This window comes from Uranotaenia lowii, chromosome 2, assembly GCF_029784155.1.
Source record: "Uranotaenia lowii strain MFRU-FL chromosome 2, ASM2978415v1, whole genome shotgun sequence".
Taxonomy (NCBI): Eukaryota; Metazoa; Arthropoda; class Insecta; order Diptera; family Culicidae; genus Uranotaenia; species Uranotaenia lowii.
Window position 1 is genome coordinate 152,737,156 of NC_073692.1, and position 72,089 is coordinate 152,809,244.

At 36.9% G+C, this 72,089-nt stretch overlaps 1 protein-coding gene across 1 annotated transcript; it reads right to left on the reverse strand.

Annotated features, from left to right (window-relative positions):
- Positions 1 to 11,149: 11,149 nt before the first annotated feature.
- Positions 11,150 to 43,063, reverse strand: LOC129743366 (uncharacterized). The gene is made up of 3 exons (XM_055735351.1): positions 42,529 to 43,063; positions 24,857 to 26,309; positions 11,150 to 24,568 (listed from the first exon to the last, which is right to left on the reverse strand). The coding sequence occupies exons 2-3, from the start codon at positions 26,282 to 26,284 to the stop codon at positions 24,446 to 24,448; spliced, it is 1,551 nt and encodes a 516-aa protein (XP_055591326.1). The 5' UTR covers positions 26,285 to 26,309; positions 42,529 to 43,063; the 3' UTR covers positions 11,150 to 24,445.
- Positions 43,064 to 72,089: the final 29,026 nt, after the last annotated feature.

Below are 72,089 nucleotides of genomic sequence, written 5' to 3' on the forward strand. Positions count from 1 at the left end.
AACCGAAATAGGGTTTTTCATAAGTTTTCACGAGGCCCGGCTACACGGCTTACGAGCTATGAAACTAGCAAAAATTTGTTGTTTGAGGTAAGGTTTCAATGACTCATATCTAGGCAACATTTGGTTTTTGGTTTTGATATTTGGTGTTTTGGCGACTGGTTTTTTAAAATGAAATTTTTGTTCAAACAATGGATGAATAATTTATTTTTTGAAACTTTTAGGTGTCCTCACCAAAAGTTTTTCGTATTTAATAATATTTTTTTCAAAATAGCGAATCAATTAAACACATTTAAATGCATAACAGCATAACTAAACATTAAGTTAAAAAAGAATTTGAGCTAAGAATTGCAATCAATTTCAGAGCCTTCTTTCATAAATTTTGATACTGATATTTTGGGGTTTAATCTGAGTTCACTATTCCAATTATTTATTCTGAATCCAATTGATGAATCTGAAATAAAATACAAATTAGGAACAATGAATTTAGTATTTTCTAATTCTGGATCGACAATTTGAAGCTTTGTTAAGTTCTAATTCTTCGCACAAATTAAGTTAGGATAATTTCTTAATTACTTTTTTTCGTATTCGGAAAATTATTGTATATTGAAAATACATATGAGTTTTTAAAATCATGAATCATATTTTGAATTAAATGTAAAATCAAATTTGAATCAGGATTTCAAAGTAGCTTTTCATAACTGAGGTTTTGAAAATCTTAACATTAATTTTTGTTGAAATTTTGGATACAAAAACTTACACTGAAAGTTATCTCAATGCAGAAAGAGTTTAATCCCTGAGACCTCCCTCTCATTTTTTAAACTGTTTTGTCACATTCAAATGAAATATAAGTAGGGGAGATCACTTCCGCTTTGTGATGCCTGGTGAAATAACTTTTATTATTCCGGCTTAAAACCAACCACAATAAGCGGGTTTAGTGCCATTCCAAACGGGAAACGCTGAAATGAAACATCATCGACGGGAATGTGACGACTAAGTTTCAAAATGCTTCCATCCCTCCATTATTGTAATAAAGAGCGACAACCGGACGCGTGTGGGTTGTTGGTTTTTTGCTTCGCATTCATGTGCATAATTGCGCGAGCACGTGTGTGGTTCAAATAAAAGCGAGCTTGATTGAAGTTAGTCCCAGGTACTTCAATGGAAATAAATCTGTTTGCTGTTTTATGTCTTCATTTTTCCGATGCCGTAAGATTGCTTTCATTCGTGATCCTTATTTTCAAACGTTTCTTTATTCCGTAGGAAGTTATGATCGGAATAAACTTCTCGGCATATGAAGGAATCTACTGCCACCAACAATTGTTGAACATTCCTCTTTACTCCTGAAATAATTCGAAGGGATTGTGGAAGTTTTTTAATGAGATGGGGCAGAGACAGAGAAATGCCTTTTGCTTCATATTAGTAAAATTTAGTAGACAAGTGTTATTAAATTGAACATGTAGACTGTTCCAAAAAATAAAAATAAATACACTAGAAAAAACCGTCATTTCAAAAATCGTGTTGTTCGTTCTTCGTGAAGAAATCCGAAAATGCGTGAGCTTACTCCCGAGCAGAGATGCCAATATGCCTGATTTTTCAGGGATTGCCTGATTTTTCGAGGCTCTGCCTGACAACCTGAAAAGCCATTGAATTTCCCTGATTTTTCAAAATATGCCTGATTTTTGCGAATGTGATGAAAAATGGGTAGTAAGGAACTAAATTAGGTACCATTGCTGAAGTTAAAAAGCGAAAATGTGGCTGAATGAAATCATTCGAAAGATTCCCATTAATGCATATTAAAAAAAGGGAATGAAAAGGAATCTTTCGGCTTTGATTCAGTAGAATTATGCAACCAAGTAGGCTCACAACACAGTAAAAATGTAGAGTGATGACCAAAAAAAAAAGTCATCACTTTTAGAGGAATTTCCGTTACTTATGTAGCCTGATTTTGCCTGATTTTTATTTCACCAGTTCCCTGATTATTGAAAATATATGTTGGCAACCCTGCTCCCGAGTAAATCAAACAGATTGTGCACAAATGGGGTAGTGTGAGTGGTCTTTCAATCAGAAAACTAGCTAAAAAAGAAAGTGTGAGTGTCGGAGCATTTCAAACCGCGTTGAGAAAGTATGGAGAATAGTGTACTTTCACAGACTCCCCGAGACACGGTAGGAAACCTCGGCTTGCTGATAAGAAAATCAAGGATTACGGCATCCTTCGACATCAATATGGGAAGCCAGCTATGAAACAGGTCAACTCATCGACTTACGTTATGCGTGCCGAAGTGAGAATTGGACTTGAGACTCATCGGAAGCTGAAGCAGCCAAAAAGGAGTACTAAAATTTTCGTTCAAGAATGTTTAAAAAAAGGTTGCTACCCTTTATCAAACATCATAACAATCCTACAATCTTTTGGCCTGAACTCGCTTCGTCAAGAAATCAACAAGGTCACATATTTCCAAAAGACATGAACCTACCAAACTGTCCAGATATTCGTACAATTGAAACTGTTTGGGTTTGACGAAGGCAAATCTGAGAAAATGCTTAAAAACTTATAGCGTTGCAGTACTCTAAATCGTGACTCTCGGTTTAGAATGTACCATAAAACTACCTCACGCCCAGTTGTGAGATAGAAAATTTATCGTTTGTTTATTATAGGAATAGGAAAATGCATTCAAGTTTTTATATAAAAGGTGAAGTTAAAATCCTCAGTCAACAGTATATTCATCAGTCTTCGAAGTTCATTAGATCCCTACCATGTTTAAAATAGCGATTATTTTGGCGCTCGTGCTGTTTTGCAGTTATTTGCAAGCTAAAGAAATAGAAAAGTATAAAAAAAATATCCAGGTGAAACAGATGAAATAATATGTTTTCAACTACCTATTACAGAGCTCCATTGATCTTCCTATGCAGCACATGTATAGGAAAGCCAGCTCCACCAGTCATTGCGATGAATGGGCTTTGCTGTACCCTAGAACAAGATCCAGGACGGGGAATTTAGAATCCGAAATCTGGAAAACGTTTATTTTGTTAAGGCCGTAGAATATTTCAGAAACTGTCTGATGTTATGAATGAAATATAATTCATCACTACAAGTGTTCGATATAAGGGTGTTATCTAAAAAAGTTCTTCCATTCTTATTGAATTAAAATTTTTTGATAACCCATAAGACTCGATATAAAAAAGGTTGGCTCTTTAAAATTAGAACGGATATCACTAGCCATCTACTAAACCGATTTTCACAAATTTAGCTTTGATGAATTACTTGAAATGACTGTAGAGCTTTATTCTACTCCCAATCCAAAAAAATTTTATATGCACGGAAAGTAACAAAAAGGTAAAATTTATCGAGATAGCAAGGTGAACGCTCGTGAAAGCTAAAAAGATAACTTCTACCTCTTCGAGGTGAAACTCACCTCACAGCGAGGTAAAATTTACCTGAATCGTGGTTGGAAAAAAAGGTACAATTCACCGAGAAAAATGGTGAATCCAAAAAAGGTAAATCTTACCTCCTAGCAGGGTGAAGTTCACCTGAATTGAGCTGAATAAAAAAGTATAATTTACCAAGAAAAAAGGTAAAACTTACCTCGTAAAGTAGTGAAGTTGACCTGGATTGAGCTAAACAAAACGGTACAATAATTTATAAAAAAAACTATTTGCCGAACCCGTTTATTGAGGTTAAGCTGTTTTGTCGTTCAGTAAGGAAGTTTTGCTTCGTGCCCAATATGTGGAAATCGGAACAGAATGGTAAGAGTTTTCTTAGATATCATTGAGTTGTGCTGGTTCTTGTCATAAAACTTTGCTTTTGTTTCAGATCGGTCCACAGAGCTTCGAATTGTGTTCCACGTCATCCTCCAGATATCAATCCGGAAAAGCCGGACCTGACCGGACCTGACCGGACCTGTAGGAGGATTCAGCGGCCATAGTGGCTCGGAAGAACGCGAAAGTCGAATTGCCACGATCCTGGCAAAGAAAGGACTTGCCTCAAAAAAAATTTAAACACGGTGATACATTTCAAAAATAATTATAAAGTAAAAGTCCCTAATTAAATTTTTGAATGAACGTTGGTTTAATTTTTATTGAAGAAACCGATTGAACCAACTAGCATTTACCTTTTAGACTGTTATTTTTTTTTCTTTATTATAGAGACTTTCAGCCTCGGGTTGGTTCGTCTCTTTAGACAGTGAATGGGAAAGCGGTATTATTTACTATTTTTCTAGGCGAATGCGAAAAAGGTAAAATTTACCTTTTTGCTTGGTGAATGAAAAAAAGGTAAAATGTGTATGTTTCAGGGACAGCTTTTTTTTTTAATTACCTCTATTTTTCCTTGTTTTAAGTGCTTTAAAGGGCGAACACGAATTTTTTGCGAAACATTCAACAAGGCATAATTTTTTTTTAAAAATGGGTAAAAATCAACCAAATTTTGCACACTTTCCCATTAATGTGTATTGTTTACATGCTGTCAAACTCGAAGTTGTGTTTTTCGATTCAGAAGTGAACCAAAGCGAGTCGAGAGAACAAATTCTTTCCAAATACCTGGAATTTACTGGCCTGTCGTATAGGCAGTTGGGAAAAATGTTGAACATTCATCATTCAACCGTCTCCAGAGTGTTGAAGCGGTTCCAGGAGCGGTTGACGTTGAACTACGGCGATGGAGCTGGAAGAAAACCGGGACCCCAGAACAAAAAGGCGGAGGGAAAAGTGAAGCAGATCATTGAAGCAAATCCCAACGTCTCAGGCCGTGATTTGGCTTAAAAGACCACGTCATGCTACGTCCAGAATGTAAAGAAGAGAGCTGGACTACATACATTCAAGGAACAGAACTTCCCAAACCGCGATGGGCGGGAACCCTCGACGGCTAAAACTCGGGCATGGAAGCTCAAGTAAAAGATGCTGACAATGTATGGCTGCTGTATGATGGACGACGAAACGTGTATAAAAGCCGATTTTGAGCAAATTCCGGGGTTGGAGTTTTTCACCGGCTGGAGTTCAATGTGGACGACAAATTTAAGAAGAAGAAAATGTCAAAGTTAGCCTCCAAATATCTCGTTTGGCAGGCCATCTGCTCTAGCGGACTGAGGAGTGAGTCTTTCGTGACAAAGGGCACAGTTAATGACGAGATCTACAAATCTGAGTAGGTACCTAGAGAAGCGCCTTTTGCCCATCTTGCAGCAGCACGACGAAGCTCCGTTATTTTGGCAAGATTTGGCATCATGCCACTACTCTAATAGTATCCTGGAGTGGAATGATGCAAATTCTGTCCATTTTGTTCCTAAGGACATGGAACTACCAAACTTTCCGGAGCTGCGCCCGGTGCAGCAGTACTGGGCAATAATGAAGCAGGAACTTCGGAAAAATACAGTCAAAGACGAGAAGGACACGTTAAAAGAATGAAAAAAAAATCTGAGAAACTGGTAACGGATGAAACTGTAAAGACTTTGATGGATTTTTCACTCAAAGCTCCATCGATTATTTTTTTTTTATTTTTGAAGTAAATATAGTATGTATAAAACTACCCCAAAGTTTTGGTTTGATTCTAAACATTATAAGAAAATTGGCATGACATTTTCGGTGTCGCAATAATTTCGTGTTGGAAAAGTCGACGAAGGATACAAATGGAGTGGACAATGGCTGCTGAGGAGTTAGCGCATCCGATGAATTTGAATGTTCGGATCGTTCTTGGAGAGGTTGGTTTAACTTAAAACTTTAATAACAATTTTAATACGACTATATACTTCTCTTTATCACATGTTTATCATCTACGAATATCAAAGCGATCCACAGTGCCTTTAGAGTCGAGCAAGCAGGCTATATGCTCATTTTATCCAAACTGGATCAGCCGGGATACGCTGGGCAGGACATGTTGCGAAAATACCGGACGACTGTCCTGCAAAACAGGTGTTCGCTACGAATCCGGTAGGAACAAGACGAGCGGGGGCGCAACGAACGAGGTTGTTAGACCAAGTGGAGCGTGATCTGGCGAACGTGGGGTGTCCGAGAAATTGGAGAACGGTTGCCATGGACCGAGCGAATTACAGGAATTACTAGCTGATTTACCCGGCCTTGCTCGAGTTCACATAAAATGAGGCACTTAGGATCAGAGGGGTGCAAGTGATTTTTTATAAAAACTGAGATAAACTATTTTTCGGATAGTTAAAGTATAGATTAACATTCTGTAGAAGACACAGGTCAAAAGAAAAATTATTTCGATATTTTTAAGCTATTTATAAAAAAACGTGTCAATGAAAATCCTGTTTCGTTTGGTGTCAGAAGGGTGCAAGTGCACTTGCACCCTTCTGACACCAAAGGATTATACTTTTAGGCTGATTTCATTAGAACGTATACATTTTTGTCAGTTGAAAACAACATCATCTAGCTCCGACTAGGATTTTCTACTAGTTCTGACCAGGATAATCCAAAGTCCCCAGATAGAGAAGTGATGAAAATAGATTCAGGTGTAACTTCGTCGGCATGAAAATCTCATTGTTATGTATACACAAAATTCTAAAATATTTTTTTATGGCAAATTCAGATAATGCTAATTGGGATAAAAGGCAAATACAAAACGCACTTAACAATAATTTTTTGGCAAATATATCTAAAAAAAATCTCTCGGATGAAAGCTCAGAGGATTCAGAGTTTTCGACAGGCTCTGATCATGATGCCACATACTATCCCACGGAACAAAATGAAACTTCTAAAAGTTCAGATGAGTCGTTGCGACAGGTAGTTTATAAAAAATGACATTAAGTCTTTGAAGGAATATTTACATAACTTTTTAGGAAAGAGAATTTTTATAATAATACCAAAAAAAGAAAAATTAAACATCCACGGTTCTTCTGGAGAATCAGAAGTTGCTGCTGCTGCAGTTGCTAGCGAGAATGAGTCCATTCCTGGAGAGTCAACTGGCCATTCATCTAGACCCCAAAAACGCCAACGAAATCAGGCAGTCTGGAAACTCATCTTGCGAAAAAAGCTACGAAACCAAGGGGAAGCGTACGTTGGTTCTACCGGAAAAAGCGACCAGCTAAACAGTTGATTCCAATCAATGAACACATATGCAGGTATTCTTGTGTATCCATTAAGGAAAAAGAGAGATAGAAAGTTTTCAACAAATTCTGGGAATTAGGATAGTCGAACATGCAAACCTCGTTCATTATGAATTGCATAGAAATTTAAAGCCCGAAAACGCAGAAAATTAAATGTGTGAACAAAAACAAAACATCTAGTATCATACTGAAAATACTCGTTACATACAGGTTCCAAAAGGATGCTATCATATTGTTTGGAGTCAGAGGGGTGCAAGTGTCATTCTTGGGATCAGAAGGGTGCAAGTGAAAAATATCAATAAAAGTAGTTCGCCGTTTTAACATAAATATCGCAAAAACTTTGGTTTTTCTTTCAGAATCGTTCATTTTAGATCTCATGAGACACACTCCATCGAAAATTTAGTAGAAAAATTGATTCGATAATTTTGATTTAGAAAAAAAACTTTGAGGCCCGTTTTCTCGAAATCATATTTTCGGCACTTGCACCCCTCTGATCCTAAGCGCCTCAAATATAAATCAAAATGAGTCGATTGATTTTTCGAAATGTTGGATGCTTTATATTGATCATTTTAAGAAATTTGGCCCATGTTCGATCACATCAGTTTCGTAAGTCTTTTTATAGTATTTATTAAGATTATTCACTGTGTTTATCGTTTTTTAATTTTTTAGTCAAAGCTTATAGTTTTGAGGTTTTAATCAATAGAAATTCAAAATAATATCCTTTCCCTGTCCCTATCACGCAAAACAAACCTACCAGTTTTAAGGAAGCTAGAATAGATTTGGCTTTAAATTGTTTATCTTCAAATGATAATTTTTTTTATATTTCTTATCCCCCATCTAATAAAAAACTCTTTTGGAGATTATTCCATTTTTCAAGATGGACGATTTCCCATTGTACAGTTTATGCAAGTTTTATTTATTACGAAATTTCTAGAAACTCTTCCGAACGTCGTTGAACGATGTTGAAGACTCATTTTGCATGTTTGTATGTGTGCTTTTTTTTTGCTGTTTAATTTAAAACTGTTTTATGATTACTTGTTCTTAAATGTTGAAAGTTTCACTAAAAAAATTCGGAAGTTATCGAAAACAAATCATCTCTGAACCGAAATTACTATTTTAATGTCATGAGAAAGGTCTTATTTGAGTTATATTTAATTTTTTCTACATATTCTCGAACACAATCATACCATTTATTATTGTGAAGAGTTATCAATGTTAAAATTCTTAGATATCATTTGTTTGAATTCGCAATACTAAACGGTTTTCTCAAAATTGGATGGTAGAATTGAACACATTGATGACCAAAAATAAATCAAAATTTATAAATTAGTTAATGAAATAGAATTGTATAAAATTTAAAACCTCAGATTTAATTATCAAATAAATTTTCTAATCCCCCGATAGCTATCAAAGCGTTGAAATTGTAGCCTTCAAGATATAACTCTGAATCTGCTAAAAAAATTTTTTTCTATGTGTAATTCTAAAAATATGAAAATGGTTTATTTATTTCATTTCATTTATTTATTTCGCCAAACATTGTTGGCTACATATAAAATAACTTATTGCTAGGGATTACAATTTTCAAATAAGCCGAATAATAATGATTTTTCTTTACATTTACAAAGTCAGGATCTTCGGTGCCTGTTTCCATAAAATCCTTTTTTCAGCTGCTGTTTTGACATAGTAAAGCTATGTTCTTATAATGTTTATTTTAACTATATATTAAACAATTCAACGGACTATATTTTCCATAATCAGTTCGAGTAGGGGTTATAATGAAAAGATTTCTTGTTCTTAAATGACGGCACGAACAATAAAAGTTTAATTGATTTAGTCGATAAGCAGACTAAACGCGCTGATTAATTATGTCGTTAACAAAACAGGTTGCAGCAAACTCTCTTCTTACACTTAATGTTTCTATGTTTATTAGCAGGCAACGTGATTCATAGCTAGGTAACTGGCTCTGAGACCATCCTAAATTTCGTAAGGCGAATAGAACAAATTTGTATCTTAACTGATTCCAAACGGTTTTTATGTGAAATTTGAAAAGGTGACCACACAACGCTACAATACTCAAGAATGGATCTAACGTAAGCTGTGTACAATGTTTTTATTGTGTATGGGTCTTTGAAATTATAACAAAACATTTTATAAATGCTAGCATACTGTTTGATTTCTGAATTATTGAGTTATAGTGATCTACAAAGGTAAGTTTTGAGTCCAAAATAACTCCAAGGTCTCTAATCTTGTTGACTCTCTCGATAGGATCATCTCCCAATTTGACAATTTCATATGACTGACATTTTCTGCCTGACTGACTGACAGCTGGAGGTTATGGAAATCGGTTGATTAGTTTTTCAGCATTGAGTCTAAATAGTTATTCAGCTGAAAAAGTCATTTCTCTGTTCAGTTCACCCTATATTCTTGTGGACTCTCAAGGCCCCCCCCGCAGCGGTAGGGAGCACTTTGAAAACCACTACAATTCTAGTCAATATATTTCTAACAGGGCAATTGTATTTTTCAATCCTAAATCAAAGCTCATTATTGCTATCAAATACCTCGTACTGGTACCACGTGCTTTAAACAGTAGAAGGATAAAAAACACCCGCCAAAATTTCCTTTTTCAAATTTTCAATTCTGAGCAAGCTTTGATTTGCCGTCCAGTGCACATGAACTGCTGGATGATTGCTGCTAATGCCTGGCCCATATGGTGATGGTGAAAACAACCCGCCAAGGAAAAAAAGTCGGTTGATAAAATGGGTGCCATGACTTTTGATTTGAGGGAATAAAACCGAAAGTTGTATGGGAGGGTCCCTTTTCTTAGGTGGGAGGGGCTCAGAACTATTACTAAAACCTTGCCCTGGTCCAACTACATCTCTGTACCAAATTTCAGGCTGATCGGTTAAGGGGCTGTTCACTAATTACGTAAGCACATAGGGGGGTGGGAGGGTTTTCACATTTGCTTACGATCTCTTACTAGGGGGGTAGGGGGGGGGGGGGGTTTCTAAAAATCTTACTTTGTCTTACCAGGGGGGAGGGGGGGTTTAAAATCTCCAAAATCGTGCTTACGTAATTAGTGAACGGCCCGTAAGCGGTGTGGATTTGTATAAGGTGCATACAAACGAACAAACAAACAAACATATATAGTTCAACTCATCTTTATATATTAGATGTTCGTCAAGTTATGTCGTGAGACGGTATACTATGTACCTATATAAAATAAAAATAAATATGGATCAGCCAACAGAAATGACGGCAAATTCATGGTAGACGTGGAGGAAGAGTCGCGTGGGCTGTTAACACTTTTAATTGTATTGTATGTTATGTAATGTTTGTCTGGAATACATAAACTTAAAACAAATGAAATCAGAAAAATAAAAATATATCACACTCCAAAAAACTTAATTTCAACTGTTAATGTTGTTGTGTACTGCAAAATCAATCATACAAATATAGTTGAATCTAATAAACTTATATTTGAATCAATCAGAAAAATATAGTTGAATTTATTATATTCATTGTTGAATGTACACAATTATTCATACAATATAGTTGAGTCTATTATATTGATAGTTGAATGCGCAAAATCAATCATACAATTATAGTTGAAGTATATATATATATAGTTGATCGCATCATGCCCATCAGATAATCGATTATGTATATAGTTGAAAGTTTTATATTTTTAGTTGGTCGAGAATTAATCAGAAATATGATTGAAAACAGGCGGCTTATTGTTGAAAATACTATACTTTTTTCTTCGTGATGTGTGGTGCTAAATTCCTATTAGAAATTGAAATTGTCGCCAGGCAGTTGGTTCTATGCAGCACAATCTCTCATAAGGACGTGTTTACATACTGATTTTGTGGTCTCTATGAAAAACTCAGTTGAATAAAAATACGTAGTTTTTCACGTAGCCACTACGTGCAGATTATTTTGCTTCCAGTTACAGATCGCTGTGTTCGAGTAAGCCATGCCATTAGGGCTGCAAACTTATCAGTCAGGGATGCCAAATTTTGTTCAACTTACTTGTCCACCTACCAAATGAAGTGAGCTGAGATCAAGGCTTTCTTTCAAACTCTTTTAATATATAAGTACACGGGTAAACATTTTTGTTTAGTTTTTTTTATTTGAATTTGTTTTCATGTTCATAATATTATATGTACAAAGCAGTTGTTTTTCTTGTTTTTTAGTTAATATATGTATATATAAATAAATATATAGAGAGGATATGTACATTTGTGTTCTGGATTCGTTATATATATAGAAGAAGCCTCAAATTCCACTTTTCTATTCCTTTCTTCTATGATGCTATTGATTAGGTTTGGATTTACTTTTTGTTGTTAATAATTTGTATTTACTTTGGTAACTGATATTTCACATGGATGCTTTCCCTTTTATGGTGTGTATACGGGAATGAACTCTTCCTTATACAATAGTCAAGGGTGATTTCTCTCATTCGATTCCAGAATAGGTAGCAGCAGGTCTACGTAAAAGTGGAAAATGGGTTCCAATTTATAGTTTCCCTATCGTAACCCTCCCTCTCTCTGTCCAATTCACCGTTTCGAGTTCCGTCTTTCGAGGAACTCCGTTTCCGATTTCTTGCCACGCGAGATTGGATTCCTGAATTTGTGCTTCTAACGACGTTTGCTTCTGCTATTTGCTATCTTCTCCTCATTTAAAATTGAAAGCCAATTTCCAATTTCGATGTCAGTAGAATTGTTTTCAATTAAACTCAAACACAAAACGAAAGTATACATTTTGGTAGCAAAAATACCATCGACTAATAGCATCGGTTACAAACCGCACGGTTTTGAACCTTTTCAATCTGTACAGAGATTTTGTTTTTGTTTTCCTAGCTTCATTTTCCTAACACCTACGTTCGTCTTATTGTTTTCTTTTCCTTTCAATTGTTTTGTTTGTAAGTTTTTGTATCGGTAGTGTGTTTGAGTTTTTAGTTTTATTTAGAAATATAGAGCAATCCGTTACTGCTTATCAAGCTTTAACAACAACAACTGAAGAAACGTATCTGGCTGTGTGAGGTGTGATTGTTTCAGAAATAGAAAAATTGGCACTGTGTTTGTTTTTGCTGTGTCAATGCAACACCACTAAAAAAATTTTTTTTGCACACTTAAAAATGTCATACATTCATTTTTTGGGTGTCTTTAGTACAGTGTGCCCAGTTTTAATACATTGTGAAACACACATATTTTGTTAAATAAAACCATGGGAGCGGGTCCCGTTACAAGTTTGTCGACAAGAAAATCAATTAAATAACAACGTTTATTCCTTGCTTACAGCACACTTCTCAATTTTCGAACAGAATGCGGTTTCTTTTCCAAAAACATAAATGCAGTTCCATTTCATGTCGTACAAATCTAGTGTTTTTCTTGTGTTCGAAATTTGATCCTCTAATAAAAATACACTTTTTTTTAAAAAGTTAGTTATTGTCAAATTTGTTTTAGCACTGTACACGCTGGCTTTTGCTCTCTTCCATTCAGCTTTGCTTAGTTCTCTCGATGTGTTTGCTGTTTACCGGACACAGCTTTATATCGCAACTAGCTATCGGTTTTCATAGGTTATGTTTTGTCCTTTGATTTTGTTTTATAATCTCTCTAGTAACAAGGTTTACATTTCTAGCACTCTTCTGCTAATGAGAACAAATTGATAAAAATAGCATTGATTGACAATGAAAAAAAATTAAATTATTCAAACACCATCGAATTGAGCAGCTTGAAATGCTACGGCTCAAGAGAGATGGACGGCCCCAGGTGACCTATTTTTCGCGAGTGACCTAGCTTTTTCTATATCTACTGGTTTTTCTAGAGGAGGATGGAATTGGGGAGAAAAATCGATTACCATTTTGCCACCCACCCCCAGGGAGGGTTTTCCCAGGACTACCCGAAAGGTGAATGAACCGGATATGTGAGTTTCCATTTGCCTAAGCGGTTTCACACTCGAGTTTTGTGTCCTATGGGATCGGCATTATGTAAGGGGATGGATGGCCTGGGGCCAATTGCAAATCGGATTTAATTGACAAAAAGCTCTCTCATCCGGAAACCGCTCAATTCGATGCAGGTTGCGTTTTTTTTTCTGGGGGTTCTTCATAATAGAGATGGCCTTACGAAAGTCAAAAGGACTTTTGTTTTTGTTTTTTTTTTGGTTTTGCTCACTGCCATTTGTGACACTACAATGTTTGGCAATCCGGGCGCAGGTAATTGTACTCTCATTCTGTTGAGGGTTGTCGTCGATGGATTAGTTGATCGCGCTCCTAGTTGCTTTGCATTTGCGCTGCCAAAGTTTCGATTAACTAAGATTTAAAACTGTTTAGCTCACGCAAATCAGGCGAAGTGAAAACGTCTGACGTTTTACTACCTCACGGTTGATTCCAGTGATGGGGTTTTTATTCGTGTTTTTATCTTTCTTTTATCCTCTTGTAAATTTATTTATTAAAGTACTTATCATCTCAATGACTCGGATGTTTGTTGCTTGATTATTGTATGCTTTTAACAAACGGTTTATTTCACACACACTCCTCCTTCCTTGTTTCGCATTATTATTATTCAATATTGTTTTTTTTTGTAACATATCAAAGAGAAGCTTTAACTGTCTAGTGTTTTTTTAATCTTTTGTCAGCTTCGAGTGTTATGCAATCGGATTTTTTTGTTAGTTTTAGGTACTTGATTTATTTTTGTCCATGTTTAAGCATTTAGGTTATTGATTAGGCTTAGCTAAATGTACACATTCCGTTATAGTCGCGTAAGCTTTGGTTTTGCATAATAATTCCACTAATGCTATATATGTAGTTGTATGTTCGCAAAACACTGGTTTTGTTAAAGCTGCATCTGTGTGAGTAGGCATGAATGATTGCAACACATACTTGCTTATTATGTTTGTTTTTATACTGGTTAGTTGTCTTATTCGGTTGTCTACTTTAGGCATTCGAAAATAAAAGGGAGTGGAAAATCTATAGACAGGGTAGAAGAGTGTTCAGTGAAAGACTCATTCTAAACAAAAATGAAATGGGATAAAATATGTAGGAAATAGAAAAAAAACTCCAAGGTGGTGTTAAGTGTTAATAAGAAGTTTTTTGAATACTAACCCAAAATATTGTCTGTATTGCAGAAACAACTCATGATAAGGGCCAGTAATTAAGACTATATGTCTTGCGGTTTTACTGTCAACTTTTAATATTCAAAGGAAAAATTGCAAGGCATTTAGTCTTAGTTACTGGTCCTCAAAACGAGCTGTCAAAGCAGGAAAACACATGTGGTTTTAGTTCGTGCTCTCCGGTACTTAAAAGTGTACAGATTTTGTGGGTTTCGTATTATGGCTCGTTATAGCAATACTGGCAACATTGCTGGGCTTCAGATAAGTAGTCTACCTAAGTAGGTAAACACGATATCAACACCAGAAATTGTTCGAAAAGTACAACGTTGAAAGTTCAAAAACCGTGGTCTCTTCTTGGGACTAATTTATACAAGAATTGGATCAACGAAATCAGATCCAATCCAGTGAAAAATCTGGACCCCACTCGGGTTACTTTAACCGTCAAACGGTTTAGAACTGCGTCAAATTGGGTCCAAATCTCATCAGTTTTGGAGCAATCCTTATACCGGTTCTGTAAAGAGGTGGGTTGAAACTGGTATAATGAACCAAAGATACAAGTGGTCTTAGAGTTGCTTCGCTTAGTCGTTAGTGGATTGTATTCAGATGAAAAACTATTCGTTAGATTTGATTTTGATTTGAAATTCGTTTATTTGGAAGGGTGCCGTGCGCTATACCGATTAAGCACCCACTATTTCGTTAGAACTAAATTACATTTTCAACACAGTCTCAAAGCCTCAAGGAGTAATTAAAAGTTACTTCTGTTGAATGCTTGATGCTTGATTTCCACATCAAGTGTCCAATTAGGCAATACTTTTGCTAGACCCCAAAATGTCTCAAACACCCTCGGGTTCATCTTTTTCCGAGCGTGGGTCCTGAGTTTCCCGGGAAATTTTCTTTATAGCAACACCCCCGAAAAGAATGCCGCATGTGAATTTTTTTTCCTGTGCAACCTAGCTTGTTTCTTTGGGTTTCCAGATAACTGTCCGGACCGGCAAAAAAAAACGGGCAGATCCTCCAGTCATGCATAGGGTACCGGAGAACTTTTCCAGTGTGACCCGGTGACATTTAAACTGTTGAGCGGAGGCATGGCGTTGGCGTCCACTTCCAAGGGGAAAAGGCCAAAGATTCATCACTCACTAACGCAGTTGATTCAGAAGTCACGTTTTATGGGGCGCGCAAATTTCGCTGGGATCGTTTCTTATTATTTGAAACGAATCTCGGTTTATTGCCATAAGGCAGCAGCATCCGAGAGGCTCCGGTTCAGATTTGTTTTCCCCATTCTACCCACTTTTGTGTTGATTTTTTCAAATGTCAAGTTACTCACTCGTGCGTTGGAGTAATGGAATCTCTGAATACCACACACACCGAACTCCCGCGCGATTATTTGCCTGCTCCAAAACCGTTTCCCTCGGGTGAGTGGGTGCAGGGTGGAGTTTCATGTTTAAGCTCGGTAAAAGTAGAAAAGCTTCCCTCCTTTCCCCAAAAAAAAAAAAAACACAACTTGGATCCAGCAACACGTGGAGCACCCATCTACACCAACGCTTAGTGGGAGGAAAGAATTGACAGACAGAAGAAGGAGGCGGCTGCTGTCACGAATAAGAGCAAATTCTCTCTCCTTGGTGATGGGAATGCAGGAGGAAGGTTTTATTTTTCCTCGGCAAAACACGAGAAGGTAGGTATGCAGATAATGTTATCCTTTTCGGTAAAGGTCAATTCTAATGGATTTTGGATTTTGGTTTTCATCTTGACGGAAAACCCCTTCGGGTGGAATTCACCTGCTGTATGAGTTTGCCTTAAGATGGAAATGATATTTTCTATATTCACCGGTTCAAAGTTTCTTAAATATGTAGGTAATGGATTCAAAATTCAAATTATTCTAAATTCTGTGAAATTATAAATTTTGCTGAAGTTCGTAAAAATTACATATGAGTTCTGATTTTTAATTCAAGTCTAAATATTGAATCTTAATCCTTATTCTGAATCTAATCAGAGTTGCGGATCAGAATTCCGGTAGCAAACTTCAAATTCGTATTCGAGTTCGAAATAAGAAACTAAAAATTCCGAATGCGAATTCTCTTTTTGGGGCGACTGTTGGCCCAAGACTCTTGGGACTGAAAGCCGAAAAATCAATTCACTAATGATCAATGCGAATTCCGAGTTGGGAATTCGAAATCCAAATTCTACTCCCGAATTCCGTAGTCAATATCCGAATGGCGAATTTCCAAATCCGATTTCCAAATCCAAATCTGAATTGTGTGTCCTAGTTCCGGTTTCAAATTAACAAGATTTAGACATTGGATATTTAAGAATTCCGAATTCCTAGGCCGAAATCAGAATTCCTATAGAGAAATTTTGACGTAATTTAACGAAGTCTGAATCTGGAACTCGAATCCGAATTTGAAATCCATATTTTGGGACATAAATTCTAAGCTCAAATTACGATTTTGAATTCAATTCTGAATTCGTATTCTGAATCCCAATTACGAATCTAAAATCCGAAACAGAATCCGTTTGCAAACCCGAATTCTCGATCCGAATCTTGAATACAAAATTCTGAACTCAGATTCGAAATTCGTTTTTCGCATCCGGTGTTTGTATTTCGAATTCCGAATCCGTGAAATCCGAACCAAAACATCGAATCAGAATGTTGAATACGAGATCGAATCCCAATCCGCGTGCCGATATCGAACTCCCAAATCAAATCCGAAACTCGAATCCTGAATACAGAAACCTGAATCCGGCGTCCAATTTTTGAATTCGTGCTCAAAACCCCGAATCCAAACTTGGATATCCAAAGTTTGAATCTTAAATTTGAATCCAAAAACCGAATCCAAAGTCTGAATCCAATGTATGAATCTAAATTCTGAATCCGGATCTGAATCGAACGTGCTGAACCCAAATTCGGAATTCAAATCTGAATTCAAAGTATGAATTCAAAGTCTGAATTCAGTGTTAGAATTCAAAGTCTGAATCCAAAGTCTGAATCAAAAGACAGAATCCAGAGTCAGAATGCAAAGTCTGAATCCAAAGTCTGAATCCAATGTCTGAATCCAGATTTTGGATCCTTAGTCTGGATCTGGATCTGAAGAGTTTCGAACCCAAATGCTTAATACAATGTCTGAATCCAAAGTCTGTATCCAAATTTTGAATCCAAGATTTGAATCTGAAACTCAATCGAGAGTTCTGAACAAAAATTCTGAATCCAAAGCCTGAATCCATAGTCTGAATCCATAATCTGAATCTGTATCTGAATCGAAAGTTCTGAACTCAAATTCTGAATCCAAAGTCTGAATCCAAAGTCTGAATCCAAAGTCTGAATCCAAACTCAGAATCCTAAATCTGAAACCAAAGTCTGAATCCGAGGTTTGAATCCTGAATCTGAATCCGAAGTTTGAATCCAAAGTATTAATCCAAAATCTGAATCCAAAGTCTGAATCCAAAGTCTGAATCCAAAGTCTGAATCAAAAGTCTGAATCCAAAATCTGCACTCAAAGTCTGAATCCAAAGTCCGAATCCAAAGTCCGAATCCAAAGTCTGAATCCAAAGTCTGAATCCAAAGTCTTAATTCAAAGTCTGAATCCAAAGTCTGAATCCAAAATCGGAATCCAAAGTCTGAATCCAAAGTTTGAATCCAACGTCTGAATCCAAAGTCTGAATTCAAAATCTGAATCCAAAATCTGAATCCAAAGTCTGAATCCAAAGTCTGAATCCAAAGTCTGAATTCAAAGTCTGAATCCAAAGTCTGAATCTAAAGTCTGAATCCAAAGTCTAAATCCAAGGTTGGAATCCAAAACTGCATCCAAAGTTTAAACCCAAAGTCTGAATCCAAAGTCTGAATCCAAAGTCTGAATCCAAAGTCTGAATCCAAAGTCTGAATCCAAAGTCTAAATCCAAAGTCTGAATCCAAAATCGGAATCCACAGTCTGAATCCAAATTCGGAACTAAAAATCCTAATCCAAAGTCAGAATTCAAAGTCTGAATCCAAAGTTTGAATCCAAAGTCTGAATCTTTATCTGAATCGAAAGTTCTGAACTCAAAGTCTGAATCCAAAGTCTGAATTCAAAGTCAGAATTCAAAGTCTGAATCCAAAGTTTGAATCCAACGTCTGAATCCAAAGTCTGAATTCAAAATCTGAATCCAAAATCTGAATCCAAAGTCTGAATCCAAAATCTGAATCCATAGTCTGAATACAAAGTTTGAATCCAAACCAAAGTCTGAATCCGAGGTTTGAATCCTGAATCTGAACCCAAAGTTTAAATCCAAGTATTAATCCAAAGTCTTAATCCAAAATCTGAATTCACCGTCTGAATCCAAATTCGGAACTAAAAATCTTAATCCAAAGTCAGAATTCAAAGTCTGAATCCAAAGTTTGAATCCAAAGTCTGAATCTTTATCTGAATCGAAAGTTCTGAACTCAAAGTCTGAATCCAAAGTCTGAATTCAAAGTCAGAATTCAAAGTCTGAATCCAAAGTTTGAATCCAACGTCTGAATCCAAAGTCTGAATCTAAAATCTGAACCCAAAATCTGAATCCAAAGTCTGAATCCAAAGTCTGAATCCATAGTCTGAATCCAAAGTCTGAATCCAAAGTCTGAATCCAAAGTCTGAATCCAAAGTCTGAATCTAAAGTCTGAATCCAAAGTCTAAATCCAAGGTTGGAATACAAAACTGCATCCAAAGTTTAAACCCAAAGTCTGAATCCAAAGTCTGAATCCAAAGTCTGAATCCAAAATCGGAATCCAAAGTCTGAATCCGAAATCCGATCCAAAATCTGAACTCAATGTCTGAATCCAAAGATTGATTCTAAAGTCAGAAACCAACAAAGACTGTATCCTAAATCGGAATCCAATGTCTGAATCCAAAGTCATAATCAAAAGATTGAACCCAAAATCTGAATCCAAAGTCTGAATCCAAAATCTGAACCCAAAGTCTGAATCCAAAATCTGAACTCAAAGTCTGAATCCAAAGTCCGAATCTAAAGTCTGAATCTAAAGTCTGAATCCAAAGCCTGTACAGATCAGAATCCAAAATCTTAATAGAAAGTCTGAATTCAAAATCTGAGTCCAAAGGATTGGTTCAAAGTTCGAATCCAAAACCTGAATAGAAAGTCTGAATCCAAAATCTGAATTCAAAATCTGAATCCAAAATCTGAATCCAAAGTCTGAATCCAAAGTCTGGATCTAAAGTCTGGACCCAAAGTCTGAATTCAAAGTTTGAATCCAAAATCTGAACCCAAAATCTGAATCCAAAGTTCGAATCCAAAATCTGAATCGAAAATTGGAATCCAAAATCTGAATCCAAAGTCTGAATCCAAAGTCTGAAACCAAAGTCTGAATCCAGAGCCTGAATCCAAAATTTAAACTCAAGTATGAATCCAAATTTTGAATCATAAGTCTGAATCTGGATCTGAATTGAAAGTTCAGAACAAAAATTCTGAATCCAAAGTCTGAATTCGAAGCCTGAATCCAAAGACTGAATCCAAAGTCTCAATCCAAAGTCTGAATGCATGTTCTGAATTTTAAGCCCGAATTCAAAACCTTAACACAACCGCGGTCCAATTCTCAAAGTGTAAGTAGCTTTGGTAATCAAAACTAAAGTTAACAATCAAATCAATGAAATAGACCGAGATATAGATAGACTGGCAATCTAGTAATCTGTAACTTGGTTGTCAGGGTAATCTGTCCTGCGATTTTCCAGCGCGTAAAAGGTTTTATTTCCTCTATAAGAGGCTGAATAGCATTTTATACAGCCACTGGAAAGAAATTAAAAGTAGCTTTCTTAAGCTACTAAACACGTTCGTCGCCACGCTAATTTTGGTAGTTTTACTAGCCGGGCCCAAATAATTTTTCAGAGAGAGAAAGCAAAGAGGGAGAACTCCCATATTTGAAACGTGTGGCGAAGCTGAGCGGTAAACTTAAGTTAGAGAGCGTCACACGCTTTTTGATGTGACGGGCCCCCCCCCAGGAAATACACCCGTCACCCGAATATGGGTGCCGTGGCGACGAACATGTTAAAGATGAAGCTTAAATTTTGAGCTGTATAGAATTCTCTAGGAAAAGGGAGAAGGGTCGATTAAGCTTCTACCCAGCAAAAATAAAATCGCAAAATTACAGCTTAAGTCGTTCACAATTTCAATGCGAGTTCCCATTCCTAACAAATAAGTAAACGATCGTGAAAGAGGTTACTTGAAGTCGGTCTAAATCGGATATGATAAAAAGTCCGGCATGTTTGCAGACTCTGAAGACGATTTGACTCAATCTGTTCTCCCGCGCGGGCTTCAAGTGAGAAAATAGCCTTGTTGTTCTCTCTTCGACTAGCAGTGTAATCAGATTCCTTAAAAATCATATGGTGTTTTGAAATAATTTTCGAATGAGCAGGGTTGCCAACATATTTTTTCAAAAATCAGAAAACTGATGAAATAAAAATGAAAATGGCATCTCTGCCAATGAGAGAAGCGGCAAATATTGTCGCCTTGAAAGATGTACGCTTTAGTGTTAAGTCGACTTAGATTTCGTCAAAGAATCATGGAGTTTCATTGAGATCCTCTATGTGTGTATTCTTTAAAATAATACAAAATAACCATTTCTATACAAAAATCTGATCTTCAGTGGTGGCAGATTTTCTTATGTTTCTAAATGAAGTTCTATACATTTGTAAATTTTTTTTTGAAAATATTTCTTTAAGCTAAATTGAGACTTAATTTGAATAAAAAAGTGTCGTGACAGTTTCTCTAATGGAACTTCAAATTGACAAACATGAGTAAAGTTCTAATAAATTGCGAAATCGATAATTAACTGCAAATGGTGCACATGTGCCAACACAATTTTACGACCACGAGGCAAACGAATCAATTCGGATAACCGGATTTGATTAACATCCTACTGTTGTTTTCATTTTTCCATTCCTTTCGGTAACATCGTGACACCCCTCGAAGCAACAGTTTGGCCACAATACACGTGTGCAATATGATGTCGCTCGAAAGAATTTTCCCGAGAAACAAAAAACGGGAGAAAAAGAGAGCGCAAGAAAGCCAACTGTCGTCCGTCTGCCTGTTTGTAGGTATCCATGGAGAGCGCATGGAGTGTAGAATAAAAAGCGCTCCAAAACAGCCATCAAACATTCATATCTTTATCGCTCGGTTCTGCTGCTGCTGTTCTGCTCTGATGACGTCAATGGCGTCCTTCCCAACGAAAAGTCTTCTGTCCCCGGCGGCAGCGGCCTGTTTCCCCAAACTTACTACTCTTCTTTGCCCCCTCCCCCCACTTTTTTCCGGACAAAATCGGCTTTCGCCGCTTCAAATCCGCCTAATAAGCCGAATTTGGGAATAATTAAACGCGATTTTTCCCCTCCTCCTTTTTCGGGAGCAACCGTTGTTGACTTTTTTGTCCGTCTTCCCCCCGGTGACTTCTAAAATAATATTGGTTCCGGGACCCCAGCCCAGGTCCTATTTGTCTCGATTAAGACGAAACTGCGATGATGGTGGATGATTCGTCATCGGAAAGACGGACCCGGGGGATTGCGTGAGCGGAAATAATTGCTCCCGGACAATTGTGTCGGTTGTCCTTGCGTTCTTCGATGCTGCTGCTGCTGCTGCTGCTCTAGGTCATGCGGCCAGGCACGCGAGGCCGTTTCTCAGCATGGCGGTTTGTGTGTGGAAACCCTCCTGGAGCAAATTTCTTGGGCAAACAGAAGCATTCAAACCTGAACCCGATCCGTTCGGCGGTGGAGGACAAGTATATTGGAGAGTCCCCCCCCCCCCCTTTCTACATTAATCCATGGTCGGAATTGACCCGGTGGGAATTTTGGAGCTCTTACGGTTGGTGTTAGTTCCACTACTTAATCATCCAATCGGTTTGGGGCTTTCCAAACTTTTTGAAAGGAACCACATTTTGGTTTTCCCACTCTATGACAACTCATTTCTGGGAAATTTCCTTCTGAAATTTGACTTAGAACAAGATCTGGCAGCTTGGGTTTCCCAAGAAACAAAAAAAAAACCATTTACAATAGACAGGAACCTTTGAAGTTCTTTATTGGCTGATCCTAAGGAAAATTTCTTCGTGAATGTCCGTCGATTCCCGCCTACTGTGCTGATTATTTGCAAATATTAAAGAGTTTTCACACTTTGTTTAATAAATAAAACGGTTGTTAGATAAAAAATACAAACTAAAAGTTGTGTTTCATTTTGATAAAGAACTTTGTTTTCGATGTCTTTTTTTTTAAATCTAATGGTAGAATGAGTCAATTACTGGACCTTAGAAAATGTATAAAAATCTATAGTTTAATCACGTAAATTGATCAAAGTTTTCAAACTGCCTGAATAAAATTTCATAAACAAAACACTGACCAAATTGAAGTTGCAAAATAAAGCCCTTCTCAAATAGAAAAAAACATTGACCAGTGAAGCTCGATAGAAAAAACATTTGGTAGAAAATGGGTTTTTTTTCTCATAAAGCCTATCAATATAATTTGCTGATTCTATCTGAGTTTTTTTTTTGTGTAAAATGCTCACTATGTACAAGTTTTTTTTACGTTTGTTTGTTGAGTCAATACCTCTCAATTTACATATGTCTACTTGACCAGTCTGTGAGACTGGCAACACTGCCTTCCTAGTCGTTCTCTCGTGTTGTTTCTGCTCTCATCATCTTTTCGCTCATTTTTCTCTCTCCACACTTTTCACACCAAATGGAAACTTTCCGCTATTGTTTATGTAGTTAAACTTTCCCTTCTTTAAGATGTTCATTTTTGTTAATCTCTTCGGTGAAATTTCCTTTTTCGCTATGCTTTTTTGCTGTTTATTTACAGTTAGTTATAGGTTAATAATGTATTGTACCGGAACTGCCAGAATGCAATTTTTTTATTGTGAATGTGATAAGTCTATCGTTTGCCATCATCAAACGCCATCGAGCCTGTGTGCGTGCGCGAGTCGTCGTTTTCTGTACTAAATATCTGATACGGATCTGGCAACCCGGCTCGATGGGTCGGTCCGACAATCCGCATGCTCTCTGGTTTTGCGTTTTATTTTTTGTTTTGTTTTTGTGGGCGCTAGCTGCCATTGGAAGGGTTTTTTCCACCATCTGGTCGCCCTTTGAATGGATATTTATTTGCATGTGTTTTGGGTTGGGTTTTTGGGGGTGAAAATTGGGATGGTATTTTTATAAAACCAAAATTGAACAGATCTGATGGGATTGAGCTTAAAATTAAAGGATTTCAACTTTCAATTCGGAGGATTTATTAGACGGTCAGTATCCGTTCGAAATATTTTAAGATTTGCCAACTCGTTTGGGTATGAACGATGACGAGTGTCTAATTTTTCCTAAAGATTTTATTCCTCAAATCATAGTCATAAATTCCAATCAAAAAGGGAAAAAATCAATTTAAATTTTTTTTTTTCAAAACAAAAGTTAGATTTCAACTCTATGGAATCGGTTTTTTTTCGTGGAATCATTCACTCTTTTTTCTCATAAATATATATATGTTCTACTTTATCCATTAATAATTATTTACATAAATTCAGTCTCAATCAGTGTTCTCTTGTTTTGTGTCTCAGTGTAGTTTTTTCTCTTTTAAATTAGTTTCTCCACCTTTTCCTCGCCCCATCATTGATTAATAACAATAGCTAGAATCGGGATGGGGAAAAAGGTGTCGAGCGTGGTTTCGAATTTGAATCTTGCATTTTTTTGGTGAATCACAAAAATACTGGATAAACTACTATCACAAAAAAAACTAGACCAAGTCATTGATTCGTTTCGTTTTCATTAACGTTTCAGCAGGAAAACACACATTAATCAAACGCGACAATGACGCGTTGACCTTTAAGGATTAATTAGATTATCGATTAAAAAAGTATCACCATTTTTATGTATTTCTGTGAGTTTTATTTGCTAGTGCCAAACAACAACGTTTTGAACGTGTCTGTGCTTTTTCTTTGTCTCATTCTTCTTTTGGTTTTGTTTTAGTTCGTTCGAAAATTTGTTGAAAAGTTATTGAGAAAATTTGATAAATGTATGCCTTTTCCTGGCTAAGAGAGTGTCACAAAGTAGCGGAGTAAATTCAGCAGAAAAGTTGGATGCGAGTTAAGATCAAACAGCTGAAGGTTCACAAATGTTGCTGGAAGTGTTTTGCGCTTGAATTTTTTTTATCATTCTTTTGTGATTACCGATAAAGTCGGATTAAAAAGGGATTTATTTTTAACTCTGTGGTGCTGTTGTTATTTTTTGTTGGACATAGATTTCTTAATCTCTCTTGGAAAACTTTGTATAGAATAAATGAAAATATTCAATAATAATGGTTACATATTTACGCCGTTCGTTTGAGGCCGTCCAGTTGTTGGACCAGCGATTCAGCACTGGATACGAACCGTTTCTGGACCCGGTTGCCCTGATGCTTCTGGCTGTCCAATTGGTGAGTCAGTTCCGCGGCCTGGAGAGATGAAATGGAGAGAAAAAAAATACATTAATTGGGTCGAATAATTAGAGTTGAAATAAACAACAAATTAAATATTGAAAAAATTTGCCGGGTTTTGAAAAATTAGATGATTTTGAACTTGATAGTAGGTAAGTGGGCAATTTCGTGATAGTAGTTCCTTCAATCTATGACATTGAAGTGATGTATTTCCAATCCCCATCATTTCTAAACCCAAAGTAGGACTGTAGATATAAAGTAGGGCAACTAATCCCCATTTATGAAAATCAACATTTTCGCACTCACCTCCAGATTCTGCTGCATGTCGATCATCTTCTTGATGGTATCGTAAACGCTACCGGGATGTTTCAGATGACTTCCGGTAGCAGCAGACGTGCCCGGCTTGGCTTGCTGCACCATATTGAACACCGTGGTCATCGGTTTTTGGGCTGTCGGTAGCCCCGGATTACGGGCCGGGGAAGCTGGCCTCGGTAGTACCACTTCCTTCTGCCCATTGGGCCCGTTGATGATTTCTACCTTGGGTTTAGCGGTTGTGGGGGTGGTTGTGCTGGGTGTTGTGGTGCTAGGTTTAGGGGTTGTGGTTGCTAGGGTCGTTGCCGGGAGCAGTAGGGGTAGCAGTTTCTTGGGTTGAACGTTTCGTTTCCGATCCCAGTGGCTCCAGCTGTCGTCGTACTCTTGTTCGTAGTCGTAGTTGTTGTACTGGGGACTGTCCTGCTGCCAGCTGTCGCTGGTTGATGGAGCGTCGTACTGCTGGAAGTTACTGGGTGGGGATCGCTGCTGTTGTTGTTTGAAGTCCTGCTGGTAGGGCATCGGAGTTTGAACTTGGGGTTGGAGGAATTGTTGCTGTTGCTGCAACTGCTGTTGGTCCTGGAGTCGGCTGTTTTTCTGCTGATGGATCAGTGATTTGAGCTCTTGGACTTCTTCGTCGTCTTCGACTGCGTTTTTGGTCATACTGTTTCTAAGGTTGTTGAGTTTGGTGAAGGTACTGGGTCGGGTATTGCTTTGGTACGGGTTTACGAAACTATTGTAGGTATTGCGATTGTCTGCGTAGGGTGCGTCGTAGTATTCTGGTTCGGCGTCTTCGTACTCTTCGTATTCTTCGGTGGAGTCGGGGGATTTTCCGCGCAGGGATGCCATCTGGTTGTTGTACATGATCAGATCCCGGAGGAAGTTGGAATCGGTCGAGTGCCGTGAAGGGCTTTGGTACCACTGCTCCTGGCCTACCGGAAGGAAGTCTTGAGCCCGTTCCCGCTCGTCTTCCTGAAGCATTTCTTCGTGCAGGTCGTCCAAGGGATTGCTGGACTCGCGGCTGTCCGAGTAGACGTAGCTTGGAGCGTGTGCGTAGTAGTATGGAGTAGGGTTGTATTCCCCTCGATAGGTGGGAAGACCAAACGACAGATAGTGCCGGTCCTGCCTTTGGTGCCTCCGATGAACCGGCGGGTTGTAGTAGTAATTATTGTAATAGTCGTAATAATCAGCCCCAGCGCCCTGGTTCATCGAATACGCAGGAACCGACATGTACTGTGATGCTGCGGGTTGACTGTCGTAATATTGCGGAATCGGGGAGTAAACTGGCAGCGAAATGGCACTTCCGTAGTCGCTCGAGGGAAGCAAATTTGCCCGGCTGTATCGTTTGGTGCCGAACACTGGATGGCTGAGCGATGCACTTCCGACGGCCAGGAAGCCCAACAGCGATAGCAGGATCGTGTGCATGATGGTGTGCTTGTTGCTTTTACACCTGTTGGAGTGGAGAAAAAAAAAGTTTTTTTGTGAAAAAATTGGTTCCAGCAAGAGAAAAGAAACGCACCTTCCATTGGTTAAATTTTTAAGGATAATGACATGACAGGGCCACATTTAGAAGGGCAAGTTTTTGAAACACAAAATAACAAGAATAAGGGAAGATTTCTGAATTCAAGCAATAAAAAATAAACTGGTAAGCTTTTTTCAACTCGACTAAGAGTTACCACTTAACAATTTTGTTTACCCACCTTTGAAAACTACAACTTAATTACATTATAGGTTCTTGGTTATTCATCCTGTTTATTTTCCATTCAAAGAACTTTTGTTTATGTGTTAAATAGAAAAAATGTTCTTCAACTGTGTTATCAGAAATAATAATTTGTTCATGGATTTGAAATAAAGAAGACAAGTCTTTCGACAAATTCAATTTCGAATCTCATTTCTTATCAAAAATTTCTCGCAATGCATTTTATCCTATTTTCTAAACAAAAAATCAATCTACAATAAATTTTTCTCCATTTGACTATCGAGCTTAATTGAGTTTGACGAAAATCTTAACGACTTTAAGTAATTTATTGATGCAATGCTCGTCAAAATCGGTTTGAATGTTAAGGACTTTAAGGTGCAAAATCTGTCTACTGCAATTTTTCCTTGTTTTTTTCAAGTCTTAAGTGTAAATTGGACTTTTCAGTGTTTAGCCAAAGCATTGAAGATTGCCCGGATGGTCAATGGAAAGTTTGGAAAAAGTGCAGCTAAGTCCGGATTTTGTAGAAAAATGCTCGAATTTTCCCGAATATTTTCACATGTTATGAAAAAAAAAAATAGCAATGGGTTATTAAAAGTTTTGATTTTTGTGTTCAAAAATGAGCTTTTTAAAGTTATTTTTATCAAAACATAAAGAAAATTTTAGAAGCATAGAATATATTAAATTTTTTTTTAAGTTATGGCTGGCTTAAGGCCCGTGCGAAGGACCCGTCCATGGGAGGGGGGTTTTCAAAATTTGAACTTATCCAAAAATAATAAGGCCGGAACAAATTTCAAATCCTTCTTTTGTCACTCGGAGTTGGAACAAGGCGAGGGATGGGATAGTAAAAAATAATGCGAAAAACAAATAAATTGGAATAAATTGCAACGAAAACTTGTGTGCAACAGAATTGTAAACAAAATCATTGCACAAAACCTATAAATAAAGTAATTTTTTATCGAAAAATTCAATAAAATCAAGAATACATAATGTGAAACAACACTCATCTACCAAAATTTGTTTTTTGATTTTGTTATCTTCGGATATTTGATGTATTCCTCAATTTTATATAAATTACTTCAGACTTTATTTATGTCCCCCTTAGGGTATTTTGGAAATTAGATGGGGAAGGGGGGGGGGGGGGAGGGGGAAACAAAAGGAGAAATAGTTATGTTGATGTTTTTTAACAAAAAACAATAAACAATTTTAAAAATGATGTTCCTTATTTTGAAATAGAAATTTGCTTGAAAACGAATTCTACGTAGTCAAGTTTTCAAGAATTAATGCACAGAAATAGAATACAAAGAATATAACATCAAATTTAAAAAAAAATTTGAATTCTCAAGTAAATGTCAGATCAGGTCAAAAATTAACAATGGTTAAAAATTGATAGAGAAATGATAATGATTGTTATTTACTATCCATTTTATTTAACATTTCGTTTGTTTATTTTTGGTGGAAGGATTGATTAAAAATTCCGCTTACTATCTTCAATTTGACATAAATTAATCACCTTTTGAAATATGGATTCTTGATTAGAAAAAAAACATGATCGATTAAAAAAAATATTAAATATAACGAAAATAAAAGAAATAAAATTTATAAATTTATAAATTTTCAATTGCCAGTTTTTAAGTTTGTAATTTCAAGCTCTGAATATTTTGTCAGTTTCAATTGGAATATTGGGTCATGGAAAGGACAGAAGGTGAATACTATATGTTTCTTATTACAAATTTAGTTTCAAATGCGAAATAATGTTTCCAGAACACAAACATTTAGAATTGAAAAAAAAAACAAACTTATTAAATATACATTTCATAAAATAAAAACAGGTTCACTTTAAAATTCGGTAAATTTATTTGAACAAAATGTGAAAAAGAAAATTAAGTTTTTTAACATTTTGGAAGTTTTTTTTTCAATAAACTAGTCCAACTATTCTATTCACTTATTAATAAATTTGATTGATAACTCCAAGGAACATCATTTTGAAATGTATCAGTTGAAGGTTAAATCAATCATTGATAACGGATGAAATAACAAATCCACGATAAAGAATAATCTGAAGAAAAACTGAATTCATTTAACAAAATTTGTTCAAACCTGCATAACAATTAGTTTTTTGCTTTAAGAATATCTAAAACTCAGTTTGAATTAAAATCTCATTAATCGTTCTCGAATGTGATGTTGAGCATTTAGATAAACAAAAACACAAAATAAAATGGAGACTGAAATTGGTTTCTCGAATAATATTTCATATCAGCACGATGTAAATTTTTAGTAATAAAGTAAAGGATACTAGGTTTAAGATTTTATTTTGCTGATTCTGATGACTATCATGAGTTATGATACATGGCTTCCAAATTATTAATGTATAAAATTAGTATTCGATTTATTACTTTTGATGTTAGAATGGTTGGTTTCAAACTCTGAATTTGTTTGAATACTTCTTAATAAAAACCCATTCTAAAGACAATGTAGTGTTTTTGAATGTCAAGTTTAGAGTATCAACACAAAATGTTGATTGAATTGCATCTCATATATAATTAAAAATTTGTTTAAATTCGTAAATGGAATCCACCGGAGGCGAGAAAAATTTGTGACTTTCTTGTTAAAACATTTTTAACACCTTTTAAGATCGAGTAATTTCCCTTTACTATGTTGAAAATTTCACTTGTAAAAAATCTCCATGGGGGGATTAAACCCCTAAGCCCCCCCCCCCGTTCGCACGGCCTTGGCTGACTTTATCTTTGATTTGCCCAGCTAAATGGTTTGGAAAATATGAAATCAAATGCTCGAAATTTGTTCAGATTTTAAAACGGCACGGATGCGTTCGGAAAAAAACTGGAATGATTAGTTTGTAGAAAAATTCAATACCTATACTGATATTTTTTCTTCGTCATTGAAAATAAATAACAATTTAGTCCTGGAATTCTAATCAATATGAGGCCGTCAAAGCCTAAGGAGTATAAGTGCAAAAGTGGTCCATTTTGAGTTGATAATGCCAAACGATTTTTCAAGATACAAGCTGTATTTGGTGATTTTTTCAAATTTTTGGATTTTTTTTGAATATTTTTACGTTCAAAAGAAAAAACAAATTCTGGGAAAATATATGGAAAATGAATATTATTTTTTTAAATTATAAACAATGGTTTAAAAATAAATAGTTTTTAAAAATAAATCGGAAACCAATAATTTATGATTTTGAAATTTTAAATATGGAATTTGAATCTGGAATTTGAAAACTGGAATGTGAAATAAGAGTGTGAATATAGATTTTGAATATTGAGGGAAATATAAAGGGAGGGAAAAGGGGGGGGGGCTCTGGTGGCAAAATTTTCCCTATTACTCAAATATTAAGGGATAAAAATAAGAGAATAAGTTTGGGATTCAAATTACATTTATTTTCAACTCTTATAAACTCGATATATTCAGATTTTAGTTAAGATCTTTGGTATCTACGATGTAAATAATGTTGAACATCAACCAGCTGAGTTTTCCCAAATCTGAAAATTAAGTACAAGTGGTTATATCAACCAATTAATAATTTATTTCATAATTAAAATCCTGTAAAAAAGATTGAAATTTAAATTAAGATTTTCAAAAAACGTTATCTCAGATCTTATTTTCTATATGCAGTTTTCATCTGATTTCTGTTTATTTTTTGACAATTTTGAATTTTTATTCCGATTCTGAATACTGTATTTTGAACGTGAATAAAAATTCCCAATTTGAAATCAATTTTTTAATCTAAATCAAAAACCAAAAGGGCATTTTAAAACAGAATTCTTAACCAGAAATCTCTTATTGGAATTTTGTATCATTGTTTTTCTATTCGAATTCTTTCTTCAACTATTTATTCGTAATTCAACTAGTAAATCTGAATGTAGATTGTTTGTGAATGTAGATTCCGTTTGATGGAACTCTGATATTTTAATTCTGGATCACCATTATGAAACTTTTTAAAGTTTAAATACTGAATGAGAGTTAAGAGTAAGAATTTAAAATTCAAGTATTAAAAATTGTTTGTAATTTTAATTGCTTTCTTTCAATTTTCCGGAATGATGGGTTTTCATCAATTTTAGTTTAAAATATAAAACCAAGATTCGAATCAGGATTTTGTCCCAATGATAAAACGAATTGAAATCCAAGATTAATAAACTAGGTTAGTTGCCCTACTTTGGACCCATTAAGCAGTGGTTTTTAAATAATCAAGGTTTTCTCACGAATGGACGGGAAATTTATATCCTTCAGGAAGTTCATTTATAAGTCATGATCTTATCTGCAAGTTTCAATGAAAATTTTCAACATGGGTTTCGCCATTATTGAGAGATTTGCAAAGATATGAATGATTTAAATTTCCAACTTTGAACGTACTGTGCCTATTTTGGTACTGGACCGGTTCCTTTCATTGGACCTAGAACTAAAACTCCTATAAAAAGTTTAATTTTTCGAAAATAAATAAACAAATTTATTGTTAATGTAAACTTAAATCAATTACGATCATAAAATAGTATTACAGCTTTTTAATATTTAAAAAACAAAAATTTCTGTTATGAATATCACAAACACTTTTATTCCCCGTCAGCTCTATCAGCAAAACGATAGCTGAAACTTGAATGTGTTTACTTACTTATAGTTTATTTGCGTAAATCTGGCAAAAATGTTGGAAATACTCAATATTGGTTCTGAATAAGTACCCAATTGTAAATTCGCACCTTTGTTGATTTGTTGGTATTTATACAAAGTATTGGTGACGTCAGGTCTAAACATGGAACACCAAAGTCGAAAGTTTCCTATAGTTGGACCCTTTCCGAGTTTTCCGAGTTTTCCATTGATTATCATTTATTTTCGGAAAAATAGGTAGAATGGTTGATATTCTTCACAGTGAAAGTAATTTTCCTTCAAACTTTGGCTTGGATGGTAAAAAATCGTGGTTTTTCCTTAAACACTCCAATTTCTCAATACGCGCCCCACTAATTGAGCTGTCTGATTTACCACTGATGAGAAAGTACATTTTTAAAATCGTTGAAAAATTTATCAAATGGACTTTTAACGCCAAAAAACGGTATGGTTGGGTTAAGGAAGAATAAGAGTTCATTGTGTGCATAGGAATATCTTTACTTTAATGCCAGCAAAATGAATTATTTTCAATTTTCGGCATTTTAGGACTAAAGTAGGCTCTAGGTCCAAAGTAGGAGCACTCACCCTAGATTAAGATTCAACAATCCGATCACAGGCAAACAATTTTGATTTTTATCAAAAGTTCAAACCAGAACATCGGACATGATTCAAAGCTAAGCCTACCAGATATTTTTCCAGGCTCATCTGGGCAGGGCAAATCCGGGTTATTTTATCTTAAAACCTTATAAAATCCGGGCATTTGATTTCAAAGTTTACAACCCAAAATCTGGGCAATATCCAGCAAAACTTGAGAATTATTCAAAATCATACAGAAAACAACTAGAAAAATAATTTTTTTCTTCGAAACAACTCAGCCAGTTTACAAATACGTTATTGAGACCATGCAATTTGAATTTTTCTCCAATTGTGCAAATAAAGTGAATACATTCGGACAAAATCCGGGCAATCTGGCAATCTGGATCTGGAACTAATGACTGTATCCAAATTTCATTCACCAACTTCTTTTGTGAATGAATTTTGATAGCAATTTTTGAGTAAAGCCTTTTAATATCCATCAACAAGTGAGAAAACATTTGTAGAATTGTGGACCTGGGATAAGATTTCGATGCTTTGGCCTTAGTTCTGACTCGAGATTGTTATTTTTGATTCCCATTAGACGTTCCTTAAAAATTGAATAAGAATTTAAAATTTTGGTTTTAGTGAAGAACATTTTACTTGACACTTTTGGACCCTCATGGGGGGCGGGTTTATATCCCAAAACCTCTCTCATTCCTATGGTCATGCGTGAAACTATTTAATCAATATAAATTTTAGAAGTGAAATTTAAGTACAACTCCAGTTTAAATTTGAACTTTGATTTTTAAGTTATTGTAGTTAAGAAGCGATCCTGATGTCGCATAAGGGTAGGTTTCACGTTTCTTAAATTTAAATTTAAATTAAATTAAATTATTCAAAGTTTTTTAGCGATGAATTAGCCAACCTGGTTTAAAATCCGTTGAGAGGAAATAATCAATTTTATATTCCAATATAAAAATGTTCTGAAATCCAAATTTAAACAGGATTCTTGAATTTAGGGTTGTTTTAAGTGATTTAAAGGTAAACACTTTCAAAATGCAAATCAAATGGAAAGTGAATTTGAATCCAAAGGCTGAAATTGAAATATCAATAATGCATTAAAACCTAGAATTTGTTGTTATATTTTATCCTAAGCTTATTCTTTGCTTGTTTCCATTTTAATACTTTTATTTAGTTGCACTATTTGGATGAAAGTATGAGAAATGAAATTTATGGGAATATATTCTCTAAATTCATTTGTACCAGATAAAATGAGTTGAGTAAAGAAAAAACCATCTTTTTTTTTATTTAGTCTTATATGGAAATGGAAATTGAGAATTCACTATCTGATAGTGCTTTTGAAAGTTCGCTACAGTGTTGCTAGTTTCGTTTATGGCGCCTTTTTGGTACATTTTTACTTTTTCATTTTTTCATTTTTTTTTAGTTTTAATGTATTTTTTGTTAAAAATTTCTATTCAACTTCAGGAAGCTAGGTTTGAAGTTTTATGGAATAATTGTTGCAGTGAAAATTCGGAGTACAAACTTTTGTTTTTGGATCCAAAATCATTAAAAAAGTTTTTCTAGACTTGGCTCGTGGTCTTTTTTTTTCAAGTGCGTTGTATACTGAAGAGTCTCCTCTGAAATTTGTCAAATTTTCAAGGATACCGAATTTTCTTTCTCAAAGTCCCAACAAAGACACCGAGACAAGCATCAACAAGAACTTGAATTTTCTCACAGTAGTGTTCAATTTTTTTTTTGAAGATGCTGAATATCCTTGTTGTTATTTTCCTTTGTAAAAATATCCAAAACAAAACAAAAAGACAAACAACAAAAACAAAACTCAAATACTAAAACCGACTCTGATTGAACAATAACACATGGTAGAAGCGAATGATACTAGTCTACTCAATAAGTGCTTTTTCATTTGTTCCATGTTAAAAAGGGGGCCCAACTTCGAAGAAGCGGAGCGAGGAATAAAGTGATGGTTTGATAGCTGATAATTTTCGGAGAGGGCTATTTGCGTCATCGCTCGGCTGGGAAGATAGCTTGGGACAGATAAAAATGTTCAACAAAGTTATCTGTTGGCTTTGTGTGATTGAACCCTAGCATGATTACACAGGAAAATGGAATCCTGGTACTGGAAATGTCGATGTTAGCAAAATAGGTTCTCTCTGGTAAGGTTGGTTCAATTGATAGTTTCGAATTTGATTACGGGGAAAGCTACCCCGTTGATTTCATACGTCAGAGACTTTTTTTTCTCTCCAAGTGGTTGGTACCAAAAACTGGCTCGTGTGCTGAAAACTGTTCCACTCTATAAAAAAGCGGAAAGCCAAACTGGACAAGCAACATAACTAGCTAGCCAGCTATTTAATGTGGCGTTTGTTTTTATGGTCGGTTCTATTTTTGAACTGACACGATTGGTTTAATTCGACGAACCCCGGGGAAGGATGATGGAGTCCGGCGACTGGCAGAAGCTTTTATTTGACCACAATCGCAATCATCTATTTCTGGTGCCACCGGATTTGCGTCATACGGGCCCGTCACTTTTTTTTTGCTGTTCTCTTTTACCAGACACCCTCTCAAATGTAGACCCATTATTGGACTGGTTGCGGTTTGGAGAGTAGTGGAGATCTTGAGGAACAGAACTCGCTTCATTTTTAAATAGATCTAGCTACATGTGTTTGGTTCTACTATGATATGGTTTTGCGGTATAGAGACAAGCCTTTCCAAGTAAGGGGGGATGATTCTCGGTACTCTCGCTGCGTTCTATTATTTAGAGCGCTCTTGTTTGGAGCTCCTTGTATGTTGTTGTTGTTTTTACCTATGAGAAGGTAACCTCATCGTAAGGAGAAATTGTTTCCTTTGTTGGTTCCGTTTTTTTTTATTTTCCACCTGCTACGGCCATGTTCGAACAAAGCTCGAGAGTAGTGAGGCTCTACTTAGAACAACGGAAAAGGGGTTATATGTACCCATAACATATACAAAACTACAACGGACCGTTACATCGAAAGTCCACAACAGCTTATTAAGTCTATTTTTGGGAAACTGGGTAGTTCAAACCGAGCGTTTACAATTGTTTTTTGCGTCTTCTATCAGTGGCCTTTGATTGCGGCGGGTTAGCTAAAATTAGACGGGGGTGATTTGAATTATTTGGTATTGAGCCACCTAGTTCGAGCGATCTAATTGCTTCTCGAGTGGTTTTGCGATAATTTGAAATGTGGTTGGAGAATACTTTGCTTTTTAGGATTTTCACCTGTGGTGAAATTTTGTACTGTACGTGTATATTTCTAAAATCGGTAGCGATTTGGAGTGAACCAAGGCAACACCTAGGGTCAAAATTTATTAACTAAGCATTAAGCAGTGCTTAACACGTCAGAGCCGACGGTGATTATGCTCAATTTACACCTCCGGTGGAAATGAAAAATATTATATCGACAGCAAATCCTTGAAAACTGCCTTTTATTTCACCAAAACCAACAGTTTTCTGGTAGTCTCAGAAAACTTAATCTTACGTTTTCTGCTGAACAAATGTTGGGTTTCAGGAGCGTTGAAAGATAAATTTTAAACAAACACTGAAATGTTTTAATTTCGATTCCTCCAGTTCTTTTTCCGCGGAATTTCTATAAAATCAGAACAAACAAAAAACATTTCAAACCCTGAGCCAGGTTCAAAATTTATCTCTTTTTTTTTTTAGGGCTTGTGATATAGCTCAGTTGGCAAGTCTGTTGTCTGCTGAGCCGATGTCGGCGAGTTCGAGCCCAAGAGTAAACATCGAACACAGTTGTACCGGATAAGTTTTTCAATAACGATCCGCCAACTGTAACGTTGATAAAGTCGCGAATGCCATAAAGATGGTAAAACGACTATAATCGAAACAAAAAAAAATCTCTTTTTTTAACTTGTCCACCCAATTATTTCACTATCTTGATTTCTTCGAGAAAATACTCGATTGTACTGCCAATACCATTTCACTAACTGAACCATAAATCAAAGAAGCGAATGATATATAAATCATAATATGTTTTGAGTGGCAACAAAAGCTTTCTGTCGAGAAATTATGAATGAATCATAAATTAGTTATCTTCCGTTATCAAGGTAAATAATTTATATGGCAATATGAATGATTTTCCCGTCGGGACTTCAGTGAATGGTTAGAAAATCGGCTAAATACATCAATAATTTCAATTTTTAAGCTGCAATATCTCTAAACATCTCGTTTAAAAGCCTTGACATACTAAATCAATCAAACATCGAATCAAGTACCTGTTATTTTTTCGATTTAATAAATTAATTTTCATGAAAATGTTTTTTCCTTTAATTTTATAATGAGAGGTACATTTGTCAATAAATTGATTTTTCTGTAGATTCAATTCAGTTGAAATTCACCAAATTTGTATTCTCAAATAGGTCAGTAAGTAAGTTATTATTTGAGTGAAAAATAAAACTAAAAACTTAATTGTTCGCTTGAAATTTCTGATTAATTTTGTGGATATGGCAGTATATAAGGGTAAAATATGAATGCTTTTGGAAAAATATTTTGAAACTTTTCCCGCATGTATCCAGGGAGGTTGAAAACTGGCTAAATTTAGGCGTTTCATTTCTTATTTCCATTCCAAAATCCCGAAAATATCCGAAAATAGGAAAAAAAATTCAGGTAGCAGTTGAATAAAATAAAGGAAAATAAAGGAGAAAATAAAAACATTGAAAAACTTTAGGTAACAGTACTTATTTTACATGTTCCTTTATATCCTTATTTTTCTACGATTTCCGAACGTGAAACCCACTTTATCTTTTAAGGACCAGAATTTTTAAAAAAGCAGTCTAAGTAATAGTAATAGTAATAATCTGAAAGTACGCTCACTTCTGACTGAAAAGTAGGAAGTGACAGTAATCAAATACTTGGTACTGTTATTTTTAATTTTTTATAAATGATTTGTATTCACTAAGAGCCTCCTAGCATTTCCAGTACCTACAAAAAGCGAGCTAGAAAATAAATTTTATGAATTTTTGAAAGGGAGAGACAATATGTTGTTGATAATTAAGGTTTAATTTTCTTCTCTCAACTCAAAACTGTATTCTGTCTTCAATTGAAATTAACTTTGCAAATAGACCTTCGTACCAGTGCTGCCAGTATCTTTTAGGGATATCTTGAATTAATTTTTAAAGAGAATTTTAAAATTTGTGATGGTTTGAACAAAACTCTCGTATATTTAGTTCGAAAATCTTCAAGAAAAAAGTTGTTCTGGTTCTCCCGATTGGCTTTTTTCCTGAATTATAGTGCGTTGAATAGGGAAGAGTCTCGTCTTTAAAGTGACAAAGTTTCAGAGATGCCAATTTTTATTTTTAAAGGTACCAAAACAACATCGTGAAGAGCATTCAAAAGGCTCCTGCTTTACTTGAAAATAATGAAATTCTTTTCATATTTTGAGCAAAGTAACGTCTTGCTTATTTGCAAAATCTAGGCAAGCAAATAATGTAGATACACTATTTTGACCATTTCAAGAAACTTCGATAAATTTTGGTCAAGTTACATTCGAGGAAAGAGCCAAAAAATCCACAAGCGTGTTCCATATCATTCCAGATAAAACCCCTTTTTTATGTCTCCAAAAAAAATAAAAAATAAACTTTTTTTTTCGATAATTTGAACATACATATGCAAAACAATATTAAACAATAAAATTTGAAAAATTAACAAAAAAAAAATGATGAACCAACAAAAAGTAAATTGAGAAAATATTTTCAAATAATTGTATCAAGTCTAATCAACCACTGAAAAAATATTGAAAACAATGTTAGTGTTGATATTTGATAACCTTCTTTTACCTTATGATCGACACAAATAAAAATCAATGAACGAAATGGGGCTTAGTTCGTGAATTTTTGCTAAAAATTAAAAATCTAGAATTTTCCCTTAAAAATGTGATTTAAACGCTCATAAATGCAATCAAACATGAACAAAAGGTTAAATTTTTTTGCTTCATATATAACACTTCAACCATTCTTGTGGATCGCGTATCTAAGATTAACAATGAAAAGAATGAAAGCCGTTGAAAATCATCAAAAAGAAGGAAAGATTTTCAACAAAGATATTTTGTTTTGATATCCAGCAGCGGGTTTTAAAATTTAAGGTTAAATTAAAGAATACAGTGCAACTTGTTTCTTAGTCCCAAGTATTTGTTAATGAAAGTCCTCACATTACTTGTTTTCAAAATGTGATTTATGCTCTCGATTTTCAATAAAAACCCGAGCAATTGTTTTCATTATCTTTACTTCAGATAATCCAGATCAAAGTAATTCGAAAAATTGATTTTTTAATTCAAATAAACCATCCTGAATATTTAAACACTCTAAAATCCCTAACTTATTTATTAGACTACATTTGTCTGGTTTTGGTAATATCAGTGATGAGAAGTTTCATAAAACTCTTTTCTCTCAGTTTGTATCACTTTGATATCTTCAACAATGTTGTAACCAAGGATTTTTTCTATTGGAACATGTTATTGACATAAGGACTTTCTATTAGGGGAGAATGAGGATACTTGATTCCTGGGGATACTTGATTCCTCTGGAATGTCTTACATAGATCAAACGTTCTAGAAAAAATTGCCAAATAGCACAAGACAAAACTTCTATTATCTCAAAAAAATTTAAAAAAAATTATGTTTTGAGTTATTGAACTTTGTTTGAAAAATCTAACAAAATGTGACTTTTAGATCTTTTTGATCATTTTAAATGTTTTTCACACGAAAAAAAAACTTATTCAAATACGTCAAACTTTGGAGTTAAATATGAACTGCCATAATTTCAAAACAATAATATAATCTCATTTTTTTTTTTAAGAAAAAACACTTCATCCCTCGAGTTCAAAAAGATATGTTTTTCTTCTGAATGGATGTTGGTCATTGCTGAGCATAAAAATATCAATATTTATCCAATGACTTATATTTTCCAATAATTTCCTGTTAAAAAAGAATAAAGAAGTGCTTTTATTTGAAAATTTGAAAATTGCGCCTTTAAGTGTGCAATGAATATAGGGTAGTAGACAAACTTAAAGAATTCTTTTTATCCGACACGTATAAACTGTGAAATGAAAACTAATACGGAGAAAAAAGTCAATGGAAATTTTATCTTTAGATTTTGCATGTTTTTTGCCAAAGCTTAGGGATGCCTGAGTAGAGGATCAAGTCACCTTTAAAAAAGGATCTACGGGTTCATGTATCGATTTAGCTTTTACAGCATAAAACGTGAAATCACACGCTGTCAGAAAATGCAAAAGACGGCGATCTGTAAATTTTTTCCAAAAAAGTATGATGAAAATAAGAAAAGGGTATCAAGTATCTCCATTCTCCTCTAAAGAAAATAGTAAGACATGTCTAGACAACTAATTTGAAATTATCAGTTTAGAAGTTACTGTTCGCTTCTTAGTTTGTTTTTTATTGCTGTTCTGAAGAGCATTTGTATGCTTTTCCTTTTAGTTGACGACTATATTTCTTATCATTGCAGTGTTAGATTTCAATCTTATTCGTTTCGAACTTGGTGATTATTAAAAGATGTTTGTGTAATAACATAAGCAATTTTTTTTTGTTTTTTTGCAAAACGATATTCAAAATGATTATTAATGAAACACCATGATTCAATGATTCTTCATCAACCAATCACATATTGAATTTTCTTGAATGAAAATGCGTTGAACAAAATCAGCTTCAAAACTGTCCATCTTTTTAATATTCATTGTACAAAACTCTAGTTTGTTAGTAATCTACATACTCGGTAGGAGTGAAAACTGTTTTCAGTATGCTTTTTGATTAGGTAAGCGCCGCGCCGGTTTAAAATATTAAGACGACGATATTGAATGACGATATGAAACATTTTCAGTCAAATAATAATCATATTACAGAGGCAAATCGAATCATGAAATATATGGCGTTTGAAGGTAAAATGTAGAGAAGAAGTAAAGCCATAAATTTCGCCTTTTTTTTAAAAGAATATTTCTTAACTTAATCTCTATCTGAATAAAATTTCAGATTTTGGGATTTTTATTTCCATACTTTTAGATCAAAGGAAAATTGCAAGTTTCCGCAAAGTTTTTGGCAGCTCGTGCAATACAGAAAAGTTTATGCATATTTTTTCTAATGTAGCTAGTATTGCTTTTGGAAAAAATACATTTTTATCTCTGAATTCTAAACATAACTACAAATAATTATTCCCAGCACAGACAAATTGACACCGATGAAAATTAAAACTGGAAAAGTCAAAAAAGTAGATTTAACTCTCTTGAATCAATTTTTTTTTGCTGAAAAATTCACAGAAATTGTATTTTGTGATGACAAACAACTTTCTTTTTTAAATAACAGAGTTACGTTGCTTTAAAATAAGGTTTTACTTTATTTACGAAAAATTCTAACCAAACCTTACTTGAAAAATAAAAAGTTTAGGAATCTGCAAAAATACATGTCGGTAGTGAATTTTGAATAGAGCGAATGCGGGCTAACTGGATGATAAAATACGTTCGGAGTCTTACATTTTGATTGTACAACATCAACTTGAGGACATTTGGTTGTTGAGAAATAAAGAAAACAAAATGATTTTTTTTTCTGCCAGTTTATGGAGCTGTCAAACTTTGAACGCGTTTTTCTCGAAACAGTGATGTTGGCGCATTCGCCGTATTCAAAATTCGATACCGTTGTGTTTTTAAGTTGTAAAATTGAACCAAATTTTCAATTCTGGGGAAGATCTAAAGACCCCCGTCCCAAATTATCAAACAAAATATTTTCAGGCAAACTTTTTATTTCATCCTTTAAAACCAATTTTGTTTATAAAATCAATCCAGCATCTTTGTTATATTCAAGGCTAAACATTTATTATTTTATCAGAACAAAAAAATGGGCCATTTTCTCGTTTAATTGATATGTATGATTCTAGCGAATGCCATGTGCATGTTAAACGCCTGCCACCGTTACGGAATCTAAGACAAATATCTTTCTAACCTAAGGTTGCCAGATTGCCCGGTTTTATCCAGGTTTGCCCGGATATTTGTAACTAAATCTGAGAACAGTCCGGCCCGGATTTCATTGAAAAATGCCCGGATTTTGCCCGGATTTATTCACTTTATTTGGTAAATTAAACGAATAAAAAACAACAAACACCTCCAAAACGAAATTTTTTGAGCAAGTTTTATAAAAATAATCATGAAAGGTGTTTTGAAAGGATAACCACTAAGTGAAAATCTTATTGTATAAATAATTATTTGTTGCGGTTTTATGACAATTTGAGTAAACCCCGCCTAAAGGCCTAGAGGGTTAAATTGGTATCCTAAAGTATTTTTTAGCTAGGGGTCGACTTGACCATTTTCTGGTCTCAGAAAAATTGAGTATCATTTAAAAAGCGCCGGGAAAGCCGGGCCTTGGTTTCCAACATTTTGCTAGCGTTGAGTTTTTGTATTATCAATATGGCTGCAATGAGCAATAGATTTTTTTGTGTATTTTGAAAAGATAACACATTTTTGTCTATTTGATGGTGAATAATCTTTTCTTCAAATGACTATGAATATAAAACGTTTGAGTATTTTCCGTCGGTTTTTTCTCTTATATTTTAGGTCAACCATTCTTCTATGTTTTTCAAGTTATCTCGACTGATTTTTTTTTCCCTTAACTCAACCATTAAGCTGCTAATTGGTAAGTGCTCGTATGTGAGTTAGATTAGATTTCTATGTTCATTGTTTAGAAATTCCAAAAACTCTTCAAAATTTCGATAGACATAATCCGCAGATAGGCGAAAGAAGCGCATGATCGTAAGGTATCCAGTTAGTTAGCAGCAACAAGCATAAGAAAAACGCTGAGACGGAAGTCCAAGGCCACAAACAAGGGTTATCAGCGACAAACCAACCTTGGCTTATCAAAAAGTATTATGATATTTTTTAAAATTATGTTCATTTAGGAAAAAAAATCACAACACTCAACAGTACTCAATCCTATTACCTTCTTTGTAAAATCTTGAATTCTTTAAAATGGCTTGAAAAATTCTCTCCCGGTGTCAAATCTTAGACAAACGCAAAACGACAATGACAAACACAATTATATTTTTCGATTAACCTTTCAGCCAGTATGGACATGTCCACAGGACGTCACATTTCAACAAGTGTGTGCCCCTGTCAGCTAGCAACGAAACGAATAATGATGAGCTTGAGGTCACAGAATTCGTCCTTCCCGGGTGTCAATTGGTTCGTTACGATAAAAGCAACGTAGATACATAGAGCAGCTAGAGGAAGGACAACTTTGCCGCAGCTGCTGACAAATCCTGCGGGAGACGATTGTTTCCCCGGAAGCAACAGTGCGAAACGCCGCGCAAAGCTACGGGAGATGGTTTGGAGAAGAATCCTTGAAGCTGAGCACCACGGGAACTGGGATTATGGTTTGACACGACGCTCAATTGTTTGGTTTTAGGATGATAGGGTTTGTTTGGTTCGAGGAAAAAATGGTGTTCGAGTTCCCACAATCAAATTATCCGAAGGAAGGGGGAAAAAGTTCAAATTTCTGACTAAAAACTGCAGCGGCCTGCAGTTTATTCATGCATGCAATGTTCCATGCTGCAGGTGACCTAAATCTCAACAGAGTTTTTTTTTATCTTCATGCTATATTACCCAGAAGAGGCCGTATGGGCTTGTTTGAATTGCTAGGCACTACTGGAAAAGTCCGTTAACTCATTGCTAGAGCTCCTATTTAGGTCACCACTCATGTAGAACGAAATTCAGATGAGGATAATGTTGGTCAGTACTTACCAGTTGGCTAGAAAGTTAGGAATCGATTTGAAATGTATCCAGTTACACTTAGGCTGCTCTTACACTGAACACACTTGAACTTTCAGCAGTTGAACTGAGAGTTGTTTGAAAAACCTTAACTATTGCCACACTGATCTTCAGCTGAGATTCAATTACTTTTGTTGAGGAATGCCTTCCCTTGGAATGCGTTTTATCACTTGTTATTATTGCACTATTTGGTTGAAATAGTTGAAATATTTCTCCCTTAGTTGATTCCACCACTTTTATGTAGGAGTAAAATTTTCATCTGCGTGGGTGTCACTTCCAAGATATTCCCTTCTTCCTCCCGGTTTTGGTGGAACTCACTCTCACCCTCACTTTCCCAACCGCTCCTCACTCAGTTGCTATCAGAGTCCACTGTGCAGCACACTGCTTGCTTATCACACTCCACTCTCCTGGATGTCCTTATTCCTGAGCAGTTGCTTTTTATTCTTACTACTTCCGAAAGGTTCTTCCTGTTAGTTTTGTTCTTCTTTTTTCACCATTCACTTCAGTTGTCGCTAGCAAAATGTGTGATAACCGACTGGGACCGTCCCTTTTATAGATTCGCCTTCGGGCCCAAGTTCGGCTTTTCGACCCGAACATTCACGTCTATCGCCCACACGTTCTGAATGAAAACCCTTTCGACTACCTCCAAACGCGTCGCCTGTCCCCAAAAACCCCAACCCACCCAACGGAGCGGAAGAGCTTCATTGAGCAGTTTTCCACCTGAACCTTCCTGAACTGGCCGGCACACACACCACTTGAGCAAAAAACCATCCGGGCGCTCGGTTTTCATCAATGAACCGCACACCAGCTCGATGTGTGAAAGCTCCGGATCGAGCCTCCCATTGGACGGATGATGGCCGACCGAACGTGCCGGTGCCCGAACGTAAAAGCTCCCCGGCAGCAAAATTGTGGTTCCTGCGCAGAACTCCGGTCGTTCGATAGCTGTGACGTAGCCATTCCCAATCCATCCGGTTGTGGTGGCCGGCAAGGCGGCAAGGAACAACAGCCGTGTGTTATTCCGCAGCAGCAGTAGGACGTGTGCTATTTTTAGATCAGAGCTATATTGCGTCGCGTCCGAGGCACCACACCAACAGCGAGAGAAAGCTTCTCCCGTTACCCATTCCATTCCGTTTCAGCCATCCGTGAAAGAAGTAGCGCGGCGGCAACAGTGTGGATGGCCCTTGCAGCCCGTTCCGTTTTTCCAAAGTAGAGGAAACGACGACGACGACAACAACAGCAAAAGCAACAACCGCGTAAGCTTGCAGTTGTTGATAGTATGACGGAAAAATAGAGAATGGTTCATAAAAATAACAAAATCACCCTTTGGAGCTCTTTGTCCCGCACCAATTAACTGTATTGAAGAATTTGGTGCGGGAAAAAGAATTTAGTATGTGGTCAAGCTTCTATTTCAAATGCTCTTCGCTCTTTTCACCACCTTAGAATTTTCATCTGATCTTCTATCCGTCTTTCATTTTCAACTCTTCTCACCGATAAAGCCGCAAATTAATTTCATAAAAACAAATTCACGGAGGTTTCTCTTCTTTAATAAATAAATCAAATAACTATGATTTTTAAATAACGTCGTATCAGCAGAACACAGCAAAAAATTTGTTTTAAAGTATACGGAATCTAAAATACGAGTGATCTATTTTTTCAAAAATCTAACTGAAAAAGATGCAAATTTCTACTCCTTTTGATTTTTTTTTAATTTAAAAGAAATCAATTTACTGTCCGACTTATGCCACTTGCCACTTGAGTCATTTTTTAAAAATCCGAGTATCTTCATTCTAGACGCAGCTCCAGCGTCTCTATAATTTTCTATAAGTGGTGTGTTTCTGAAGTGAATAGCCACATGTTCGAACCTGTAGTGATACTTTATGAAGCATCCGTAACAAGCCAGGAATTGTGTCATGTAGAAATCCACTCCGCCATTTTCTCTCTCCATCTAATCCCAGATATTCGGGATCAAACGATGGGTCCACCTTCCTCTTACTGAGCTGTCCCACTGGGACAGTGTCCCACAGCTGCGGCCAGATTTCCAAGCCACTCCTCCATATCGAAGGGTTGACGGAACTACACTCGAAATTATCCTCCGCTGACTACTTCAGATCCGCGAGTTGTTCGCCATTATCCTTGTGAGTGCAGCCGTTGCCGTTGCCGCCTTCTTACACACATACTCAACGTGGTTTTTAAAGCTGAGCCGGTCGTCAATCATCACACCCAAATATTTAAGCTCACGCTTAGATTCGATAGTTCATGACCCAACTGTAATCCTGCCTTTTTGCTGTGAAATCTGGTTTGATACCATCTCCGTTTTGTGGTGAGCCAATTGAAAATTCTTGGAGTGCATACAGCTTTCCCCCACTTCTACAGCCTTTGAAGCCGCTAGCTGGACGATTTCTGTCGAGTAATCCCTCGCTAGTAGAACGACGTCGTCCGCAAAATCAACCAACTTTTCTCCCTCTGACAATCTCAGTATCGATCCTTTCGGTACTCCAGCTGTAATATCCATTACCTGGAATCATTCGCTCGTCATGTATTTTAGCTTACGGTTCTGGAAATAGCTTTCCACCGGTTTGTATAAATAGGTCAGCATCATAATTTCTATGAGAGATGATTTAACCGCCGCCCAGCTTACACAAAAACGATGCCCTCTTCTCTTGTTGAGTCTGGCTTTATCAGCCGTTTTGACGACAGTTCGAATGGCGTCGACTGTGCATCGCCCTTTTTAGAAGCCTGTTGGGCAGTCCGCCTTTGCCCTCGGTGCACCGCTGCACAATGGCCAAAAAAGTGTACTGATCGCTAAGAAATTCAATATCTTCCATCCTATAGGAACAAATTCAATGAAAAATCGGAACTGAGATATAATGCCTTTTTAACCCTGGATTCCCCTATATTTCATAAATAATCCACTAAAAAGCTAATATGGACGTTTGAACAAAAATAGGTCTATCTTATGTGATTTTATCCAAGAAATTGAATGATGGCTGCATGCTTGGCATCGCTCCTCAGATTTGCCCGTTCAGAGTAAGAGCGTGTATTCTTTTCGCTGTGCTCTTCTCAAACGGAGAATCTTTAAAAAATGCTCAGTTACCTCCAGAGCGACCAAGCGTCCACCCAAGTGTGGGCAAGAGAAGCAAGCAAACTGATGAAGTGCGTTCTCGGTGCCGATAAATTCGTTCGCAATCGGGCGAAAGGAAGCTTTACAGAAAACTCGGTTTGTCTTCATCGGTTGCGTCTGGATCGAAGTTTCGAAGTGCGTCAGAATTTACAATGCAGAACATAAATCTAACGGAACTAAATTAATAACGCCAAAGGTAGTTAAGATAGAATGCTGGTGTCTTCGACAATATTGCTCTGTATAATAAAGCGCATATTTTGATATGAAATATAAAGTTCAGAGGTCCACCAATAGCAAGATATAAATCATAACTTTCTTGTTTAGCATTTTAGAGCTTTTTCTACAAAGTTAATTATCTCAATAAAACACACAACTTTGCTTAACATGTCAAAGTTCTACAATCTTGACCCAAGGAGATACGGTTAAATAAAAAAAAACTTTACTAAAAGTTATTGTTATTATCACGCTATTTTTAATCTCTCCACTTTAAATTTTGTATCAAAATATGCGAATTAACAACTTTTCCCAAAACACCTACACGGTCATTCCTGAGCGAGTCCACTACTCTAGATTGATGTTCTGCACCAGGACCAATGATTAGCTACAAAAGCTTTCTTCGGTCAAAAAATATCGAAAGCATAGCGGTTAAAGAAGATAAATCCTAAATTTTACGATTTGTGAAAGTTTTGCCGTTTTATTACTAAAATTTGTCCCAGATCCCTGCGTAATTTTCACGGTTTGTTAATAGACAAAGATTTTTGGATAATTTAAGTAAATGTTACTTTGCGAATTGCTGCTTTAGTAAATTAATGCTACCCACGTTCGATATTTAAAGTACATAAACCTAAGTATACAGCTATTTGCGGATGCCCGGATATTGTGAAAAAACTACTTAGATTTTGCCCAGTTTTATCCACATTATTTCAGTTTAAAATTGTTTGTCGAAAATTGGATTTGTGAAAGTTTGTTTCATCAAAAATCAAACCAAAACTTTCCTTCGTATGCTTTAAACATTAATGTAACACTGCTGATGTGTTGCGACAAAAAAATGTAAGTCGTTTTTCTTCACTAGATAAATGTCTGGAATTTCCTCAGATTTGGCCAGATATTGCTCGGTTTTGTGAATGGAAAATTTCAGATTATTTACCCGGTTTTCACCATGTTTTTCAAATAATTTGATAGGAAGTGCCCGGCCCGGCTACGTACAAAAATATTTTATACATAAACCTACATTGGACCTCTTCGACTGATGCACTGTTCCGCACTGCATAGCGGCTTTTTAAAAGAAAACATTCCTGCATTGAAATCTTTCTGGCTTAATACACTGAGCTACTCAGCAGCGTCGTTAGAGCACAATTTTCTAGCCAGCTCCTTCTCTTTTCTGTAGAGCGAGCGACGTCCACCCGACCGTCAGAGCAACCGCAATCGGGTGCACTCGGCAAAAAGATAAGTGAACGTTGATCGGCTGAGCAGTGCACTCGGAAACCGAAATGATAAAAGTGTTATTCGTTCTCTGCTCTGTTCGGTTTGCGAGGTGTTGGACAAGCATGGATGACTGTTTTAGCTACCGCAAGCTTCGGAAAATAGAGTTATCGCTGTTTTTACCCTTGATTCCCATACATTTTCCAATTATTTAAAAAAAAACATACCTGGACTTGAAAACTTTGAACCAAATGACATTTACCTTAAGTGATTTTTTTCCGACAAATTGAATTATGCCTGTTTTAACCCTCATTTAACCTATATTTTTCAATTAATTCAGAAAAAAGGATGTTCGGACTCGAATATTTCGAACTCAATAAAACCTATATTGTGTTATTATTTATCGATGAATCGAATGACGACTTTAAGCTACCGCACGTTTCGTAAAACGAAGTTATCGCTGAGTTTACCTTCAATTTCTCTACATTATTCAGTTAATTCAGAAAAAAAACATGTGCGAACTAGAAAATTTTGAACCAAATGCAATTCATTTTGTGTATTTTTGCGTAGGAATCAAATGATGGCTGTTGAGCTACCGCACGCATCTCAAAATAGAGTTAACTATGTCCAATCGATTTTCTGGACAGTTTCACTTAAGGTAAGTATTTTTCATAGATTTCGTTCCTGTAGGATGGAAGATAAGAGATCATTTGAGCCAAAGAGGTATGAGTCCATGAAAGCTTCTTTCGAGAAAACGCACCTTTAAGCTGTTGTGTCATTATCAAACATTTGAATTTATCTTTCAAACGTAAAAGTATGTAAAAAAATTCTAAAAATCTGAAAGAAACCACCAAATGTATTTTGAAATATGAAAAATTTAATCATTTTTGCACTCATACCTCCTTAGCTCTGAGGACTTCATATTGAACTGCTTCTCGGTTTATACACTTTTTTACCCATTGGGCGCTGGATACTATTCAAGATCTCCTTTTGAGAAACTTTCTTAGTTTTGATTATTTTGTGTCCAATTGATCATTGGGATCAACATGTGATCCTTTGATTTGTTACCAAATAAACAAATGAACAAATCTTATATTTGAGATAAAGTTAGCATTTTGAATTGCAATGAAAAATTTGGGACAAGTCCGGTGCGTCCAAGATGCGTGGATATTGTTTATTTTTTTCCAGATCTCGTCCGCTTTTAGTAACGTTAAACATTGATTTCCCATTTTATTAGTTTAAATTTTGGATTTGAATTTTAAGAAAATTTTGTACCAATCTGACTCGATTAACCGGCGCACACTGGCAGGAGTGGATTTCACCCTTAAACCTGGCAAAAAGTCAAAATTTTAAAAGTAACTATTACTATGATTTTAATATTTATTTGCTTCTTGAATATATATGGCACCATATGCCAGTCAGTTTTACCATATTCAAATTTTTTGCTTACAGCAGCAGCTGTTGGAAATTCAATATTTTTATCCACTGGAAATGTACATCATACCGAATAAAAATTGCGTCATTGTTTGTCACGACTATACGTCGACACGTCTCATCTCAGCGTAAAATCATCATGCCATGTCGGAATGTTGATATGTAATACAAATAATGTTCGAACACAAATTAGGATAATAATAATAATCATAAAAAGATAAAATATCAATATCGAATGTCATGTATTAAAAGTTAAGTGCCATTGTTAAGTCAAGAATTCCTCCTTAAACAGTTCCGTGAAATATAAAATTTACTTCGCAATCAAGTTAAGAATTTAGCATTCTCCTAAGTAAGTTGCCAATATATAACATTGGTGTATGAGTTAATAATGAAAAAAACATTGAAAACACTTACAGAAGTTCGATAGCAACAAGCAGTGAAGCAAAGTGAGCAGAATCAAAAGAATCTGCAAATACCATACCATATGTCGTAAGGTGAATTCCTAAAATCAAGATAATAAGTGTAATCGTGTTTTAAACCTAAGTGATATCATCACAACAGGTTCAGGATTGATTAGACTACAGGCGATAAAAAGATTGTATTCGGAGGTTAGATTCATTATACTGATAGAGGTAGAGGTTAATTGGAGGAGTAAAAGTAGAAGAAGCAGTAACAAATAAGTTAAAATCCTAAGTTGCTCATTGTATATTCACAGAAATGTTTTAATACATCATACGTATTGAAAATATTGGAATTATTTGCTTCCCGAAACTCCACACTGTTCAATATGTGATTGCAGGTTTGAGAAGTGACTGAATATCAAATTTTAAAATGGAGAATCGGTGTCTCGATTATCCGTGATTCTGTTAACGTTTTTGAATAGTTAAAAATAAGTTCTCTTTTCAAAGAATTTTGTTGTTGTTGAATTGAAGATACTTTAAACTAAAACTTCATTCAATTGTTTAACACGTTCGTCGCCAAGAGTGGGTGACGCAAAATGCGTTTAAATTTGAAAAGTCAAAACACCGATTTGGAGATATATTTTTTGTTCAAAATTATCTCGGATTGTGACCATATTCTTTTTCGTTCTCTAGCCGTAAATTTGGAGCCAAAACGATGTTTCCTGTTGATGTTTTGGCCTTTCAAAGTTGGACTTTTTTTGAGTGGGTGACGCCTGGCGACGAACGTGTTAAAGCAAATTTTATTGCATCTTAAGGCCAGTCCTGACGGTGTATGCAAAAATCGGTTTTGGACAACGCTAAAACAGTCTGTCTTGTACCGATGTCGTAAATTGCTGTTTTAGCATATTTATCGATTTCAGAGTTCCCAACTGTTATAGGCTTTTTTCCAAATTCATGCAAATTTAAAAAAATACTTTTTTTTTGTAGAGAAATGAATCCAACTTAGATGAAATTTCAGGGACTAGATATGGGAAAATTGATGTTGAGGCGCAAGATGTGGGTTCAAGTCTCACCGGGAGACAAGGCGAATTTTTTTCGCATGTTTTTCAACATCAATTTTCCCATATCTAGTCCCTGAAATTTCATCTAAGTTGGATTCATTTCTCTACAAAAAAAGTTTCGCTGACTGAATGTTTGAGTCAAGACCCATCTTTGGGTCACAGTTTAAAAATTAAAAAAATACAATGGACAGGTTTTTACGTTTGGGTTCACGGTAAGAAAATATTAACCGATGATGATTATTTTTACACATGTTTGGGTAACATTGCGTTTGATAGCTATTTCTTTTTGAGATAAATCAATTTTATTAAAATGTTTTTTTTTATCTTCTATATATATAAAAATGAATTTCTGTCTGTCTGTCTGTCTGTCTGTCTGTCTGTATGTCTTTCAGTCTTTCTGTCTGTTCCCTATAGACTCAGAAACTACTGAACCGATTTACGTGAAACTTGGCAGGTGGGGGTATTGGAGGCCGGGGAAGGTTCCTATTATTGTTTGGGACCCCTCCCCCTAACAGGAAGGGGGGGAGGGGTCTCCCAAACAAAAGACAATTTTTTGCATAACTCGAGAACCAATCACGCAAATGGTATCAAATTTGGCATGGGGTTGTGTTTGTGAGGGGAATATTTCAATGAATATGAGGTACCCCTCCCTCCTCTCAATGGGGTTATAAAAAGGGGGTGGGGTCTACCTTACAATTTTTCATATAACTCGAAAACTAATCAAGATATTGGAACCAAATTTGGCATGAGAAGGTATTTGGTTACGAAAAATATGTCAATGATTATTTGAGACCTCTCCCTCTTTGCAGTTGAAAGGGGGAGGGGCCTCTTGCATATTTTTTCACATAACTCAGAAACTAATAAAGCAAATGGAACCAAATTTGGCATGGGAAGGTATTTGGTTACGAAAATATATTTCTATAATTATTTGAGACCCCTCCCTCTTTCCAGTAGGGAGATATAAAGGAGGGAGGGGCCCTCTTTTCAATTTTCCACATAACTCAAAAACTATTCAAGCAAATGGAACCAAATTTGGCATGGGTGGATATTTGGAATCGTGACATGTTCTAATGATAGTTTTAGACCCCTTTCTTCTTCCAGCGGGGAGAAAGGAAAGAGGGAGTAAAGTTTCATACAATTTTTATTGCATAACTCAAGAACTACAACAGCTAATGGAACCAAATTTGGCATGGAACGATATTTGGATACGAGAAATGCTTCTATGAATATTTGGTATCCTCACTCCTTCAAAGAGGGGAGGACAGATCTCCCTTACAATTCTCAGTATAACTGGAGAGCTGATCGAGCAAATGGAAACGTTTTTGGCATGTGAGAGTATTTGGATACTAGAAATGTTTCTATTATAAATGGAAGTCCCACTTTTTTAAGCGGAAAGATATAAAGCGGAAAGATATAAAGAGAGAAATGGGGAGAACGGAAGGGGAGATGGTTCTTCCTTTCAAGTTTGTGCATAACCCAAGAATTTACTACACAAATAAAACCAAATTTGGAAGAATGGTATTTCAATACGAGAAATTTTTCTATGTGAAACAATTTCTTTCTTGCTGTAGAAGGATAGATTTGGGAACATAGGAAGGGAAAGGAAAGCTTATATTAAACTTTTTGTTACAAAATCCGCGAAATGGACAAAACTTAACATGGAAAACCATTTTGGTATCATTCTATGATTATCTGACACCATCCTCCTTTCAGTGAGTTGGTACATAGGAGGAGGGAGGTTAACCCAATACAATTTTGTTAGCATAAGTTCTCAATTTATGCTAACGAACGAAGCCAATAAATGGAAACAAATATGGCATGGAAAGGTATTTGGTTAAGAGATATGTTTCTACGATTGTTATAGACCCTTAGCAAAAAAACTTATCAACCAATGAAACTATATTTGATTTAAGAGGATTTTTGACCTCGAAAAAAATGGGTATGATTATTAAAGACCACGACATCCATTCAGCAGGGGATGATGGGAAGGGCAGGGGGGCTCTCTTTTCAAAAAAAAAAAAACAAATAAAAATTTGAATAATTTCCAAAAATATCGTTTGTTTTTGAAAGGTGTAGCAAAGCACACCGGGTCAGCTAGTCAAATATAAAAAATCTATTTCATATATTCTTGGCTTAGAACAAAATGGCTTTTCATTTGGGCTCAACAAATTGGTGAGCCTTGTCAGCAATTATCGAGTTCATACCGTAAACGAATAAAAAAGAGAAAATACTAGAAACATCCTAATGAAAAAAAGGCAAAACAACAATAAACTTAAAAAAATTTATTAATCAACAAAAAAAATCATTGAAAGGCACTTTATCTCAAAAGTGGATAACAATTTCAACCAGAAGAACAATATATTGTCGCTCAATCTCCAAACCGGAGTCAATTTCAGCTGCGGTGACATTTCATGTTGACCAGACATCTAGCAAACATCTTTAAAATGTTTGAACTATTACAACAGAAAGATTTTCCGATCATAAAGTTTATACAGTTATCAGAGAGTTTCATCATCGCTGGTTGCCGATCATTAGCAAGAAAACTTCAGATTTCAACTGCATAGGCAATATTTTTCACTAGCTGACCCGGTGTGCTTTGCTGCTTTTGAAAAAAATCAAGTTATTTGAATTAAAATAAACTTCTTTTTTACTAAAATTTCCACATTATTCAAAAGCGAATTCTTCTAGATTATCTTGAGATAAATTGCAATGATAAATTTTAAAATTTACATCTCAGTGTATTTTAACACGCCGGCTTTTGAAATCCGATCTCGTGCATTGATTTCGATCTAAATTTACACGCCTCAAAAATAAAGTCCTTGAAAAAATACACCGTGGTAGAATTTTACATAAAAATCAATGTTCCGTTTTGGTGCATCGTTTTCGATCAAAATTTACACGAAATTTTCTTGCTGTGTTGGACAGATGACAGACCCCTTCGTAAAAGTGATCTTACTATATGCTTGTGAATGAGACTTTTTTTGGTGCAATGCATCTCAAGTGTAACTGTTAACTTACAGAATAACTTATAGAATGTACGATTCCTCATCAATTTCATCATATTTATTGACTTATCCAATGCTGAATCTATGAATTCCTCTCAGTGTCAAGCATTTATGAGGTTGAAAAGATCGGCTTAAACCATTAGGGACATTTAGATAGAAGAAATAGATTGAGAAAAATTCGATTTTGTTATTCGCTTAAACATTGGACTGATTTTTATTAAATTTACCAAATATTAAAACAATACTCGGTATTCAGTCGTTGGCCGAAGATAGTACTCTGTACAGAATCTAGTATTAACTTTTAAAACACAAAATTCTGAACCTCTTACATTACAATTAGGCAAGAATTTTAAGGATGAAATTGTTACCAAACAAAAATACCCTGAAACATTCCTGGGAAGCTGCGAGAAAGGTTACTCATAAATTGAAGTGGCTCTAGAGAGTGTAACGACTATGAAAGGCAGAATTTTTGGAATAATCATATGTGATTGTGTTTTTCAGGTTTATTTTATGCAACAACGTATTATAAGTACATTTCGATAGTTACAAACTAAACGAAGTTCGCTTATCAAAAATACCATATTTTGGGAAAAAAAACTCAAAATTGATAATCAAAATCATTTTAAATGAATAAATTAAAGCACAAACTGGATACTTTTAAAATCTAAACGAGCAACAGAATAGAGATTGAAATTAAACTACAATTTCTCTCATAGAAGCGTACATAACTTCATACATGCAACGATTCTTGTAATGACTAAAATTTTTAATTTTAAGGTGGCTCCAGAGAGTGAAACGAGAATAGAAAGGCAGCACCTCAGGAAATTTATTATGAATCCACGCTTCTCAAATTCAAATCCTTTTTTCGTGGACCGGATATCAAACTGCCTTCGTTCGGTAAGCTATGTTATTGTTGTCTTCGCAGCTCTCAACGGAAGAGAGCTTCAGTTTTCCTACCAAACATCGGATGAAATGTTTGCCAACGCAATACGAAACTCTCCTGCTGCTGCTGCTTTTGACAACGGTTCGAGGCTGATGCCTGATAGCAAACGGTGGATGATGATGATGAAGCGCGTTCCTTGTATCGCAGCTCGTACACAGGAAAAAACACAGTTGTTGGAATTCGTCATCGTCGCCTGGAAAACTCGTTCTCTCTGCTGCTGACACTCTGCGGGGGCGGCTTGGATGTTGGCTGTTGGCAGCTGCATTTGAGAAACTTTGTGTTATGCTGCCTCGCTGCTAAAACCCTGTTTTGATTTATTGTCTATAATCAAATTACCAGCTTGATTGAAAAATTTGATCCATCTATTGGATGTGACTTCAGGTCGCAAGGGTGATGACGGGGAAAAGCTTTTGCAGTTAACTTTTTTTTCTGTTTTTATATTCTCCATCGTTTGTTGTTAAACGAGTTATTCGATTTGCTTGAACTTGAGCCGTGCCTATATCCTGTAGACTAAGCTAGATAAACACTCGAGAGGGTCAAAACTATGTATCAGCCAATCGTGTGCTACTCGATAGTTGTTTCTTCGGCACGTGTGCTTGCCAATCAAAACATGGCAGAAACGAGAGACTTTATTATTGTCCTGATGTTCAATCGTGTGAATTTTTTTAATTGATTTTCCGACTTTTTTTGATTAGTTATGCATTGAACTGGTTCTCTTATAGTTTTTTCTGCTAAATTGAGTGCTGTGCTGAAATGATGGGAGCTTGAAGATAATCAAACATTGTTTGATTTTAAAAGCCCGATAGATTTAAAACTTAAATAAGTTTAGCACAAGTGTGAATATGGCTTCGTCACTTCATTTTATAATGCCTTTATAGTTCCACATACCATTTTGTTTGAATAAAATTGTGCAGTATTTTTAAGCATGCCAATTTTATACAGCAAGAAGAGCGACAGAGTTTGTGATTGTTATTAAATTTCTAGTCGATAAAATTTGGATGAAGTATTTCCGTTTGAAAATGAGTAAAGTATTTCTTTTGAAGATATATTCCTTTATCAACATAAATCAAAAACTCATTCTAACAGCAATAACAGATTTTGAAACAATTAATTGGTCCATATTCAAAATCTATGTTCAGGTCGGACTTTATTATCAGTGCATTTCAATTTTTCTTCAGCAGAAATAATCAAATCAAAATATTTAACACTCAAAACTCTCTGATTCGTTAATGTGGAATAGCATGCTGAATAAATTTTCGAAGAAAATAAAGATGAAATAAAGATTTTTTTAATGAGTAATATGACTGATCTTTAATTTTAAATTCAATATTTTTAATATTATATACTGCATTTCATGCAATCCGTTAAACCTTGATTTTCCTGGATTTTATGTGCTTGGCGATAGTTGAAAATAAAAATCAAAAATCAATTTTATGGAATTATTCAAAAAGGAAACGAGAAAAAAATCACATTCGCTCTTCGCTAGTTTAGACACAGCTAAACGTTGCTGATGAAAATTGCAATTGATAAAATGTATTATTATTATTTTTTATTATGAACCAACAGATCACATATTGATTCAAATGAAAAACTAAAATTAAAGACAATGTACACTGTATCAAAAAATTGTCCGTACAGCACGTACTTTGGAATCCAAACAATCAAAAAATGCACTTTTTCAGTCAATAAAAATACTACAATTACATCATTCGCTGCAAAAACTAGTCCTTTTTGTAGATCTGTATTAAAAATGTTTATGAATTAAACCTTAAAAATAATCCAATTCATTTTGTATAGAAAGTCCCAAAAACGACGTCAAAAAATTGTCCGTACACTGAGGCCTTTGTCAAATATTAGTCAAGTAAACAGTTATGTGTCAGTCTGTGAAACGCAGAAACGTGAATTGAATCTCAGCAAAGACAATTTCCAGTGGTCTGAGCGATAAATACGGTAAAATGAACTTAATTTAGCACAAATCAGCAGATTTCAACAATTTGTGGATTAAATTAACAGGCAAATATCTGCTCCTCCCAAAAAAAAAACCCGTTGACATCCGGAAACTGATTGCCCTGAAGAATGACGGTAAAAGCTTGTCCGAAATTTATTTATTTACTTGTCTTCGAATTACGCATAGAATAGTAAAACGGCCATGATCGTCGGTTCAGTATGTCCTTCAGAACTTGAGGAAGACTAACTCTCTGGAGACGAATCGTATAAGCTGATGGTTGGTTTGATCGTATTTTCGGGTCAGAACCAAACAATCATATTTATATTCCTGTAGACGCGTAATATGACTGATAAATCTATTTATTTTTCTCCATAAATGAATGTCAAGTTTCCGGTGCCATTTGCGCTGAAGGCATACCAAACCATTACATGGTCACCACCGTGCTTAACTGTCTGTCATAAATTTTTCGGATCCAGTTCAGTATTTGGATTACGCCATACTCTTACATGTCCGTCAGACCCAAAAATATTAAATTAGTTTTCGTCAGCGAATATGACGTTCTGTCAGAACTCTTCCGGTCCCAGGACATACTTTTGAGCGTATTCCAGCAACTTTTTCTTATTTTTAGCAGATATAAACGGCTTCTTCAGAGCAACACGACCTTGGTATTTTTTCTCATGAAGTATGTTCCGTACCGTTTGAGGATTAACCTGTATGTTTTCAAAATTTTCAGGCTGTCAGCTAGTTTCGGGGCACTGATTTTAGGATTCTGACTGATTTCTCTGACAATGATGCGATGGTGATGATGCGTAAGCTTCTTTTTGCGGCCTCTTCCTGGAGTGGTCTCCAGGGAGTTAGTCTTCTTAAAGTTCTGAAGGACATACTAAACCGACGATCGTGGCCGTTTTACTATATCTGTAATTTCGAACAAGCTTTTACCGTCATTCTTCAAGTCAGCAATCAGTTTCCGGATGTCAACGGGTATTTTTTGTAAAGAGCAGACAATTTCTCGTTAATTTTTGTGGCTTTAATTAACAGGAAAATGTCTGCTTTTCACAAAGAAATACCCGTTGACATCCGGAAACATGAAAATCTACTGATTTATGCTAGATAAAGTTCATTTTACCGTATTTATCGCTAAGACCACTGGAAATTGTCTTTGCTGAGATTCAATTCACGTTTCTGCGTTTCACAGACTGACACATAACTGTTTACTTGACTAATATTTGACATAGGCCTCAGTGTACGGACAATTTTTTGACGTCGTTTTTGGGACTTTCTATACAAAATGAATTGGATTATTTTTAAGGTTTAATTCATAAACATTTTTAATACTGATCTACAAAAAGGACTAGTTTTTGCAGCGAATGATGTAATTGTAGTATTTTTATTGACTGAAAAAGTGCATTTTTTGATTGTTTGGATTCCAAAGTACGTGCTGTACGGACAATTTTTTGATACAGTGTACATACAAGCGGTAATCTATGTTAGACTTAAAACTCTAAGAATTTTTCTTCGGAATACATCACACGAAACGTCAAAGTCGAAGTACTCTGAGTAGCGGTTAAATGTTTTTATAACACCGATTAGATCTGTGTTGTCCCAATAATTGTTCAGCCGGAGAAGGACAAATATCTGAAGATCACGATTCCTCAAAACTCGGGATCGTACATTGTGGCGGTCCGGCGGGCTGCAGCGTGTCGATGTCGATTAGACGACAGCGGCTCTCGTAGCTGGGAAGTCGAAACGGGTCGTGCCAGTTGAGTTGTCGGAGAGCGTACGCTCTGAACAGTTTTGATAATATGGGCACCAAACAGCCGAGGCATATTCAAGTCGATCGAACCAAGCTACAATTAAGACTCTTCAAGCAGTAGACATCCTTGAAGTCTTTCGTCATGCAGAAAAGTTCAACTGTGCGTCAAGAATCACGCCAAGATCTTTTACTTGTTCGACGCGAGCGATAGCCTCGTTTCCAAGATGATAAATGGCTGATAACGGGATCCACTTGCGGGAAAAGGAAATAACTGCGCATTTACTACGATTCAAGGGAAGGCAATTGACATCACACCAAGAGGCGAAGCGGTTGAACTGGCTCTGTAGAAAGTTTACATCCTCGGGACCGTTGATACAATTTCAGTTGGCGTTATAGTTTCAGGTCATCGGCATATGCAAGTTTTGGACCATCAAGGAGCAACAGCACGTCGCCATTGTGACGATCGACGTGTAGAATGCCTTCAACAATGCCAGCTGGGAAGCGATTGCCAATGCGCTTCACAGGATGCGTGTTCCCAATACCCTCTGCAGGATAATAGGAAGCTTCTTCGAAAATCGAATCCTGACGTACGAAACCGAAACTGGGTTACGATCTACTGCCCTAACAGGGGGTGTTCCACAGGGTTCCATACTCGGACCTGTGCTTTGGAATGCCATGTATAATGAGGTTTTAACGCTGAAACTACCAGCAGGTGTGCTGATAGTCGGATTTGCTACGATATCGTCCTCATGATCACCGGCGAATCAATCGAGTAGAAGACCTTGCAACGATGTCCTTAGAAAGGGTTGACATCTGGATGGAAGGAGTTAAGCTTTTTTTTTTTTTTTATTTTTTTATTATTATTATTTAATTCTACATTTAATTAAACCTACAGTTGTGTTCAGTCAACATTGATAAAATCTTGTATTCTAATGAACCGGATCTTTTTAAACCATTTCATTACTACTGTTGTTACATTTCTACTTCTTGGATACTATTTCGATCATTTTTAGACTACCGATAAATTGAATCTCAACATTCTCAACTACTTTTAATTGACAGAACAAAATCAACAACTGATATCATCTCAAATTAACTCAACACTGCTGAGTTAAGTGAAACCATAACCTATCAATGCTTTTTTTGTTGCTTTGACTTAGATCGAGTTAGTCTACTCTGTGCCAATGAAATACTTGCTGAAGGAATAGTCACCGATCCCGGTTCCGACTCCGTAGATGTTTCGAATGCAGTTCTGCTATCGTTTTTAATTTCTTCTCTTCCGCGTTTTGTGCGCTCCGATGATACTTTCGTGAAAGCTTGCCCATCCTCAATAACCACCATTTCATGTTCTGCCTCATCGACTTCTTCCGATGAATCCAAAGCTTCACAAAAGCTTAGAGCTTTTTCTTTGTCTCCGATCTGGTTTCCACCTTCATTGGTGGACAGCTCCGAAACGTTTTGGAACGCTGCTCTATCCAATGTGTTCTGATCACTCGACCCAATTCTCGCCTCATTTTGCAACAGGGGTTTTGGCATGGTAACTTTTTGTCCAGTAAACAACTTTTCTACTTCACGACTAGATCCAGCTGCAACGTCACTATAACGCAATGTACTTAATCGGTTGTTCACCGATACACGCTTAGGACAATTAACCTTAATGTGCTCTGAACTTCCACAAACAAAGCATTTATTCTGAAGGCCTTCATAATAAACGCGTGCTTGAAAGTTACGCACATGTACTGTTGCGGGAACCTCACTCTTTATTTCCATATGGATGCCTCGAACTCCTGTCCAAATTGGAAACCCGGTCTCAGCACCATATTTTTCGCGCACCAAATGTTGAATTGTTCCAAATTTTGAAAACACATCCGCTATTTCTTTGTCCTCTATCTCCGGTGGGAGATTAAAAACACGAACATACTTAAACACACTCGACGCTGCAGCAAATGTTACCGTTGTTGAGCTATCGTCATCGTAAATATATTCCATCGAAGATGGCAAGCGCAACAGCGTCTCCTTCAATAAAGCTTCGGATTGAAACTTCAGATAGACACAATGTTCTTTGGGTTCCTTATACATTGCCAAGAGCTTAGCGGAAACCAAACTCATTTTCGATCTCATGAACTGAAATAATCCGCTATCTGATGGTTCAGATCTTCCAGGCCCAAAAAAGATACGCAGCGTGTTGGTGCGCGCTTCCTCTAGTTTGGCTGCCATTTTTCCACACGTAGATATCAGCTATTGTTTTGAACAAAGCGAAATTTAAACAGTAGCTAGGCTACACACAGCTTGAGACAACGTCGCAGAAAAAAAAGTTGACTACTCGGCTAGAAGTCTAAACACGAACTGTCAGATAGCTCATCATAAAACCGAAGTTCTGCTCGTGACCAACAAAAGAGTTGTGCCACACATGGAGATTACTGTTGGATGGCACACGACATCTTCGAAACCGCTGCTGAAATACCTTGGAGTAATCGACCATCGCTTAAGTTTTGGTGCGCATGTCAAATACTGTTGTGAAAGTGCATCGAAAGTCATAGATTCATTGGCCTGGATTATGCCGAACTGCCATGGCCCAAAGAGTAGCAAGAGACGTCTCCTTGCGAGCGTAGCACTGTCGAAACTACGATACGGAGTAGCGGCCTGGAGCTCCGCGATAGAGGTAGAGCGCAACAGATCCAAATTACGGAGCACACATCGGCTGATAGCCATGCGAGTTTCCTGTGCGTACAGGGCCGTATCAGCAGATGCAGCTTTTGTCATCGCGGACATGATTCCCATCGACATAACTCTGGCGGAGGATATGGAGTGTTACAAAGTAAGAGCTGTTAGAGAAGTGCGTAAAATTCAACGAGCAGCGTCAATGCTCAAGTGGCAGGAGCAATGGGACGCATCGAACAACGCAAGATGGACGCATAGGCTAATCCCGCGACTTTCAGACTGGGTAAATCGGAAGTATGGAGAGGTCAACTTCTACCAGACGCAGTTCCTTTCGGGTCATGGGTGCTTTAAGTTATACCTTCATCGGTTTAAGCTTATCAGCTAACCTTATTGCCCGGAATGCGTAGATACGGAGGAATCGGCAGAACATGCTATCGTTACCTAACCGGCACACGCCTCGGGGTCTTCCGTACCAGTCTGAAGCGATAGAGGAAAAGGAGAAGGAGGAAAAAGGAGAAAGAGGATAAAGCAGAACGAAGATCAAGGAGAAAGACCAAAATTGAGAAAGAGGAAAAGGAAAAGGGTGAGATGTATAAGTGCATGAGCACAGCCTACCCCTTGATGTAATATAATAGAATGAAACCAAGGGGCACATCTGGCACACGAAGCCCAAGGTGGTTTTAGTGGGACGAACCCACTCACAGCAGCAAACACCCGGCTGTTATGGGTTGAAGTCAAATTTCCATGTATTAAAAAAAAAAAAGCACGTCGTTGAAGTATACCAGGAATATTATTGGTCCTAGATGACTTCCTTGAGGCACTTCGGATTTGGCAGAGAATTGACTGAAAAATAATTCACCTATTCGAACAATGAGTTTTCGTACAATCTGGTAGCTGCGGAACCATTCCAGTAAAGACCCGCAGATACCAATACGATCGAGTGTGGCGATGGCTATGTCATAGTTCACCTTGTCGAAAGCAGCTGACAGGTCAGTGTAGATGACGTCGGCTTGAGATCCCATGGCAAAACTGTCCTGCTCAGTAGACGTGAGTGTCAACAGGTTTGTAGTCGTAAAGCGCTTAGGCATAAATCCATGTTGTTCATTTGAAAAATAAGGCTTGCAATACTTAAAAATGGGTTCCAAAACAACCAACTCGAAAAATTTGGCTATCGCACATAATGCAGAAATGCTACGATAGTTGTTCACATTTCGTCTGTCCCTTTTTTTGTGCACCGGAAACATGTAGGCCTCTTTCCATATGGACGGGAACGTAAACTCACCGAGTGAAACTTGGAAAATTATTTTTAAAGTTATCAGCATATGTGATATATATCGCTTCAAGAAGGTAGCAGGTATGCCATCTGCTCCTGCGGAAAGACTGTGTTTCAGCTTGGCGGTCGCTTTCAAAATAGTATCATCATCTACAACAATTTGATTTAGCCATATGTTCAAATGAGGGACGTTACAAGCCGCACTGGTAACTTGGTCCGAGGATATTGAGTTTGAGTCAAATATACTACGGAATTTGTTAGCGAAGAGATTGAAAATTTCAGGTTCCGAAGTCGCTAAATTATCATCCAGAAACATGGAGGGCGGTAGGCCGGATTCTGTCTGCTGGTCCTTGATGTGCTGTCAAAATGATTTGGGTCTTGTTTTGAAACCTCGCTGTATCCGAATTAAGTAGCTCTGGTAGCAGCGTGAGCATAGTTTTTTGTAAGCTGAGTTAAGTTTGCAATACTAATTTTTAGCGCGAAGAGTTTTATGCCTAGTGTAATAACGAAGAGCTTTATTCTTAAGCGTTTTCATTTGTAGCAGTTCTTTCGTTACCCAAGGAGTTCGTAGCGTTTCGGTACGTGACGATCGATGAGGTAATTGATGATATGGGAAAATTTCATAGCTGCAGCGTTCCAATCTGAAGATTCCAGCTCAGATTCCCAGTCGATAACGTCGAGCGTTTGTGAAACAACGACGAAATCGACGTTCTTAAATTCAATATAGAATTGACCAGGTTTTTCAATGTGGCCAGGAATATGAAAGCAGCAGCGCAGGGTGATGAGGAACAACCTTGTCCAAGGGCGTAGGAGCGTATTCAATCGTAGCCAATTGGGGTCCGTCGTTGATGAAGCAGAGATCGAGCATGCGACCATTTTCATTCTCTGTGCTGTTGATCTGGCGGAGAGTTGCCGTGCTCAGAGAGTCGAGAATCGTTTAAGGCACCGAAAACGAAGATCTGGTTGGATCAGCAAACAAAAAATAGCATTGGGGGGGAATTCGCTTAAGTCCTGGTAAGTTGAAGTCCCCGATGATAACGATGTCGTCTTCAGGAAGCGTGAGATAACACATACACAACCCCAACGGAAAGTTTTTTTTGTGCCTAAATTGATCGATGCGGGTCAGAACAAACTAATGTGAAAAAAAACATCAACTAGTTTATTAGAACCACACAAATGCAAAAAAAATATAACTTTAACTCATTAATTTGACACTTTCAATACTTTGATCGTATAGATGAACATTTTTTACCTTAGTTTGTTCAACTAATTGTGCTTTGAGGTTAAATAAGAATATTATGCCGATAAGCCAAAAACTGAACAAGCATATATCCCAGCGGCGATCAAAATAAGTTCACAGTTTTAAAAATTGGATGTCTTGTACTTGAGGAGGCTGACGATCTGTGGATGCTGCAAACCAGTCAGTGTTTCTTAACGATTGACACGATGAAAGGCTACTTATACAAAAAAGACTGCCTTCAAATGCGACCGTTCTCCCTGCAAGCTACTTCTAAAATAGTTGATTCTCTGTTTTGGTTGGATCTAAAATCGTGCCATCAGTGATAAAAAGTCAAATATGTTGTTTTTGTGTCGGAAAAGGAGAAACGGCTGAGTTTGTCATAGATTCGACCAAACTCAAATTTTTGACTAATTTTAAGATAAAATTTTAGGAGACGGAATACGTTTATCACGACGAGCCATGGTACTCTCGGTAAAGTTTGTGGAAGACGAAGTGAATGGATGTCGGATGAAACCTGGAGGATGATCGATGATCGGAGAAAGGCGAAAGTCGGAATTGAGCAGGCATGTACCGGGTCAGCCAAAGCAGCCGCCCGCTTACGATATGCGGAGCTGGAAAAGGCAGTTAAACGAGCTTGTAGACGAGACAAGAGAGCCTGGACGAACTCCCTAGCCGAAGAGGGAGAAAGAGCCGCCGCCATTGGAGATATCCGATTATTATATGATATTTCTCGCCGCCTTAGTGGTGCAAGGACTAATGCAAGAATGCCGCTGAAAAACCGAGCAGGTCAGCTGCTGACAGATCGAACAGATCAGCTCAAGCGTTGGACTGAGCATTTTGATCAACTTTTTCGAGTTACAAATAGCAATGGCCAACAGAACCCGCAGCTCGAGGCGCCCACAGTAAGTCGCATTAATGGCGTCAACTTGGAAGCGCCCTCGCTGGCTGAAATTGAAGCGGCAATCAAGGACATGAAATCCAACAAAGCGCCTGGAATCGATTGCATTCCTGCTGAAATGCTCAAAGCCGACCCTGCCTTGTCAGCACAAATGTTGCACCGTCTATTCGCTGACATTTGGGATACTGCAACATTCCCGGCCGACTGGATGCAGGGTATCCTCGTAAAGGTCCCAAAGAAAGGAGACCTAACAGAGTGCGGTAACTGGCGTGGCATAACTTTGATCTGTACAACCCTCAAAGTACTCTGCAAAGTGATCCTGAACAGGATCCAGGAGAAAATCGACGCTACACTCCGACGGCAACAAGCTGGATTCCGATCCGGACGATCATGTGTGGACCACATCACAACGCTACGAATAATACTGGAACAAATCAACGAATTCCAGGACTCTCTTCTGCTGGTGTTCGTTGATTTCGAAAAAGCATTTGACCAACTGAACCACGAAAACATCTGGGCTGCTCTTAGACGACGAGGGGTCCCAGAGAAACTAGTCCATCTCATCGAAGCACAGTACGAGGCATTTTCGTGCAAGGTCTTGCACGACGGTGTCTTGTCCGAACCAATCCCGGTAACTGCTGGAGTGAGACAAGGATGTATTTTATCACCGCTACTTTTTCTCATCGTAATGGATGAGATCTTGACTGGATCGATTGACTGTAGACCAAACCGAGGATTGCCGTGGAATCCTTCAACCATGGAGCAACTGAACGACCTTGACCTGGCAGACGATATTGTTTTGCTCGCCCAAACACAACAAGACATGCAGAGCAAACTCGACGACCTCACCGAAAGCTCGAAGGCAGCAGGTCTCAAAGTCAATGTCGGAAAGACCAAGTCGATGGAAAATCGTTCCAATTTCGTGGTAGCTGGACAACAGGTTGAGACAGTGGAGTGCTTCCAGTATCTTGGTAGCCAGATTACGCCTGATGGTGGGACCAAGAAGGACATCGACATCGGGATCAGAAAAGCCCGATTTGCGTTTGCGAGTCTCCGAAACATCTGGCGGTCACGCCAGATCTCTCTACGAACTAAGATCCGAATCTTCAACTCAAACGTCAAATCCGTATTGCTGTACGGGTGTGAAACTTGGTGCACATATGCGGTGACGACGCGAAAACTGCAAGTTTTTGTGAATCGCTGCCTGCGGAACATCATCCGCGCTTGGTGGCCTGGCAACTGGATCTCAAACGTTGAACTTCATCGCCGGTGTCATCAAAAGGCGCTAGAAATCGAGATGGATTGGGCACACGCTGCGAAGAGATGAAAACGAGATTTGCGGAGAGGCGCTTGACTGGAATCCAGATGGGCATCGAAGAAGAGGCAGGCCCAAAAGCTCGTGGCGGCGAAGTCTAGCCGCTGAAATCCGCACAGTTGACGAGAACCTCGGCTGGCAGCAAGTGAAGACGCTGGCTCCGGATCGCCAGCAGTGGAGATCTTTTATCTCAGCCCTATGCGCCGGTCAATCGGCGCTGGACCCTTAGGTTAGGTTAGGAATACGTTAGCGTATTTGATCTATTAAAATCATTGATTTTTGATTTTGATAAAAAAGACTACTTAAAGAGTAGCCATTCATTACTCGTTTCATTGACTACGATGACCATAGTCATCTTATTTAAACGATAAATACTTTCAAATTTGCAAAACTCGGGGTTTCATTCATTCAAAAATGCAGGTGCTCCGCCAAAATTTTTGGTTTTGAAAAGTGCTCCGCCGAGCAAATGATCTGAAAACCCCTGGTCTAGATAAACAAATATAGTGCAGGATGTAGAATGTAAATTGTTTCATTTTTTTTTAAATTGCAAATATTGCAATTTGTGCAAAGCAATTTTTAACAATCAATTTCACAATAACAATGCACAAAGTCACGCTTGTTCTGCTGATTTTTTCATACACAACCTCCATTAATAAGCTCGTTTCTGAAAAAATGTACCAGCAGAACATTTAGCGTAGGACGAGCTTAAATAGTCAGAATTATTTCGTAGAAAACCATACCTTTTTTGCGTTGTAGATATGATACAGCAACTTTTCACCGCTTGCTATGAGAAAAGGTGGAAAAAAACACAATCTCCAATGGCCGCAAGGTGAGTTCAAAATGAGGGAGAAAAAATGGAGAAATATAATCATCCATTGAACCTTTTTTCCCCATTGACGGAAGCTCTCTGGCGAAACCGGCAGTCGGTTGAAAGGCAGAGAATTTTGTTTGCTTATGTGTGGCGGGTGAGTTAATATGTGTGGAAATTTGTTGCGGTAGGTTTTTGTAGTTGGAATTTATAGTTACAAATTGAGTCATAATCCTTCGTGTTTGCTTTTTGTCAAACCATACTGCCAAATTTCGTCCTTTCATTCAAACCAAATGTTAATCGATATGCTACGAAAATTAGAAGCGCAATTACCGTGTCATTTCATTAGTGAAGCTTTAGGAAAAAAATTGTTTCAAATCAATGTTTTCGTTAGATTGATATTTGATTTCTAGGAATCAAAACAGGGTAAAAACCACAGATCAGAAAAAGCAAATATTTTCATTACGTTTCAGCCATTGCCGGTACAAAAATAAAATACAAACCGGTCTAAATTTAGCTTCACTCTCTATAGAAAAAATCTAAAAATAGAGCTCTGTCGTTCGATATAGAAAAAACTGACCGAAAAGCGTGGGATGCACACCGAGAACCAATCTGGGAAATATTCTTGTCCCCTTGTCCCTTCTTCAAACATCCGGATACGTGTCATGGGGCTGTATTAAAATTTCATTTCGATCGTTCATGACCCAGCGAAAATCCTTGCCGATTACTACCGGTTTCCATGAGTTTTTAGGTTTTTGATTTTTTCTGGGGGCAATTCGCAGCATTATTGCTCCCAGGATTTGTGAAACATTGATTAGTGAAGATGCTTAACCCAGCTCCTAGGGTTCAAATAATATGAGTGTGTGAGTATGGTTTTTTGTATGTAGTTGCTTAAACTCAACACAACCAAACACACTGCCAAAGGGCCCAGTCAGTTGAAATTTGAGCTGGTTCTGGTTGATGGTGTATGCTGCTGAAATTCTGATCTGTGCTCACAAATGCGTTGCAAGAATTTCATTCACAAATTTTCACTTCTCAATACTAGCACACGCAAGCCAGGCCAGGCATTTGGCTTGTCCTCTTTCCAAGGATCGATTTATAGGCAGTAGAGAACTGGAGGGGAAAGTGGGGAGAAAGCTTTCCAAGAAAGCTTCATACGCCAACATTTGTAATAATGTGAAAGAAGAAGCTGGATGATGTTGGCGTATAGCTTGGTCCAATGATGTTCATCATTTCGGGCCGTAATAGACAACTAAACATTGGTTTGATTTGCACCATTGGATTTTTTTTTCTCAAATATGCTTAGTTTGTATTTGACTTACTGAATTTTCTGAAGAAAGGAAGCTGGAAGAAATATTAGCTCATGTCAGCCAAAAATCCAATACTTTTCCCCCTTCCAAAATGTATCTTTCAAACCAAAAACTCACATGGATAGAGGATCTGAACTCAATTAAACCCATAGACAGAGGAAATGAAAGAGCTGGAGCTTTTCCTCACACGGTTGAACGATAATTGATTTACTTCACCAGATACATACCTACATGGGAAAGAAGGAAAGAGTTGCTTTGCCTTCTCATGCCCACTATTTTGGACACGTTCCAGGATAATTCGATGCGTTGGCGGAATTCGGTTTCCACTCAATCGCTCCCGCCCGGAAGATTGATGCCCCGGAGTGTAATTTTATGAAAGGACGAAGTTAGTTTAGTTAGTGCCCTTTTTGGTATGAAACAAAATTGATACTGTAAAACAGTAGAGAACTAAGTTACACAGCTAAGCGAACACATGAAAACACAAAAGAAATGTCCCTTTTTAAGTCGTGTGGAAAAGTCTGTTAAGATTTTATTAGCCTGCAACTCCCACGGGATAGAGAGAAATTTATTTGAAATCGGTAACTTTTGTATGTGTATTTAGTAGATTGTACAGCGCTGTGATGGGTTTTGCCGTAGAAGTATCGTGGGCGTTGTATCCCAGAAATCTGCATCATTTTTCGTGTTCCGATTTCGGATAATGCTGAGTTCAAATTGTTTCATCAAAAGTTGCCTAGTAGTTCTTCTATTATTTTTTTTTGGCTCGGGTCAAAGCTCTTTTTGAAGTTTGATTAACATTAAGTTTACAAAACACAAAACACAAAACTACAGAATTTCGTCTGAAAAATACTTAGTGGATGAATAACTCGACAGAGTTCAAATCCTAGAAAAAAAGACCGAAAAATACTTCATTATATAAAATATGTTGCCCCGTTGTTGTCGTGAACTGACGAATTACCTGACAATAATTCAGAATCTTCCGTTTTTACAAGTCCCTCTCTCACAACATTAGACCAATGAAGCCTAGAGGGTGATACGGTCAAAATTTAGTCAAGGAAAAACGCGTGTAAATCGGTGAAATCGTTTATTTGAAAAATCAAATTAAATTTCTTTTCAAGTTTTATTAGTATAAAATTCAGAAAAAATATTCAGTTAGGCTTCCGCTTTTCCAAATCCGAATTGCCGGAACTTACGCTTAACCCCTGCCATCAAATTTTGTACAGCCACCTTGTCCACCTTATTCGACGCAGAAAGCCAGTTTGCCTTGAACTGCTGCTCGTCCTTAGCAGTTTTTTTATCTTCTTTAGGTTCCGCTTGACAATAGCCCAGTATTTCTCAATTGGGCGAAGTTCTGGCGTGTTGGGAGGGTTCTTGTCCTTGGGAACCACCTGCACGTTGTTGGCAGCGTACCACTCCATGCCCTTTTCACCGTAATGGCAAGATGCCAAATCCGGCCAAAACAGTACGGAACAACCGCGTTTCGTCAGGAAAGGCAGCAGACACTCTTTCACGTAAACTTCTTGGTTGACAGTCCCGGAAGCTATGAAAATGCTGCTTTCCAAGCCACAGGTACAGATGGCTTGCCAAACCAGATATTTCTTCGTGAACTTTGACAGTTTCATGTGCTTGAAAATATCTGCTACCTTTCCCCTTCCTTTTGCCGTATTAAACTCCTGTTCCGGAAGCTGCTTGTAGTCGGCTTTGACGTAGGTTTCGTCGTCCATTACCACGCAGTCAAACTTCGTCAGCATCGTCGTGTACAGCCTCCGGGATCGCGCTTTGGCCGTCGTATTTTGTTTATCATCGCGATTTGGAGTCACTAGCTTCTTGTAAGTCGATAGTCCGGCTCGTGTTTTGGCTCGATGCACGGTTGTAGACGATGCACCCAGCTTATTTGCGGCATCTCGGAGAGAGAGGTTAGGGTTTCGCTTAAAACTACCGGCAACTCTCTTTGTCGTCTCAGCGGCTTCCGGTTTTCGATTTCCCCCCGATCCAGACTTCCTGGCTGTCGACAAACGTTCCCCAAACACTGTAATTACATTTGTAATGGTTGATTTGGCAACTTTTAGCGATTTTGCCAGCTTTGCGTGCGAGTAGCTCGGATTTTCGCGATGCGCGAGCTAAATTTTGATAGACTGCTGTTCTTCCTTGGACGGCATTTTGACAACTGAAGAGTGAATTCCAAAATCAAATTAGGAGCAACATTCTGCACATGGTGTGTGTGTAGAAGGTGTTTGAAGGTGTTTCACACACACACATACACACACACACACACACACACACACACACACACACACACACACACACACACACACACACACACACACACACACACACACACACACACACACACACACACACACACACACACACACACATACACACACACACATACACACACACACACACACACACACACACACACACACACACACACACACACACACACACACACACACACACACACACACACACACACACACACACACACACACACACACACACACACACACACACACACACACACACACACACACACACAGGCACACACACACACACACACAGGCACACACACACACACACAGGCACACACCTTCAAAATGAGGGGTGTTCAGGTTTTTTAAATGCAAAATTGAAAGAAATATGTACGTCAAGTTGATATTGACCAAATTTTGACCGTATCACCCTTTAGTCCACACTAGGCAACTTGAATGGCGATTTCAGATGCTTCATTTTAATTGCTGAAAGGAGCAGAAAGTCTCCCACACTAGTCGGGAGGCTTGAGAAATGCATCTATTCGTCTATTTATAGTTCTAAATGTAAACACGAACAAGTCTTGGCAATCGAAACCGCAGTCCTAGTCTATGTGGTTTATCTATAGGTGGGGATGAGATTACCCTTGCACGAGTGTGAGAATCAGTTTTTTCAATGTTTTGATTGCTACGTCACAAACGTTCATGAGCGTCTCGACGTTGAAGTCGCCATTCATCGACGACACGTTGCATGTTGTTTAAAAATTAGAATCAAAGCACCCTTTTATTTAGGCTTTTTGTTCCTGACACCTAGTACGACGACGCTATGAGTCCTTAATAATAAACAACTTTATTTGCGTCCCAAACATTCTTCCTAAGAAGTTTCTATGGCTACATATGGACGCCTTATACCTGACTCCGTGATGGCGTCGCGTTACGTCACAATCGTTCATAAACAACTGTATGGATACAACGAACTAATACCAGAGTTTTTGGTTGTCCCCACCTATAGATAAACCACATAGAGTCCAAGTTGTCTAGTGTGGACTAGGCTTAACTGGTTCATGTTTTTGTTTACACTTTAGAGCTACTATTTTAGTGTTGCCTCATATACAGTATGCAAAAAAAGTTTATCCACGTCCAGTGAAAAATTAAATTTCTTCCAAAAAACCCACCAGCAAATTAAAAAAAAGCACAAATATTGTTCAGTTTATTATTATTTATGTAAAAAACAAAGATAATTCAATCAAATTTTAATTTAAAAACACATATTTTGTTGCAGTTGAAGCCTAATTTATTTAATTGAGCTGCGTTTCTATTTCGCAACTAGAATAATTCCCCTTCTTCAGTTCGTCTGATTCACCGGAACTGGAATAATTTTCAAACTAACAAAGCTGCTGCTGCTGCCTTCCAAATCTGCGCTTCTTCAGTCCGTCTTGATCTTGATCACCACAACTGACATCAATTCTAAACAAACAAAGTAGCAGCCTTTAAGCGTTTCTCATCTGCGCTTCTTCAGTCCGACTTATTTACGGGAACTGGCATCATTTAAAAGCAAATAATCCAGCAACCTTTCTAATCTGCGCTTCTCCAGCCCGTTTTATCTACCGGAACTGGCGTCGTTTCAAAACAAATAAAGCAGCGTGCGCTTCTTCAGACCGTCTTATTTACCAGAACTGGTATCATTCCGAAATAAACAAAGCAGCAGCCTTCCAAATTTGGGCTTCTTAAGTCCGTATTATTCACCGAAACTAGCATCCTTTCAAAACCAACAAAGCAACAAACCTTTTTGAACTTCGCTTCTTAAGTTCGTATTATCCGCTGGATCTGAAATCATTTTCAAACTAACAAAGCAGCAGCCATTCTAATGTGCGCTTCGTCGGTTCCTCTTTTTTTTATCGGAACTGGAATCATTTCAAAACAAATAAAGTAGCAGCCTTTCAAATCTGCACTTCTTCAGTCCGCCTTATTCACCGGAACTGGCATCATTTCAAAATAAACAAAGCAACAGAGTTTTTAATCTCCACTTCTTTAGTCCTTCTTATTTACTGGATCTGAAATCGTTTTCAATCAAACAAAACAGCAATCATTCTAATCTGCGCTTCTTCAGTTCGTCTTATTTATAGAAACTGGCATCATTAAAAAATAAACAAAGTAGCAGCCTTGCAAATCTGCGCTTCTTCATATCTACCGGAACTTACATCATTTTCAATCAAACGAAGCAGCATCCTTGCTCATCTTCGCTTCTTATGTCCGTCTTATTTGCTGTATCTGGAATCATTTTCAATTAAACAAAGCAGCAGCAATTCTAATCTGAGCTTCTTCACCTTCTTATTCACCGGAACTGGCATTATTTAAAAACAAACAAAGCAGCTTCTTCGTTAATCTGCGCTTCTTCAGTCCACCTCTTAAATATCAAAAACCTACTGAAAAAATGCAATAATTTTGGTATTCAACGAACAATAATCGAATATTTAGCATAAGTTTTTTAAACAAATGGTGTTTGATTTTCCTAATGGGTATTGCTAAAATGTTCGGAAATCTCAAACACGTTTTTATCGATTAGAGCTTACTGCTGGTTTCGCCCATTAGAAATGTTACGCAGGTCGTTTTTTTTGACATGAGGTTTGATAGCTCTACACGCTGGTGGCGACATCTTTCTGTAAAATAGCTTCATCCATCGATCCATAAC

Bases quoted from the DNA above. Each gene is read 5' to 3' on its own strand.
- LOC129743366 (XM_055735351.1), bottom strand. From the start codon at position 26,284: ATGCACACGATCCTGCTATCGCTGTTGGGCTTCCTGGCCGTCGGAAGT. The intron at 24,569-24,856 runs GTGAGTGCGAAA...TCATCTCTCCAG, and splicing joins ACATGCAGCAGAATCTGGAG to GCCGCGGAACTGACTCACCA.